The 71909-nt window shown below is 42.6% G+C and overlaps 2 protein-coding genes across 6 annotated transcripts; both read right to left on the minus strand.

Moving 5' to 3' along the window:
- Window positions 1-12511: 12511 nt before the first annotated feature.
- LOC114499591 (retinol dehydrogenase 14) lies at window positions 12512-17216 on the minus strand. The gene is made up of 2 exons (XM_028515899.2): window positions 16749-17216; window positions 12512-13529 (listed from the first exon to the last, which is right to left on the minus strand). Exons 1-2 carry the CDS (start codon window positions 17127-17129, stop codon window positions 12912-12914), a joined length of 999 nt encoding a protein of 332 aa, XP_028371700.1. The 5' UTR covers window positions 17130-17216; the 3' UTR covers window positions 12512-12911.
- A 2975-nt stretch (window positions 17217-20191) lies between these two features.
- Window positions 20192-41225, minus strand: NT5C1B (5'-nucleotidase, cytosolic IB). Of its 5 annotated transcripts, none has more exons than XM_036027679.1 (10): window positions 40589-41225; window positions 38716-38805; window positions 37461-37598; window positions 36057-36151; window positions 35609-36011; window positions 35158-35325; window positions 33440-33569; window positions 30872-30994; window positions 30276-30460; window positions 20192-20551 (listed from the first exon to the last, which is right to left on the minus strand). In XM_036027679.1, exons 1-10 carry the CDS (start codon window positions 40619-40621, stop codon window positions 20219-20221), a joined length of 1698 nt encoding a protein of 565 aa, XP_035883572.1. In that variant the 5' UTR covers window positions 40622-41225; the 3' UTR covers window positions 20192-20218. The 5 variants fall into 5 exon arrangements, with proteins under 5 accessions (XP_035883572.1, XP_028371695.1, XP_028371696.1 ...); XM_028515894.2 differs by adding an exon at window positions 38204-38386 and having other exon boundaries at window positions 35609-36151; XM_028515895.2 differs by adding an exon at window positions 38204-38386 and having other exon boundaries at window positions 35609-36150; window positions 37454-37598.
- Between the last annotated feature and the right edge of the window lie 30684 nt (window positions 41226-71909).

Raw genomic sequence — 71909 nt, forward strand, 5'->3', positions numbered from 1 at the left:
TCTTCAGGGGGCCCGTTCTTCTCTATGTCGTTCTCTACCGTAGAATTCCGCAACTCCACATTCTCAGTCAGGGTGACACGCACCAAACTCTTGGTTCTTTAAAAAACAAAATGCCAGTGCCTGAGCCCTACCCTATGGCAATTACATTAGAATTTCTGGGCTAGTAACTGGGGAAGCTTAGTGCAAATTTGTGCCTGGATGTCTACCTGTTGTTGTTTTTTTTTTTCCTGCTATATTAGTTTGGGGATTATGCATTTAAAAAATTATTTTAGTGGTCGCTCTGTATTATATTGTGCATCCTTGACTTATCAACTTAAATACCAGTCTTCACTTTTATATTTCTCCTGGATAATCAAAAGCCTTTAGAACACTTGAACTAGTTATCCTTTCTTGATTTCTATCTAAATATTATCAGGTATATTGTCTATTATTTTATATTATGATTTTATACATCTTATTAGTTTTATATGATGTTTATATACTTCTTCTTTTCTAATATAACTACCAGCTTTATACTTACTCAATAGTATTTTATTTGATATTATTTCCTGTATCTCAGAACTTCTGTCTGGAATTACTTTCCTTGTGCCTGAAGTGAATTGTTTAGAATCTTCTCTGCTATGATCAGCCATGACCAGCTCTCTTCATTTTGGTGTGATTGTGAACATTTTTATGTTACAACCAGTCTGCATATGTATTCTGCTTGAGTATAGAATGCCAGGTTGGCGGTTATTTCCATCCAGTCCATTCACTCTCTGTCACATGTGTATGCATTTCATATGTAGCCTTTTTAGATCGGCTTTTCTCACTGTGGATGTAAGGTTCCTCCATGTCTTCCAATGGCCTGATAGCTCATTTTTTTTTAATCCCTGAATAATTATTGTTGGATTTACCAGTTTACTTATTCATTCATATACTGAAGTACATGTTGGTTGCTTCCAAGTTTTGGCGCTTATCAATAGAGATGCTATAAACATTTGTGTGCAATTTTATGCATAGACTTATATTTTCAGTGTTTACCTTTTTAATATTCTTGTTTAGAGTTAAGCTTGTTGAAGTTGTGGATTACTGATTTTCATCAGCTCTAAAAAAGCGTCTTTCATTATCTCTTCAAACATTGACTCGGCCCCTATTCTCTCCTTCTTTTCTTCCAATAATTCCAATAAAAACATATTATATAAAATGTTATATTTTTATTCTACCTGCCACCATTCTTAGCCTCTCTCCTAAAATTTCCATCTTTATGTCTCCCTTTGCAGCATTCTTGTTGATGTTTTCTGCTCCTTCCCTTTAGTCTACTTCCTCTCTCTTCTGTTGTGTTCCATCTGCAGCCAGATCCACCCTCTGAGGTTTGCATTCGTTACAGTAGCTTTCATTTCTAGCAGTTATATATTGTTCTGAAAGTTGTCACTTTTACCGATTTTTTTTCTCTCTGCTGAAATTTTCTAGCTCAATAAAAAACATTTTTTATTGATTTTAGAGAGAGAAAAGGAGGGGAGAGGGAGAGAGAGAGGAAGCAATATTGATGTAAGGGAGAAACATCCATTGGCTGCCTCACCCTTACCAGGAATCAAACCCACAACCTAGGTTTGTGCCCTGACTGGGAATGGAACCCGTGACCTTTAGGTGCACTGGATGATGCTCCAACCAACTGAACCACATCAGCCAGGGCTCAAGCTCATTTTTATTTTCTTAAACACACTAAGCATAGGTATTCTCTCATCTGTTTCTGATGATTCCTAAATGTGAAATTTTGGGACCAGTGCTGCTGGTTGTCATTCCTGGTACCTATACTTGTACCTTACTGCTTGTCACTGCCCCTGACAAAATTATTTACAGAGGTTTCCCAAGCCCTTTCATGGGACAACCTTTCTCTCAAGAGGATTTGGGTGTTCTGTTTGCTCATTTGTTTTTGCTGCTGGTCATCTAGGGTATTACTAGTCCCTAATGATTTTAGACCAAATTGATGACTTGAGTTTTCTTAGATTGCTCTGGCGAAGTCAGTTTGCACTTCTACATGGGGACCAGGGCTTCATTTGTAGCCTTCCAGGGACAGGTTTCTTCCTTTTTTTTTTTCAAATAGGACAATTCTGAGGTTTAATCAGGAAATTTTACATACGAAGCCTTCACTGGACTCATTAAGCCCTTCCTTTCTAGAACTCTCTCTCTTTTTAATATTTTCATTTTTATTGCATTTTTCCCATTAGCATTTATCTTCCTTATATCCTCTTTCACCTTCACCCACCCTCCTCCCCTCTGCAATCACCACCCTGTTGTCCATGAGTGTGAGTCATTTTTTCTTTTTTGCTCGATCCCTCCACCTCCATGCCCCCCCGAGCTGTCAGCCTGCTCTCTCTGAGTCTGTCTTTGTTTTGTTAGTTCAGTTTGTTCATCAGATTCCACCTATGAGTGAAATCGTATGGATGTTCCCTCTTCTGCTCAGTGTTGAGACAGCTCCCCTATTCCGTGGGGCAGCTGGGAGTATAATAACACCATTAATCCTTGCTCACCCTTACCTTGATCGTGTAGTCATCCAGAATTGCAGCGTAAGTGAATTTCAGTGTCCGTCATACCCCAGATTTTACCCCAGATTCTGTGCAGACTTTCACTTCTACTCTCCTTCAGGCTGTAGGCAGTCAAAACAGAAGTTCACGTTCATCATTGCCTCTTCTAGGGCGACAAATGTCCTCCAGGCAAAAGTCATTTTGTCTTTTCCCTTTTAAGAATCTTACCTTCACATTTACTTGATTTTGATCTAAGAATTTTTTCACCATTTGGTCAGTACTTTGCTGTTTTTAAGAAATATATATATATATATATATATATATATATTTATTTATTTATTTTCATCAGAATTGTTAATTGCCCTAAAATAAGATTGGTCCAAGTAACCTAGCCTGTCATTTCCTGAAGCCAAAGTCCCTGAAATAATTCTTGTGAAAAAGAAATGTAAAAAAAATCTCTTCTCTGTCACCACTCACTGTGTTCAGAAAATTTTACACGAAATAATATTGATATGTCAAGTGTGTTATCAGTTGCATAGTAGGAAAACTATTCTAAGAATCTTTAATTAGTGGGTTTTCACTAATAGGATATGTGTAATGTCTGAATTCTTAGCAGATGTTGAAGACTTAAAACTGTTGTATTTCAAAAGAAATAGGCATTTGCTATAAAGTACAGTAATATGGTTCTTTTGATCATTGTATTATGATTTAACTCAGACATCTTTATTGTTTGTGCAATTTCTCCAAACCCATGAAATGTGATATATATCCTTCTGGCATGAAACCAGCACTCTGGATTGGGTACTGGGTTATTTAACTATCCTGATAAATAATTTACACTTGGGGATATTATGCAGAAACCTTTTCAATTAACCTGTGTTGACAGAGAAGCTAAATATAGAAGTCAATGAAAAAAAATTAACACATTCTTGACCTATTGCACAGAAAAGAATTCTTCCTTAAAATATTATTACTCTACAAAATAAATATGTTAAAGGGAAAGATTGAAAATAATAATGATTATAAATATAAGAATTAAATGTCAACTTTTATTTTTATTTTAGGGACATTTTTAACTTTTGCTATGCACATTATTTTAGTTCACTTAAAGAAGTGTCTACGTGTCCAGAGGGTCTCAAATCTGAAAAATTTTGGTTCAAATCCTGATCTCATTAGGCAAGTCATTTAGGCTTTCTTTCTTTTTTCTTTAAAATCTTCTATTTATTTATTTACTTTTAGAGGGGACGGGGGAGAAAGAGAGAGAACGAAAAATCAATGTGTGGTTGCCCCCCATGCATCCCCAGTGGGAACCTGGCCTGCAACCCAGGCATGTGCCCTGATCGGGAATTGAACCGGCAGCCCCTTGACTCTCAGGCTGGCACTCAATCCACTGAGCTACACCAGCCGGAGCTTATTTAAGTTTTCTAAAGATCACTTCCCCTAGCTGTAAATTAAAAATAAGAATATTTTGAAGTATTGTTACAAGAACTAGAGATAATATACATTAAATATTTCACATAAAAAGTAGTTATTAGTTTATTCTAGAAAGAAATTTCTCTGGTGAGTTTAATTAAATCTCCTAATTTGTTCTATTAATTGATGCCCTGTGGTCTTAGGGATTTGCACTACTGTGGCATTATTTTAAGAAGAAAATAAGCCCTTTTAGTCTTTTTCATACATATGTACTTATTTGAAAATTAAGTAGGGGGCGCTGTAAATGCGTACAGACTACAGCAGAATTAATTGCATTGGTTTTAGCAAATGATATCTAGTTAATGGAAGGCAGACTGCTTACTGAAGTCCACAGGAATCTGCAGAGCAAACAGTGGAAGGCAGTAATCAATAACTTGACAGTGCCGAATAGAAGCTTCCAGGGGAACCTGTGGCCAGATTAAAATCTTTTAGTCTGTGAGCTTTCTTTTTAGCTTCCCTCATACTAATTCCAACTTACCACTGATAATAGTTGTCAAAAATGATGGCACACTTACCCAAGGCTTTCATATGTATCATTGCCTGAGAGTGTGAATATTTACCATACTTACCATTTTGAACACGAGTGTGCAAGAAAATTCAGCATTACTGAATTCACAAGCCAGAAGGGCCCTCTTTTCCTTGCAAAGGTTGACCACATACATTTTCGAGAGTGTAGGAAGAAACCAGTTAAATTAGCTCCAGCTACCCTGGCCATCTATAGAGTGATAGGCATGTTAGTTTTTAGCATTAATTAACTAATTAAACAATCGACCTAACATCTTGTGAGTAATTGATATACTACAGCCCTTTACCAGATGTTCGCAGGAGGCAGAGCACGTTAAAGTACTTGTCCCCGCTCTCAGCACACTGCAGTCTGGTTCTTGAAAACTCACATCTAGCCTTTGAATCCCCTCTTACCTTTACTTCTCTGATTAGACTTGCCGCAGATAAACAGAAATAAATATTCCTAGGGTAGCCAGGGTTTCGGTCATAAATGTCTTTCTAATCCATTCACACTACCCAAAGTACTTACGCAGGATTATCCATCACAAGTCATTCTACCATCTTAATCAAATTGCCTGCTGAAGGAAGCCTAGTATTTATTACATTTTTCCTAAATGGAAAACAGCTGTGATAAATTAATGCTCGCCAGAAATCTCATATTAGGAACAATCCTCAGATAGTCTTGCAACTGTCAGTCTTTCCAACTACGAATAACGTATTCCTCTACCCCAACCCGTGTCTTTGAGTGTGGCTAGTGCACTTGGCCCCTCCCACCTTCTTGTGTGGTACACTGGGCATGAAATGTTTCCCGAGCCAGACTAGCAATATGTAAACGGTAAACGTATATTTAAAACAAGAAAATGTCCGTAGGAAGGTAGCCTCGTTGGCAACAACAGAACCCATGTTTACAAGGCTGACTTCAAGAGCCTTGTCCATCCAGAGCATACATACATCTCCTGCTTCGGGGCTCACCAGATGCAGGGGTTGCTGCTAATGATGTCACCAAACATTCAACCTCAGAATTAGCTTCCTCCCCTCCGAGTCTATAATAACCAACCACGGTTCTGATTATGATTTGGCTCCCCACACGGATTTCCCCACTGGGATATACTATGTGCTACCTAAAGGAGAGAGCGTTCCCGTTCCTCTGGCGGTCTCGCGTTGTCGACTGACAATGTGAGGCTGCTACGCTGAGGCCAAGCAATGTGCTACTGTGGTTTCACCAGGGAATGCCATGCGGGTGCCCCTCTTTTGCCAGCCCCCTCCCTTTCAATGTCCCTGTGCCTTCTCTATGTGGTTTCACTGGCTCATTTGCAAGGTGGTTTTCATTTGCAAATGTATGGGTTTTCCCCCTCCCTCTGGTCAGTAACTTTGACAGTCTACTTTCTTTATAGGAAACAAAATCCATCCAGATATTTTAAGCGGCAAGGATAGAAGGTGCCTACAAAATCATGGGAAGGGCTGGGAAGGTATGATTCGTTCAAGTAACAGGAATAACTCCCAAAGTACTACAGACCTGACCGGCGAGGGGAAGCTACTACTTCTGCCAAGATGAGGAAGGGGAGGCTCCAGGGTTCCGATGATGGGTGTGTAAGTTCCACCACACAGCCCCGCAGCTACAGGTCAGGGGTCAGGAGCTGAGGCCGGACACTGAGGCCGCTGCAGCCTCCTCTCAGCGTCCACTAGGAAGTGAGTGCATGCAGAATCGCAGGGGCAATCCCAGTGGCTTCTTATCATTAAAACACAAAACAAAATTAAACAAACAAACAAGCAAAAAACAACTCTAGATTCACAAGCTTTCTCTCCAGCCTAAAATAGCCAGAAACAGTAGGGAAAAGTTCCCCTTTTCAATTCTCCCTTTAACATCTCACTGTAGGGGCATCTCTTTGTTGAAAGTTCATTTTCATCCAGAACATAGGTAATATTTGGTTGTTGTTGTTTGTTTGTTTATTGGTTTAAATTCTCCAGCCTACGAGAGATAAAAGGGTTCCTCTAGTGGTAGGTAGGGGGAAAAAACAAACTGAATGCCAGTCAACCGTATCCTTCAGGTTCTATCTGTCTTATGCTCCTATGAACTCCACGTAAGTTATATTGAAGGTATCCTATCTTACACATAACGACCGTTCTCCTGGAATCTTTCAGTGCATGTGTGTGCACGTGTGGATAGGATCACAACCGTGCACTGGAGTTAACTGTTCGTTAGATGTACTCAGTCAGTGCGATGCACTGTGGGAGATCCTGAATGGTCGTACCCAAGGAGGCTATGACCATGAGTAAGTGCATACCGAGTATACCATTGACATCTCATTATCATACACAGTATGAAGAAACAGCAAGACAAATTCCTTCTGATAAGAAGGGCACACTTGTTTGACTTCTTATATTCATATTTATTTCACCAACTCTGCTAATACTTTTCTAATTTAAGTACAGTCACTTTTTTGTAGCTTCAATTATGTCTTTCAAAATATTGAAATATAGTGATCCTGTTTTCCAGTTCATAGCAACCTCTAGAATAAAAATGTGCTTTTAGAGAAAAATAAAAAAAAATATATGCATTGTAGCCTTCTCCACCCTCCGCCAACAGACCCCAGCAAGTTGACTTTTGCAACACCCCCACCTTCATTTATCTATAGGATGGCTCTTGATAGCTTGTGTGAGCTTTTTAAAGTTCAGCCAAGCCAGCTGCATGATCCACACAAAGACAATAGCTCCCACACACGGGGCTACATGGATTAAAGAACCCGATCCATCAGTAAATCTGCCAGATGGCAGTGGAAGAAAGCTTGTAACTCTCTCACTTTCATTTCAACAGCAGCAAACAATGTTCAATGTTTAAAATAAACTCTTCCAGATGAGCTAAAGATAAACTCTGAGGTGGGTGGACTTGCTTGCTGGGCTGCAGCTCAGAAGTGTTTGATTACATTAACACAAAACCCCTGGGCAGAGCCCGCTTCTGTCAACAGAATGCTTAGACTGGAACACCTACTACATGAAGCCATTTCCTGTGCTTTCATGGGCTGGTGGCAGAAACTAGCCTTGCTTTTTGCATAAACTAATAATGATTACATATTTCTCTGTGCCCAGCCTTTCCTCAGTGTGTACAGCTTTAAGATATACCTAAAATGCCAGTGCTGTATGTAGGTCTGCACAGATAAAAACCTTTTGAATATATTTGCAACTTAAGCTTCCATTTACTCATTCATCCTACTGTTCACTTTACTGTTCTCATTGTAGCAAGAAAGGTGACATTAGTATTTAGAACCATTTTGCTAATAACTGGATAACTATTCAGATTTATTTGGGTAGGAAGAAAAAAAGGAAAGAAAAAAAGGAAAGAAAAGAAAAGAAGTTAGGAACATTTTTGTTGTTGCTGTTTTTTTAGTAGATTTTCAAGACTGCAACTAGACCAGGCTATAATGCATCATATTTAGAAGTAGCATGGCAACTTCTAAAGATAAAATCACGCACAGAAAAAGAATCCTATTAAATATTTAGGAACTTGCCTATTTAACACAACGAGTAGATACTTTAAGTGATGGAGAGAAGCAAACACAGGGCTGATGATGAAAATGAATTTGAGGCTGCAAAGACACTCAGGAACTAACATATCAACAAATAATTAAGTATATTAGGTTGTTTTGAAAAATAGAACATCCCAAATTTAGATTAGAAGTCTTTGGGAAAACGCGATTCATTACATGGAACACGGTGATTGCCAATTCCTCCAAACTGAAACGGTTCTGGTATGTCAGTGCTATGGCTCTGTTTTGTACAACAGAAGCCTTCCTATTTGCGATCAGTTGGTTACACGAAGAGACTGAGTAAAGAACTTCATACAGATGAATTATATGCACCTCAAAATTATTAGTTAAACTTAAAACATATGACATATCCATTCATCCCCCCTATCTTTTGATATAAAGTTAAGGGCTTATCTGTCTTTCTCCGTGTGAGTTCACTTGGAATTCCATTTTCTCGTAGAGTGCTCACTGAAATAGTAGAGTCTACGACTCCCAGCTTTTGTGTCTTTATAATGCAGTCAACGTTTAAAGTCCCTTGCAAAGCACTAAATATAGACCCTTTTAGATGTTTATACTATCTATTTTTAGCATTTGACAGTTGTTTTGAAATTTGAATCAACAGTAAGTTTCTAGTGATTTGCTTTCACTTAGTTTTTTACAAAGCACTCAGCTTGCTTTTCACGGAAATTGTCTTTCTCTTTGTACTCATCAGTTATTGGTTTGCGTTATGATTAGTTAACTGCTATTATACATGACAACAGGCACAGCTGACATACACACGGGATTGGCTGGGTGTTCTCAGTTGCCTCCTGCGTCCCAGAGCCTGGGATAAGGCCTAGGCATTCAATAAATACAGGTTTGGGGCAGAAAGGTTGGCTTACAGTTGTTCCTATGGAAAATAATACAATAAGTAACAACAGCACCCGAGTAGACTGTTTTGCACACTCTCCACGGTAGACCTACTTTTACCTCACTGTGTATTTGTGAAATGACGAATGAATGGTGCGTAACTCACTCTTCCTATGTATATAACAGACCAGGTGGGAGCGGAAGTGCCAGGGGTGGACTAGAGGGGATGCTGAGAGCCTAGAGCACTCGTATGCTATGGGCCTCCGCCAGTATGTTTTACAAAAAAAAAAAAAAAAAAAAGGGAGAATAGGTTGTCACAGCAAGTCTGTTACATAATGGTTGGTTGAGCGCTTCTCCTGCGCTTTGATTCAACACCTAACTTAGCGAAAATTCTTCCACCTGCATAGACTTAGCTTTCCACCTCCCTTTCCCTTAGGAATACCCTACCTTCCACCATGCTACCCTGTAGCTCATTTAACTCCCCATTGCCCAGAGGTTCGTGAAACATCTGACGCAGCCTGTGGGGGCCAAGCTCCCGAAGGGGGATTAGTAACGTGTTCTTTCTTCGGTGTTGCTTAGAACAGTTGGAATCAATTAAATATTCAAATATTGGTTCTCTCAGATCTCTAGCCAGGCCCCGCAAGTTTGTGGAGGGGGGAGGGAGTTCAAGGCAGATCACTGCTACTCCTCACACCAAACTCTATAGCTGGAGATTTAACTCCAGCAAGTAGACGGGATGAGCAATGGTCGGGGGAACAGCAGGAGCCGTACTCAGGAGCAGGAGTGACAGTGTACGTGAGAACGGCTGCCATGCCCAGGGTCTTCAAGACAAAGAAGTAAGCACCTCACTGGCATAAGTACGCCAGTGTGGCCTGCGTGAGCTAACGCTGGTTTTTACGTGTGTAAAGGATCGTAAAAAGAATTTGTAACACAGACTGTACTTGGCCTAATAACTCTAAATGTTTACACTCTGGCCTTTTGCAAAATTTGCTGGCTCTTGGTTTACTTTCGTTTCGATCATAGGTGCTAATATAAATATTAATAACTACTACTCCTATTAATAGTAATAATGAGGTGCGTGGGGGAAGGAGAAACTGATGAGGACCCACACGGGCCAGACAACTTGCTACATGCTTTGCAGGTCAGGGGTGTGCAACCTTTTGGTGTCTCTGGGCCACACCGGAAGGAGAAGAGTTGTCTTGGGCCACACATTAAATACACAAACACTAATGCAAACAAAAATCATCTCTTATTTTAAGTAAATTTACAATTTTGTGTTGGGCTGCCTTCATAGCCACCCTGGGCCCCATGTGGCCCGCTGGCTGCGGGTTGGACATCCCTTTACATACTTTACCAATTCATTCACTGAGCAATGCTCTGAAGGAGGCACTCATAATGTCAATGATAGAGCAGAGAGGACAAGCTCAGAGAGGTTAAGTAATTAATTGTCCAGTGTCACGGGGAGCGGGAAAATTAAGTAGTGGAGCTGTTCATCAAACCCAGCCAACATGGTGGTGTGTTTAAGTAGTGAAATTGCTTTTCCAATGAAATGCTATTTAGAATCTCACTGTGTAAAACAGTTTACTCTGAGTAAAGTTGATGCAGAAGACCTAGCAATCTCAGCCCTTTTCAGAAAAAAAAAAACTGTTTGGAATGGAAATCAGTATTTCAAAAGATGGAGCTCATAACTAACATGAAAACGGGTTTCCAACACAATTATCCCATTATCTGGCACATTACACACCTCCCTCTAACAGTATTTTCCTAAGGTCAAAGGAAGTACCAAAGTAACAGAATAACTTTTTACTTATTCCTGTGCCCAGTGAAACGATTACAAAGTCAGTCAGCAGAAGGGAGAAAGAAGAGAACAGCACAAGTTTAAATAATCCTCAGAATCTAAGCAGTCATACTATAGCTATTAGTCCTCGATTCCATCAAACACTGGGTGGGAAGGACATCTTCCAAATGGCAGCTCATTTTACCCTAATCGTTGGTGTTTCCAGATGAGTCTCTAGTTTTCCATCATGATAAATTAATATATCCTATTTTATTACGGTGCCACAAACAAGAACTCTGAAAGGCTCCACTCTTACAAAAGGCCCAAACCCCCTGAAAAGCATCAGGTATCAAAATGCAGCCAGAAAAGATGGTATTAAAAGAAAAGAAAGGGGGGGCTCCTTTTTAATGAAGCCGAGGTGTAGGACAGATTTATTAGCTCCCATTTTTCCAAGTTGCATTCTGGTGTATTTCCTGCCCAGATTTCTAGGCTCAGCAGATCTCTTTGTAGGATTATTTCTTAAAAATACATTTCAAAGGACAGGAGGTGGCTATCCACACTACACCTGCAAAGACACACCTGTGATGATACACACACAAAGTGTTCCTCATATTCACAACCTAAGTGCTAACAGAAAACAGACCTTCTGTATGATCTGCCAAGTTTCCGCCGTTCTCGAAGAGAGCTGACACTGGTAACCAGATTGTATAAAATGTCTTGAAAATAATGACCAATCAGAGATGACCCCTGACCACAGGGGTCACTAAATCCAGTGTGGTTCAGTGTGTCCTTTACTGTCACCATTCCTTCTTCCAGTATCGACACACGGTTAAGATGAATCACTAAAATAATTATTTTTGATGCTGTAACAGATGCCTACCACTTTCCTATGTAGACTCTCCTTTGATGTACAGCGTTGGTGCCTTATTTTTTACTCAAGCATCATTATCAAGTGTTTATTGTGTCAGGTATTATCCTCGATTCTTAAGGAAGGAAACTAATAATAAAAGCGTTCCTTGGAAAACTCCTACTCCAATTGTCTAATTGGATTTGTGAGCAAATAATTAGTGCACCCAACCTCTACGAAAGCTGCCTCAAGATCAGTGGAAATGGAGGAGGAAGAGAGCTGGTGCAGCCTGCAGGGAGACAGGAACACGGCTGAGGGCACGGTGCAGAGTACGCAGTATTCCCAGCGAAGAGGAGAAGGCGGTGTGAGGCTGAAGGAACAATGCAAGGAAAGGCCAAGAGGAGAGTGTTCGACCAGTCTGCACTGCGGGCTGGATTATGTGCAATGGAGTCACTAGAGACGGGCTGTCCAAGACATTAGTTACTCGCTAGGTGCATGTGCCTCCTTAAATTTAAGATTAGAAATTCAGTTCTCAGTCATCTCTCAAGTACTCAGTAACCACATGCCTCAAGTCTCCCATGATGGACAGTGCGGGGAATTATTTCCGTCATCGTCAAGTCCTAGTGGACAGCCCTGAGTGTAGTTCATGGGGAATCTAAAATGTATTTCAAAGAGTTTGAACTTGAAGTAAAAATGGTTTATACACTTCAGGAGTATCCTGGGGTTCTCCATCTTGGCCGCATTGCTCTGACCTGGTTTATGAATCCAGCTTCTGCATCTAAGTTTTTTTTTTTTAAAGAATTCTACAGCTTAAAAACAAAACAAAACTGGAAACTCACTGTTGTGGGTTACTGGGAACCAGCACAGGTTTTTGAGCAGGTAAATAACACTGCGACACAGACTTGGGTTTTAGAAATATTACCTCTTAAAGCAGCAAGTAGGATACGGGAGAAGACACCTGGTGTCAAAACCAGGGGATGCCACTGAGATGGTGAAGGACTAGTTTCAGTGAAGCTTCTAAAGAAACAGACAATTAAGAATTTGCATCAATAAATTTATTCCAAGAATTATACACATATACCAGGCACTTTATTTCCACACAAAACCCAGTAGTGCAACAAAAATATTTAACACTTTGGCCATGAAACTCAAAAACTTCTCACAGTATCTATGTTAAGTGAGTTCTTTTAATATTTGTAATCCATGCTTGTTCAATTATAATTTTTAAAATATATTGTTCATTATTCATCATATATTCATACATCTTTTCTGAAATTTGTTTTCATAACTTCCAATTATCCCTAATGTACCCCTTAGCAGTACTATTGTAAAACCAAAGTTACATTTTCAAGTATCAACTGGTCAAGCCCCACTATTTCTGATTACAGCTTAAGTGACATTCATTTTTTTCCAGTGGCTCGCACTTTCCGTTCCTACTTTAATATGCCAACCATTACTTCACTGACATCCCAGAGTTTTCGGGCAACAGACTCGTCCATGGCTTTAGGCAGTAGTTCCTCCTCTTTACAATCCCCAAAGTACTTTCCCGACACGCCTTCTACCTCAGGTGAGGAGGCTAAATAAATCGAGGTCTGGGCCCCTTCTTCTGGAGTTTTGAAGAAAGCCCAAGACACCAAGTTGAAGAGCGGTCTGACCAGCAGTGGAATGTGGACGTGCCTCCCGAGGTTAGTCCGCACGATGCCGGGGTGCAGGGCATTGACGGTGACCTGCGTGCCTTCCAAGCGGCGGGCCAGCTCCCTGGTGAAGAGGATGTTAGCCAGCTTGCTCCGACTGTAACAGAAGCTTTTATTGTAGCTTTGCTCACTGTTCAGGTCTTCAAAGTTGATGTCTCCGTATTTATACAGTTTGGAAGAAACCACCACAATCCTGCTGGGAGCTGAACTTTTAAGGAGTCCAAGGAGAAGGTTCGTGAGCAGAAAGTGACCCAGATGGTTCACTGCAAACTGCATCTCGAACCCGTCTTCGGTCTTCGTGTAAGGGCACTGGAAGATCCCCGCGTTGTTGATCAAGACGTCCAGTCTAGGCTCTTCCTTTCAAGGTCAAAAAGAGAAGAGCAAAATTATGAACACCGGCCCTAAGTATCCTCATTTTAAAATAAAAATCTTTTAAAATTCTTACAGACTACTAAAATTCTATAAAACATCTCCATGAGTTTTCAGTGGACAGAGGAAAGCAGAAGACCTGGATGCTTAATCGGGGCCTGGCTTGGTGCTTTCCAGGTGTTCTCTGATCTACCGTCAGCAGCTCCCAAGCAAACAGCAGCACTGAAGTTCTGCGATTCGCCCACTGTCACAGGGTTCCCAAGCTCCTGGGCTCTTCAGTAGTAAGCCAGCTTGTTTGTCTACCTGGGATTTTCAAACCACAGCTGGAGCATCAGTGTGAGCCAGAAAGCGAGAATGCGGCAGCAGACAGACCAGCGCTGTGTATTCCCAGAGCTACCGGTACCAACGTCGGGGGCAAGTCCGGATGGCTTTCTTTTGCACTTTTTCTAAGGGTAAAATGGTCCTGTGGGGATGGAGCAACCTAAGTTGCTCCCTTAAAATTGGGACGAGCAATAGATTGGGTTGCAAATTAAGGCCATGAGACATCATGAATCAATCAAAGAAATACTTTAAAAAATTGTGTTTCTGATATAAAAATATCAGAAACAATGTAATCAGTCTACTCAGGCTCACAATAACAGCCAAGGGGATTCACAGGAGATAGGACCAGCAAATGTCTTAACTCTACTATGACTAGAAGTCACAGTTTTTCTTCCCTGTATGAAATCTGCCTCTTTCAGGCTTTGAGGGGTCCCCAACTTAGAAGATCTGTATAGTCAGTACTTCCCCCTTTGACCGGATCCTGCTACATCTTTCCAGATTAAAGTCCTAAAATTTAGATTGTGCTTAAAGGGAAGTCTTTTCATTCTATGATTCATATAGGTTGGTCTTCCCCAGCCCCTTTCTGGCTCCTCTCTTGTCTCTTTTGATGGGCAGAGAAAAATAAATGTACAACATGTTCCAGGTGTAAAGACAGAGTGATGAATCCACGATGAAATTAATTTGAGGTCAAATTTCAAATTTCACTGGCCCTTTTGCCAAGTGCAAGTGAAAAGAAAAATGTGTTAAATTTCACAACTGTATCAAAGCCTACCCGTCAAAGGATTAACTATTTCTCATTCTGTCTTCTAAGCACCTTCAGCTTTTCCAACAGTCAGCTTCAAAAAGAAGGCAAAAGTTCACCCGTGGGGGAAAGAAAGGAGTGTTCTTTGTCAGTAATCCTTTGGAAGAGTTTCCTGTATTAATCATTTCTGAGCCATCATTCTTTGCTGGGCTTGTGTTATTTTAAGACTTTATCATCTACTATTTTTTTTTAAATTCTAGGAGATAAATGACATAAATGCCAAGAATACCAACCTGTGGGAAATTTACATTTCCATTTCATTTTTAAAAAATTTTGGTTATGGTCACCAAACTTGAGAGCCAGGAAGGAACTTAATACTTAGAAACAAGGACAAATTAGTTATCTCTTTATCTCCTAATATTAATTGGTTCTGGCCTAAGTGACCCAAGTCATAAAATACATCTATCAAAAATGAGAAGTATATCTAGCCGCATCTACCTTTTAATGAAAAATAGGAAGACCCACTTTTAATGTTTCCAACATCTCTTATGAGTATTATTTTTAAACTGTTTTACCTAATAATGGAGTAGGCATAAAAATCCCCCCCCCCCGAATAAAAAAAACACAACTCTAAATCTGCAATAGCTCACACTGTGCACCAAGGTGCCCTAGAGAGTCACAAGGAACTCCCAGGGTGCTATGGAATATTTTCAGTTTTCAAGGGAAACAAAGGGATACACCACTCAACATCTCAAAAACTACGAGTTCCAGGTGGTTCACAGCTTTTAACAACATATTGTGCTAACTTCTCCTTGGTAATGTCACATCTTTATAAAGTTGTTTTTAGCAACTGCTGTGGTGAAGTGCACGTATAATGTTAAAAATCAATGCAGAACAAGAAACTGAGGGTGGCAGCGTCCCATCGGATTCCAAAGTCAGAACTGACAGGTACACGTTTCTTACATTAACTATGGCTACTGAGGAATGAAATAAACCTCTTTTTTGCTTTCATTAGGTGCTCTTATTTTTTTAAACAGCTACTAAGTTGTTATAACATCAATACTTATTAGGCTATTTAACCTAATTACTTAATATAAATAAACTGGTAGATATTTCTCTTGGTCTGAGGGCATCACGAAAAAAATTAGCAAGTTTAGGAACCTCTGCTTTGGAATCAAGACTCCCCATTTCATACAGGCATCTTTCCGACGCCAGCTAACTAAACCTCACTCGTCTGAATGCCGGCTGCAGCAAACCCACCTCGATTTCAGCGGAAGGACACCCCTCAGTGGCCTATTTACCATCTGAAAAGAAATCCTCCACCTCATTGGCCGACAGCAGGTGTAGAGGAGTTAAAAGCAAGGGCTCTGGAGACAGATCCTGAGCAATCAACTTAGCCTGCCCATGCCTTCCTTGCCTTATGTAAAATGCGGCTAACAATGCCCACTGTGAGCATTCCACGACACGAGCCAAGGACACCTTCGTTCCATTGAAAAAAAAAATAAAATATCTGAAATGCTTGGAACAGCTAGAGCAGAGAAAACCTTTCATTGATGCTAGGTACTACATATTTATTTAGTTCTGTCTTTATTTAGAGCACGTGGCTCCTGGGATTCCGAGCTCCAGTTTATTTGGAAACCAGGCCAGAGTGTGGCTAAGGATGGTGCTAATGAGTCCCCTGGTGGCAGAGAGCTAAACTTCCTATCCCAGCAAGGGGGAAAAAGGCTGTTCCAATGTCCTTGGCTAGCAACTTCCCCCAAGTGCTCTGGGCTCTCTGAAAAGAGAGGGTCCGGTGCAAATTCACTTTGGACACGGGGAAGGTGATCCAGAGACCTGGCTGATCTCCTGGGCCGTCCTCACATAACGGAAGGCAATGTTCGGACAAAGGCTTATTTTCCTCTTGGGCCTTTTTTTCTCTCAATATCCTTGGAAGACAGAAGACTGCCCAATCACTTTTTCCAGCCTGCAACTCCCAAGACGCTTCCAAATCACGTGACTGCTCCTACTCTTAACCTCAGTCATTCCCAAAAATGCACTCCCTCCCTTCGGGGCGGACGCCTGCGGGCTCAGCCCCTCGCCCGCCGGCCCCGCCCGGCCCGCCGCCGAGGCCCAGCGGGGTCTCCAGCGGGCTCCCGAGCCCGCACCTGGAGCATCTCCTGACAGAAGGCGCGCACGGAGCGCAGCGAGGCGAGGTCCAGCTCCCGGACGACGAGCTCGCCGACCCCGCCGGCGTCCGGGCCCCCGGCCGGGCAGAGGTCGCGGCGGAGCTCACCCGCCGCCTCCTCGGCCCTAGCGCGGTCCCGGCAGCCCATGATCACCCGCGCCCCCAGGCGCAGCAGCTCCGCAGCCGTGGCGCGGCCCAGGCCGCTGTTGGCGCCCGTGATCAGCACCGTCTTCCCTTGCATGAGGCCGGCGTCCCCGCCTCCGTGCAGCCGCCGGACGCTGGCGCCCACGAACCGCCGGGTTGCCAGCCACAGGGCCCCGCCCAGTGCGGCCAGTAGCGCCGCCACCGCAGCCAGGGCCATGGGGCACCCGGAAGAGGGCCCACCGCCCCCTGCGCGAGACTCTCGGAGTGCCGCGTCGCGCGGGCCTAGCTACCACCTGTCCGCCAGGACCTCTGGGGCGCGGCCTGTGGACCCCGATTGGGCGGCGTGGGGCATGCTGGGACTTGTAGTTTCCCTTTCCAGGGCCTCTGATTGGTTATGAGAGCATTTCGCCGTGGGTCAGGGCGAACCGGAGGAGACGGCTTCCCGAGGGAGTGAAGGATGAGCCCTGGTCCCAGGTTTTCTGGCAGCTGCGTCGCCCCCCCCCCCCGCAAGGACATCCCGGAGTGGCGGTGCTTTCCCAATGTGAATGCCTACTGCATACTGCGAGTTTACAAATCTCTCTCTAGGCTGGTGTGCAAATCCTACTCTTTAGGGCTGTTGGAGTGTGTTTTCTGTCCAGGGCTCCTGGGACTTGTTCACCCTCCGTTCCACGTATTTTCATCCCCTGGAGAATTGTCCCTGCCCAGCAAAACCTGAGGAAGGGCTCCTATTTCCCCGCCACATGAGGCTGAGAACTTAGCAACACGAGTCAGTTGCAGATAGGCTAGACCAGGGGTGGCCAAACTCGAGTGTCACATCAGAACCACCTGAAAGGCTTTTACAAACCAAATAAAACTCCCAGGGCCTCAGTACCAGAGTTACGAATTCAATGGGTCCCAGATGGGACCTGAGGGTTTGCAGTTTCAACAAGTTCCCAGGTGATTCCAATCTGGTTCCTGTAGAAAAAGGCGACTTCAAATGGCCTCATTTGACACTGGCAGAAATACAGTGGGAAAAGCTTGCACTTACTGTAAACACAGACTTTTGAGCAGACCGCTTCACAAGCGCCTCCCACGTCCTCCATAAGACTCTTACACGTTAAAACGGGAGGGAAAGTGATTAGTCCACTAGAACGTGCTTCAGAAACGTCAGGGCATTTTCCCCATGGAATCCTCTCCAGGGAGCGGACTGTGGCTTTAGACCAAATTATTGTTAAGTGGGCATTCATTCATCTGCTCACCCAGCCATTAGGTGCCAGCCCCCGTGCACCAGTAGAGTCACAGAGAAATAGGGTGCTTACTGTTCGGCGCACAACATTCCACTGCCCCAGCCCCCTTCCAGAATCTTCAGGGCAAGAGGAGAGACACACAAAGTATAGAGTTTGCAACAACCCCCTGCAACATTTTGATGAACTGCCCTCCACTCTACATTTGTGAAGGATCTGACATGCCACAATAGTCACAATGCAGAGAGGGAAGGGGAAGAATGCCGGAAGAAGGTTTCTTAGGAGTGCCGAGAATGAAGCGCAGAGGTGAGGAAGAGCACGGTCACTGGGGATTGGACAAAGCTTGGGAACAGAAATCAGGAGGGTGGGGTGGGGTGGGGGGCTTTATTCCTCCACCTATAATTTGAAGCTCGCTGCCACACTCCCCGAGCCTGGAACACATCTGTTTCCTCTCTCTCTTCAGTTTTCTCCATTCTCCGTCCTTCAAAGCCCACCTCGGTGCTTTTCATTTCCTGACCACTTCCAGCCCGTGTCGATATCTGCTTCAAACTCATGTGTGACCCTCGCTTGGCACCGCGAACAAACAGCTCTCTCGTGTTGGCTGAGCTCGCGCATTTGACTTCCTCTGTGGTATTGTTAACGTTTTCAATTTCCTCAAGGATGGGTTTCTCTCTGAGTCTCTCTTGTAGTCTTCACATGGGGCAAAATGCATAGAAGACACTGGGTACTCATTAGGTATTGTGACTGATATATATTTTGGACTGGCTTACATCAAATTAGGAAGTAGGTCAGGAGATGTATGTCAGCAGCGGTCTTCTTTAACTAGAACCAGGGTGGGAATTGCATACGTGGGTGAGGTAAGGTGGAGGCGGGGGGTAGAACAACCAAGAGAGATGAAGCCCCAGACCTGCTATGTGTCTGCTGTGAAGCTTAAGCACAGAGTTTGATGGAGTGACTCATCTGTTCAGGTTAGGTCCTATGGCCATGGAATCAATAAGAACAACTCAATTTGCAAGGCTGTATGTGTAACACAAAGAAAAAAATATGTAGCTTTTTAAGTAAATAAGACCTGAATTTGACTCTTAGTCCTACGATTTATTAGCTGCTGTTCTTGCACAAGCTACTTAATCTTTTTTGCATCTTAGGTTGTTCACCGATTAAAAAGATGGGTACCAATATTATATCACACACATTTGGTTCGATGAGAAAACGGGGTAGCTTGAAAATATCCTGTCCACTGTGCCATATCAGGTAGTAGATTATTGTTTGATAACCAACCAAGGTTTTTTTAAAACAAAACAAAAATCACAAGAGAATGATAATAATGAGAGGCCAGGATACTACATTTCATGCCACATTTTGAAGCTGTGGCCAAAGCTTATTTTGCTATATGAATATTGGGCCTGTCTGCCAGGCCCAAAGCAAGAGGCTTCAACAATGTTGTTCACAGGCTGTACACCCACCAAACAAGCGTCCAAGAACCCTTCCTAGGGGGTTCTGTCTGCAGCACGCCTTAGAGGGAGAGCACCCTGTATGAACATCCAGCTGATTTATTTCGGAATGAGTGGTGTCAGAATTGGTACATATGCAGGTGGGATGACATTTTCATTTTGCATGGATTTAAAGGCTGGTCATAGAGGTAACAGACTAAAATGTTCTAATTTTCAAGAGTGTACTTAACCCTACTCTTCCTACCTTGGGAGACCACTATTCTATAGTAATGATTTGTACCAACTGTATTTACCAACGTCCAAAAACGAGCACTGCTTCGCAAGACCTGGTAGGCTTCCAACACAGCCCTTTAAGCGTCAAGCACATGAGTTCTAAACTTAGCCTGAAGAGTCATCATTATGACTTACACACAAACGTAGGTGCAATGGTATTCAACAGCGTGGACATCCCAAAAACAAGTAGCTTGAAGGTAACTTGAAGGTTCAAAATATTTTCAAAAAAATTAAAAGAAAGCTTTTGCAATGAACTAAGTTCTGAGGCCCAGTCCTCTGCAGTACCTAATTACCCTGGAGATCCACAAGAAGTGGCTTCCGTAATACCAGACTCACTGCTTTATTGCTCCACCCCATCTCTAGTTGTTCAATTTCTGATTAATGCCATACGGTACATGAGATGTGATGGTGCCAAATTTCTGTGCCCCTTCTATGTGGAACATGTGGTCATCAAAGAAGATATGGGGCCGTATTTTCACCAAGATAGGATTTTTGGGGGCTCCAGCAAGGAAAAGGGCTTCATCTATCTCTAGACCCCACCGGCGAAGGGTTTTCAGCACTCGAGCACCTGAGCTGGCTGCACTCCTGGCCGTGACCAGGTAGGTCCTGATAGGGCAACATAACCGTTGGTCTTTGGCATAGAACTTCTTTTGCAGTCTGCCTAAATCTTCCAGAAAGCTTTTCAAGGAACCCTGTAAAAGGAACATATGTCACAGCTGTGATCCAGTGAACCAAATGAAGTGAATGCTGAAAGAGCAGAGGCTTGTAAGAGCTTATGAAAGGATATGATACCGCACGCAGTAGCATAAAGTCGGTGGCACAATGCCAAAACGCCTTGCATTTATGTGAACGTATTTCCTTATATGGAACCATCCTTGCATTCCTCAAATAAATGCAGGATGACCATATAATTCACTGTCTAAACAAATGTTTTTAAGAGTGAAAGAAGTTTCTATTAAAAAGCTAAACCAAGGCAACCGTCATAAACTTTTGATGGCAAAGTGGGATACAGTTCAGTTTATTCTCAAAAGCGCTATTTAAGTTTGTTTTTTGTGAATTGCACGTTTTAACCTTAGAAAGCATACTCTTTTATGTTGTTTCATGCCTTGTTGTCTTGAATCCAGCCTTGTCTTACATTCGCAAACAGTCTGTATATCATCATACTACCTTTTATCTTCATTCTTTCTTAACACTTAGTTTTAGCTGTAGATCTATACTACAGAGCACAGAACTGGATTTTGCCATGTGATCCAATCTGAAAGGCTTAAATTTTTAAAACAAAATTTGAGTTTTAGGACATTTATATTTATTGGAATTACAAATATACATGGTAATGGTTCTTATGATTTTTACTGTATTTTTCTTGTTTAAAATTTTCAAGTACTGTTCATGAACAAGTGTCTTTTTCTGTGTGTGTATGTGTGTTTCTTTGAAGATTAAGGATAGTTTATATTATTTCATTCTGTTGGTTCCCTCAATAACCATAACTTTGTATAGTACCCTTAGTACTCTGTTTTTTAAAAATCCAGGACCTGTTCTTTTTTACAATGAGAAAAAATGAATTTAGAGTACTTCTTTACCTTTCTCTTATCCTTTCTTTTTCAACTCTACAATTTTACTTGTTTATTACTTGTTTGTATTACTGAAGATTCTCATATTTCTATTTATCAGCTTTATATTTTATCCTTTGATCAGTTATCATAACTGAAGACATCAGCATATTTATTCTTCCTTAGACTGTTTTGCTCCATGTTTTTCCAGTTTTCTAGTTAAGTAATTTCTATATGAGGGCACACCAAATTGTACTTTCGTTTCTGCTCCTTAATCCCTATGATAGTTGTAGTTTTGGTTCTATGATTAAATATATTCTAGACCCATTTGTGCCTTTGTGTTTCTAACCATCTACATATTAACCAAGATGTGTCCTCTAGTACTTATTTTGTCAAGAAAAGTTATGGAATAAAACTCCCTGAGAATAGTGTATGTTCTCAAATGTTGACCTGTTTTCTTTTGACTTGAAGGAACTTTTGGCTGGATATAGAATCGGTGATTTATATATGCTTTCCATATGCTCTTACAAGTAGCGATCTTATAAGTCTTTTCTTTAAATCTTTTTTAATCATTATTTTAAATTACAGTTTACATTTGATATTAGTTTGTATTAGTTTCAGGTGTACAGCATAATGGTTGGACAATGATATACTTTATAAAATGTTTTCTCCATTTTTCCAGTGCCCACCTGGAACCATGCACAGTTATTACAATGTTATTGGTTATATTTCCTATGCTTTACTTTACATGCCTGTGACTGTTTCGTGACAAGCAATTTGTTCTTCTTAACCCCTTCACCTTTTCACCCAGCCCCTTCCCTTCTGGCAATTACCAGTCTGTTTCAATTTTCTTTGTTCATTTCTTTTGTTCTTTAGATTCCACATGAAAGTGAAATCACATGGTATTTGACTTTAATGAACTGACTTATTTCATTTAGCATAATACCCTATGGGTCCATCCATACTTTGGCAAATGATAAGATTTTATTCTTTTTTATGGCTAAGTAACATTCCATTACTCTTTGTGGCTGAGTAATAGTCCATTGTGTAAATGTAGCACAGCTTTTTCATCCACGGGTCTGTTGATGGGCACTTGCATGGCTTCCATATCTTGGCGATTGTAAATAACGCTGCAACGAACATTAGGGGTGCCTGTATTCTTTCAAATTAGGGGTGTTTGGGGTTTCTTCAGATAGTTACCTAGAAGTGGAATTTCTGGGTCATAAGGCAGTTCCATTTTTTCTTTCTTGAGCAACCTCCACACTGTTTCCCACAGTGGCTGTGCCAATCTGCATTCCCACCAATACTAGTGGGTCACTGTCTTTCACTATTGAGTGCTGCTGTGCAGAAGACCAAGAAGAGCTGGATTTTTCTTACCCTCAACTTGTATGTGCAGGTTGCCCAGAAAATTACTACTTCATCTTTGAAGTCAAATAATTTTACTAGAGCATGTCTCATGAGCATTCTCTTCTATTTCCCTATCACACAATCTTTTAATAGTTTAATGCATATATAGAGATCTTCTGGTAATTCAGGATCTTGTCTTGATATACATATCTCTTTATATTTTCCACATACAACCCTTTTCTCCTCCCCTCAGAACATAATTTCAGTGTTTTTCTTCAAGGATTCCAATTATGCATATTTTGGATTTTCTTTACCTGTGATCTAGTTCTGTCTTTTTCCTTCCTAAATTATTATTTTTCAATTCTACTAATTTCCAGAGTATTACCACTTAACATTTTACCATCTCTTCCCTCGTCTTGCCTTTCCACTTCATGACACTGCTTTGTTAAGTTTTTAAAAGTCATAGTAAATGTTTAGTCACAACTTTCACCTATACTTTGGCAAGTATTTGCCATGAGAATTCTTCATCTGTTATTATAGTTTTCTCTTCGTTGTCTGCCTTTTTCTTGTAGTATCTTTGCCTGTGTTCTGTGCTGGTTCTTTTTTTATTACTCATCATCGGAGTAGATTGGCTTACCTAGGAGGAATTAGAGGGTTTAAGGGGAATGCCAAGGATTGTATTTTTTTAAATATAAAATCTTATTCTTTATTTCTATTCCAAAGTTATCTCTTCCTCTTTATGAGTTACTACTTTAGGTATAATTTGAAAAAAAAGTCTTTTGGCTTACAATTTGCTTCTCAATGTCAGAATAATTTCTATTGATTTTATTGCTTATTTATAACTCCCTTCTTTTTTAAGAATTATTTTATTATTGTTCAATTATAGTTGTCTGCATTTTAAGACTATCTTGTTTCCACAATCCAAACTTTCCCTTCTTCTCTGTTGTCAGGGAAACAAACTGTTTCCTGCAAACATGGCTTGTCGATGTGATCATTTATTTAATTTTGCTTTCTCAGAGGCTGCATATATAGGGGAAAAAAAGCAAAAAATTTACTTCCTAAAGGTGAAAGGCACACACATAGGTGAAAAAGCTGTAACTCTTTCCTGGGTGGAGAGCAACAGCGGCAAAAAGGGTCTCGTGACTGTTGGCAGGAGCCACCTTGCTCACAGGCTGAGTCTGAAACCCGAAGGAGCACAGTTCTCCTTTCTGGCGTTGAGTACCTTCCCAAGGGGCTACATGGAGGCTGGTCAGTGTACATCGCCATATTAAAACCAGGTATCCATATCGTCCTTTCTTAGTTTTATTTTCAGGTATGTTTTATAATTTATATATTTGTACAGTAGTTTAAGTATATAATTCACCACTAAAATGTAGAAATATGAGGGAAAACTCGAAATACGTCTGGAGGAGCTGTATGACTGGCAACATGGGAAGCTGTCTGGAGGTAGATAGCCGGAAAGACTGTTACTCATAACCTAACAAGAAAAAGCCAGATAGTCTAAAAAATAGAACTTTTCTTGAACCCATTAGAGAGCTGAGTTATCAGGGCAACCAACTAACATGAAATCTAAGGGATACAAATCTAAGGTATCTTCAAGGACAGATGGGATACATTTTTGGCAGAGCGCTGAAGGAAGCACACCAGATACCATATGAGCAAGTGTGAAAAATTCAGGTTATTTCAGGGAGCAAACTGATAAAGGCCAAGTGTGGGCTGAGGAAAGCGAAGAAGCCCTGGGAGCTACAGACACGAGAAACACACTCTCCCTTACAGGCTCCCCCCAGCGGCCCTGCGGCCCTCACTAGTCACGTATGGGACAGTCTGCAGGCAGGGTGGGACGGCAAAGAATGCAGTCGCTGGTGGTGCAAGTTTGCAGGACAGGAGCAGCTGTCACCCTGAGAAGAGACTGACATTGTCCCATATCTCCTAACGAACAAAAGTCTTACACTGCTGAAAGAAAGACTTCACACACAGCTACCCCCACCCCCTTCCCAGGGCACAGGTAAAGATCCACCACCAGAAGGGAAGGGGAAAGGGACAGGATACTGTTTGGGTCCCAGACCATTGGATAGCTCCTATCACTGGAGGAAAGGCAAGATCAATGATAACATTTCACCCATAAGGCCTAGGGAGATACAGGAATTGCCTTAGATTTGGGCTGAACCAGGACAACGGAGGGTGCCCCCACCATCACCAAGCTAGCCGTCAGAGACAAGCGGTAACATTTGGGAGAGGGGTGACGACATGGAGACCCCCTCAGAGGCACAGGCACAAAGGGAAGGCCTATGGCTGAAAGTGGAATGGGACAAACCCTCCAGCACCCCACCTGAGCAGTCTGAGGCCTGTGGTGCAATGAAGGTAACAACGGCAGCAATAAAAAATGCACAGCTAGTTAAACTCCTGGCTTAACTGTTTAAATCCATTACACTAATTGTTAGCAGAAGAGGACACCAGGCAAAAATACTATTTACCAAAACCTCTACTGTTGACACACCAGGACTGGAAATTAATCAAAGAATTCTGAGACGACACTAAAACGAAACAATCAGCTTTCAAGAGAAAGTGGCTAGCAGCAGAAGAATCAGTGATCATCTAGATGTCATAAATATGACAGGGAATTGCAAATAACTACAATTAGTATCTTAATTGAAGTGTGGATTCATTGAAAGGTGGATGACATGCATGAGTAGACTTGTAATTTCAGCACAGAGATGGAAAATGCAAGAGTTGAATTATAAGCCGGAACTAAAAATTACAGTACAGAAATAAAAATGCCTTTGATGGGTTTATCATTAGAGTTAACACAGCTGAGGAAAGAGTCAGTGAACTTGAAGATAGTTCAGCGGAGATTACCCAAGTTGAAAATGAAGAGGAAAACAGCAACAGGTTAAAAAGAATAGGGCATGGCCTTCCTGTGGAAACACATGCACGCACACGCAGGCACACACACCACCGTGTTCAGAATGCTGAAATACAAGCAGACGGTCCTGAAGGCAGCCGGAGAAAAATAGACACATTACACACAGACCAAAGACAGGAATTTAGAACAATTCGTTTTCAGAATCTATGTAAGTCAGAGGACAATGAACGGATACCTTTAAAGTGCTGAAAGAGAAATACGGTAAATGCAGGGAGCTATATCCAGAGAAAATAAAATATTTTTCAAAACAAAGAAGAATGAAGAGTCTGGGTAAATAAAGACAGAGTTTTTGATGACAGTGTATCAGTTCTTCTGGCTGAAGGAAGGCATATGCTGCCAGGGAGAAACCTGAATCTGTAAAAAGAAATAAAGATCCTGGCCCTGGCTGGCATAGCTCAGTGGATTGAGTGTGGGCTGCAAACCAAAGCATTGCAGGTTCGATTCCCAGTCAGGACACATGCCTGGGTTGCAGGCCACGGCCCCCAGCAACCACACATTGATGTTTCTCTCTCTCTCTCTCTTTCTCTCTCCCTTCCCTCTCTAAAAATAAATAAATAAAATCTTTTTAAAAAAGAATTATACACTTGAAAACTACAAAAAAGAAATGAAGATCCCCGGAAATGTTTAAAATGAAGAGGAATACAAAAAGCATATTTTTGTCTTATTCATATTCCTTCTAAAGATAACTGATTACCCAAATTAAAAAATAGCAGCAAGGTGCTGGGAGTTTATAAATGAAACTAAATGTATCACAATAGCAGGAAACATGGGAGGGAGAGAAGGAGCTCATACTACGGTGGGTTCTTACATTATATGTGATGTGGCCTAAAACTGTCTGAAAGTAAACTGTGGTCACTTCAACTTCTATACTGTAAGTACCTAGCATGGGTAATAAGGCAAGAAAGATGAAAGACATGCAGAATGGAAGCATAGAAGTAAAACTGTCTTCATTCACGGACAACACTGCCTACACAGAAAATCTCAAATCTACAAAATGTTACTGTGACTAACAAGTGACCTCAACAAATCTGCCGGATGCAGGGTCAGTGTAATATACAAAAACCAACTGCATTTCTTTATATTTGCAGTAATGAACTTGGGGCTTAAAAACTTCAAAGTATCATTTATAATGGCACCAAAAGCTATGACATATTTAGGAATATATCTAACAAAACATATAGTATCTGTATGCTGAAACCTACAAACCACTGATGAAGGAAATCAAAGATGACCTAAGTAAATGGACAGATATACATGTCAAGACTTGATGTTTAGGTAACTATTTTCCCAAGAGTAAAATATAAATTTAACATAATCACAAAACAATGGACAAGCTAATTCTTAAATCTGTGTAAAGATGCAAAGGAATCAGAATATCCCAAAGATATTTGGAAAATAATACATTTGGAGGACCCACACCACCTGAGCTCAAGACCAACTATAGAACTATGATAATCAAGACTGTGTAAAATCAGTATACCCACCGCAGTAAAAATGAACCTTAACCAATGTTTTGCAGAAATATATAAATTAATTAAAAATGGGTCAGATTCCAAAAAACCCCCCAATTTTAATAATTTTATTAAAAATGTTATGCAAAACAAGCCCTGGCTGGCGTAGCTCAGTGGATTGAGTGCAGGCTGGGAACCAAAGTGTCCCAGGTTCGATTCCCAGCCAGGGTACATTCCTGGGTTGCAGGCCACAATCCCCAGCAACCGCACATTAATGTTTCTTTCTCTCTCTCTCTCTCCCCCTCCCTTCCCTCTCTAAAAATAAATAAATAAAATCTTTTAAAAAAGTTTGTAAAAAAAAAAGATGTTATTTAAAATGTTATGCAAAACATAGGACAAAATTTTCACGACATTGGGTTAGGCAGAGGTCTCTTAGATATGACATTAAAAGCACAATTCAAAAAAGAACACATTGATAAATTGAACTTTATCCAAATTATAAGTTTCTGTTCATTGAAAGATATGAGAATGAAAAGACAAGTACAGGCTGACAGAAAATATCTACAAAACATATCAAATAAAGGACTTGTACGCAGAATATAGAAAGAACTCTCAAACCTCAATAATAATAATAAAACCCCCAAACACTCCAATACAATGAGCAAGAGATTTGAACATTTTTGCCGAAGAATACATGTGATGGCAAATAAACACTTGAACAGATGCTCAGTATCATTGTCATTAGGGATCTGCACATTAAAACCACAACGACATACCATTACACAACACCTCGCATCGCTTAACACAAACAAACAAACAAACAAACAAATAAAAAGCCACCGATAATACCAAGTACTGGCAAGTCTGGATGCAGAGCAGCAAAACCTCTCTGAAGTGCTACTGGGAATGCCAAGTGGAATGTTCACTCTGGAGAAGAGTTTGCCAGTATCTTACAGAGTTTAACACATACTGATTTTGTGACCTAGTCATCTTCCTCCTAGGTATTTACCCAAACACAGGAGATCTCATGTTTACACAGAACCCTGAATGGAAATGCTTCTAGCGGCTTTATTAATGCCTCACACCGAAAACCCCTAAATATCCTCCAACAGGTAAATGGATAAAGACAGTGTGGCACACCCACAGAACAGAATACTTCTCAGCAATGGAAAGGAATAAGCTGCCGATACAAAGAATGACAGGGATGCCTCTGAGATGCATTTTGCTAAATATGTCAGATTCAAAAGATGGCATGGTGTGGTTCCATTCATGACACCTTGCAAAGGCAAGACGACAGGGACAGAAATCAGATCAGTGGTTGGAGATACAAGACTAAGGATGACTACAAAGAGGCACAAGGGAGTTTTTTATGTTGGGTATTTTGAGTTAGATTGTGGTTTCACAACTGTGTGTGTTTCTAAAAATTCTTAACAATCACTCACTAAAAATGATGAGTTATACTGTCTGTGAATTATACCTCAAAAACTCTGATTAAAACACACACAGGCACAGAAAACACACACACACACACACAGATGCCTGGAGGTGACTATCGGAATGGCGAGATGAGATGGAGATTAAATCAGGAGACATCCCTTACTAGTCATGGTGTCACACCGGAGGCTTATAAACTATACTGAGAGTGGCCAAATTAACCCTCCCCAGCTGCCCCACTTGCTGATGGCTCTTAGATCACCTCTATGTGAGGCAATTGGGACATTTCTGTGACCAAAGCTCATGGCCAAAATACTAGAAAGCCTTGGGTAGGCATCATACCTTGTAACATTCTCATCAGTGGAACACTCCTGGTAAAGCCTGGTCTGTATAGAAAAGCTACCTTTTCCATGTTAAAAAATAAACGGTAACTCTATCTACTGCATAATGAAAGCAAGTGTGATTAAATAGAAATTTGTTGGGTATTCCTGCAATCACTAGTGTTGGGTTTCTCGATTTCAATTGTTTAATGGGGTATTTAGGTATTTAATACAAAAAAAAACTGATAAAAGCAAAATCTAAAAGAAATTTTAATTAATTACCTGGGATGAGAAAATGGTATTTTAATATTATTTTGAAGTAATGCTTTTTTTTAAAGATTTGTGTGTGCGTATGTGTTCTTTTTTTGGAGATCTTCCACATTTCGGTAATACTTAAAGGCTACTAAACGATGGGCTCTGAATTTCAGCAAAGCAGACATATAAAATATAACAAATGCTTTTCTTCTCAATGGCAAAACTTTGTTAATACTGAACGATTTCATAACATGAGAGCAAGTCTTCCAAAGGAGCTATTTAGGAAGACACTATACAGTTACACACACAGTTTAAATATCACTTGCTACACTGTAAGGTGAGTTAGTAAAGCTTTTCAGCTTTCAGTTAGTCCATTCGTACTTTTATAAATGTAATAAAAATAATATTTAAGTTTATCTTAAGTTCAAGAAGAGCTGGAACAAGGGTCAATTAAATTTCTTGGCAAGATTCATAGATTAAAACTGAGTGATCCATTAATTCAGATTCAGCCTGGAGAATATTTTGATTCTTCAAATTTCCTTTGGGACAGAAGTTGTAGGTTCCGTTCACTTCACACCATGACTTTAACCCTTCAACTCCAGTCTGTGGATCGATTCCAAAATGCCTACACATTCAATCTCGTTCTGGTTAGGTTTTCATAGTTTGCACTGGTTCGAGGCTTCTTATTTGATCCCTCTCAGGCTGTCGGTTTTGCAGATTTTCTCAATTAAGCAGTGCCTTCATTGAGTTTGAGGTTATGGACAAAGCAGTTCAACAAATGTTTACTGACCTATTGGAAGTGACCTTACTATTCTCAGAACCTGTTACATAGAAATGGCTTACCGGTAAGCCATAAGACCTGTTACTCATAATTCAGAGGGGGTGAAGTCATTTTTGTAAGATCATAGAAACCTTTCTAAAAGCCTAGATGAAAGACTGCTAAACTTAAAAACAAAAGTCAGCAGCAGGGGCTTCAAAATGAGGAGTTCACAAAAGAAAGGGAGAAAACTGCAAAGCATCAGAAGTGGGGAGTGGCCTGTCTAGAATAATCTAAAAGCCATCCCAGGGAACACGTACTGATTGATATCTATTGGGAAATAAGCAGATCAAAATTAATTAGAGCTCCTGGAACCTACCTGAGCCAGAGACTTATTGTCAAATACTGGGTCGTGTTGAAAGTATTTGTCCAGCCCTCGGTCCTTGGTAATGTGTTCGGACTCCTCACAGAAGAGGACGGAGTCCCCATCGAAAGCCACGCGGAGCTGTGTTTCACAGTAAGAGATGTCTTTGGCTCCATCAAACATTGTTGCAGCGGCGATCCCTGGCAGGGAGACCATGGGGACAGATTAATGTTCCTCTCGGGGCCGTGATGTTTAGTTTCTACCATTAAAATAATAATAAAAAGCCATCCCAGATCTTGCGTTTCCTCTGGCTCATTCCCTGATGACTCCACTCCCCTCCACACTGCACATCTCAAAGCCGTTGTCTGTGCACCACCCCCGTTTTTGTAAGGGATGGGAAAGTGTAAAGTGGGTTATAAGAAGCCCACTGTGGATGTCCACTCCCAGGGCGGTCAGCGCTGTAAAAGACAAACTTAAGGGCTGCCACTTGGCGGAAACACCTTAGAAAAACCCAACAAGGCATACGCCGTAGAAACGTGGAAAGCCCAATGGAAGTAACCACTGGCGCAAAGCTCTCTATCAAGTACCGGGACGAAATACCGGACGAATACCTTCTTTTATTGCCTCCTGTACTTTTTCAGCATCAGAGGAAAGATACAAGTTGGTAAGATAGGACTTCAAATAGCCAACGGGGCTTTTCCCACCAGTCAGACAGAAGCGGTCAATTAGTAAGCCTGTTACGGGGCAAGAAAGATTTCGTTATGTCAGAGGTTAAAGACATTGTACTTAACTGTAAATGTGAATGAGAGTTACCTTACAAATAACTGAGTGCCTCCTGAGGTTTTAGAGTTACCTTCTTAGCACCAGGACTGGAAAATGAAAATTACCTTCTTAGCATCAAAGTTTTATTTTATATAATAGTAGATGCGTTTGGCACGTAACAATGTGTGAGGTCCCTCCACGTGGACCTTGACAATTTAGTCTCACAGCAACTGTATGGCAGCACTAGTATTTCCACTACAGAGAAGCAGAGTGAGACGCAAAGTCTCGTCTGAGTCCTCCAGCTCACGCTGTCTCTGACCTTCAACCACAGCCTCTTCACTTGCTGCGGGGGGGGGGGGGGGGGGGGGTAAAGTGTGGCCCTGTTGTAGGTACCATTTCTGTCTTTCTTCAGGGACAATACAACAGTGATAAAAAGTTGTTCTAGGAATTGAACAACTTTCTAAAAACCACAACAAAAGGTCTGAAGTTGTCTCTATTTCCTGACTTGAAATTGTAAATGGACTTGTTAGCAGACTAAGCACCAATATACCATCAATGCCTTTCAAAGCAATAACAACCTGGAAAAAAAAAGTAGTAGGTGCTGCTGAGAGGTTTGTCGAATGAGCACTCAAATACACTGTGGATGAAAGTGTAAATTGGCGCGAGCTGTCTAAAAACTAATTTGACAAAGTATATCAGGGGCTTTTAATAGGTTTATACATTTTGACCTAGGATTACTTTCTTCTGGGGTTTATGCTAAGGGAATAACCTGCAACTCTGAAAAAGATCTATGTAGAAATGTGTCCGTGCAGGATCATTTTATAAAAGCAAAACTTTCAACAATGTGTGAATAATTTAATGAAGTATAACCTTACACATATAAGGTTCGCACCCATTCAAAGTGTTTTTAGATATGCCCTCAACTGGGTAGCTGCATGCCATAGCAAGCAGAGTCTTGAGTGCAGCATCTATACGGACCAAGAGAGTAGATAGGATCCATCGACAGTTGAGGTGCAGGCATTTGTTGGGGTGTTAAACAAAATACTCTCACTCTTTTCACTTAAGCCAACAGTGGGCTGAAGTGGCACAAAACTGCACTCTACAAATCTTTAATTATATTAATTTAATGATCAGAAATTATGTGGTGGCACTGGGGCTTTAGAAAAGACTAAAACACTAAAACGTTGTCTGCCCTCTCAAAGAGGTGATCGTCACTGAGGAGCTGGGCTCGTGAACATAATTGTAATGTAACAGAGACTATAGCAGAGAGAGGTACAAATTGCCTTGACACCCAGAGAAGGCAAGTGACTAATTCTTCTTCCAAGTGAAAGGTTGTTTGTTATGCCACGAACAAGGCTGCTGCATGAGAAGATCGGGCTCAATCAGTTAATTAGCAGATTTAATAATGGGTAAATAACAGTGTTTTTTTATGTTACTACCTTTGACGGGCTCATTGTGGTGAGGGATAGGTAGACCTGAATTGCCAAATGAATCAAATAATTGCACTGTGTTGAATAACTGATCTATGCCAGTCGTGTATGCTGAACCTTTTACCTACATTCTTTTCATGTCACAGACACTATGAAGGCTGCATGTTTGAAAGGCAAACGTGTTTTAAAGTATGTCACAGTCAGGTCTCAGCCTTATAGTCAGGATACTATTAATCTCATACCTTGTAATGTATCTTGATTACTTACAAATATGCCCCATTTAAATGAAGAATTTAAATATGCCAAATTTACACCTTATTTTGGCTTGACATACCCATGAAATGCTAATCAACTATTAGTGTTTTCCTCTGGATGTCACTGAAGAAAATAGGCTAAAAGTGCCTACATGTCAGGTAATTCCACAACAGGAAGAAAGGCTGCTTTCTCTTCAAGTCCCCTGCGCATTGATGAAAATGCTAGGAAGAGACTAGCGTTCATCCAATTTTCCGTGTAAAGGAATCAAGACAATGTTGCCGGCCTGCCTCTGGATTTGATGTGTGGGAGAGCAGCCAGGGAGAAACAGATTTTAAGAGTGGAAAGGAGAGGTGACACCTTTGAACCTTGAACATGTATCCGTGGTGAGCAAGCAGTTTGATCACACGGCGAAAGCCCCTGGGTTGACGGCTCCTTGAAGTCAAGTTCAGAAGTGAAAAACATAAAACAGAAATATATTGCAGGACCCGGGATTAAGACTTTGAAATTCACACTTGACAAGTTAAGTCCAGAGCTTTGGGCCCAGCTCCGTGCCGAAGTTAAAAATGAACATGGCCCCTCTTGTTCTGACATAGGCAAATAAACATTCCTCACGCAGAAGGGGGTGTCGGTATCAAAGACACTGCATTAGTTAGGCCACAGTTAGCAAAATATCATGGCTTCTCTCTCCCCGAGCAGCGCGCTGTTCTTCCACACGGTATTTATTTTACTTACCGTAGTGATTGACGCTGTTTATAAGCCGCACTCCCACTTGGGCATGGTTATTAGTCATCAGTACAATATCAAATAAGTCCTGTTCATCCGGATACAGGTCGTGCAGTCTTGTATTGACATGCTGCAGGGCCTGTCGGTTACAAACACGGGCGTGTGCAAAGAGGGCCAGGCAAGGCGGGCGTTGGGGGTCTGGAGACAAGGGGTCTCATCAGTGTCAAACTCAAGCTTTGAAGACTCTTCCCTGAGAGATTAGAGCCCCTTTGAGGTGGGGTGCTGTCATTCATTTCTGTGTGTTATGCCTCTCACACACAGGACTTCACTCCATGGTTAGTGAATAGATAGGTTCATACGTATTTGTTACAATTGTTACAACATTTGGTCTACTAGCATGTTATGCTTTGTCTATTTTTTTTTGCTTGTTTTGTAAAATCCACCTTTCTTGATCATCTGACTTTTTGAAATGTTTCAGTTACAGTTGGTATCTGATATCACTTCAAATGCATTTCAGGTGTACAGCACAATGGCCAGACAATTATATAATTGTCAAAGTGATTCGCCTGATAATTCTAGTACCTACCTGGCACCACACACACTTATTACAATATTATTGACTATACTTCCTATGCTGCGCTTTACATACCCATGTCTGTTTGCGACTTCCAATTCGTACTTCTTGATCCCTTCCCCCTTTTCCCCAGCTCTCCAAGCCCCTGCGGCTCCCTCACTCTGTTCCCTGTATCTACGAGTCTCTTCCCTCTTTTTTTCCATTTATTTTGTTCTTTAGATTCCACATGTAAGTGAAATCATATAGAATTTGTCTTTCTCTGACTTCTTTCCCTTACCATGGTACCCTTTAGGTCCAACCATGTTGTTGCAAGTGGTAAGCTTTTGTTCTTTTATATGGCCGAGTAATATTCTATTGTCTATATATCCCACATCTTTATCTAATCACCTGTTGGTAGACGCTTGCATTGATGATTATTTTTTATTGTGAAAAATAATCTGCATGTTAACCTTGCACAAGGGCCATGCTAACGGTCTGTTGTTCCAACTTTAGTGCATGTGTTGCCAAAACGGTGTTTGGTCTGTTTTCAAATAGGAGTCTTCAGAAAAGGTGGCTGGTTTCCTCCCATGCCCCGTAAGTTCTACTTACAACTGGTGGGAGTGTCCTTTGTTTCTGCCTGGTTATGATGCTATTGTATAATGTTTGTTTAAGTTTTATAGAGGATCAGAGCTATAAGTGCTATACACCTCTGTATAAGTTTAAAGCACCTTACTTTATTAATATTATGCCCCTACGTGCCAAGAACATCTTGTTTGTTTGTTTGTTTTTTTCTCAATAGGCTATGTTAGGGGCAAAAGCAGCACAAATGAAGTTCATCTTATTTTAAGGAGGCCTTTTCTCTCTGCTCGTGCTCACAATTGTGAACTCATCACTTCTGGCTGCCGCTCCTTCTCGGGAGGGAACAGAGGTCTCTGTGTTCATTACTGGCCTCCCGGTTAGGACTCCACTCGGGAAAGCTCAGCCTCTCAAATCTAGGGCTGGAATCCCTTCCCCAAGGGTCTGGTCTGGAAGACTCTGTGAAAGCACAGTCCAGCTTGGGGTCAACTAAGAGGGCAAGAATGACAAAGGTGGCAGCTTAGGGACTATACGGGAAGCTGGATGAGACCCCACGCATGCCCCAGGGCCCAAGGACAACAACAGCTTTGCCCGGTACCTTGATGAAGCGGAACGCGGGCCCAGGGGTCAGGATGACGTTCTCGTTGGTGACCTGATACTCCATGTACTTTTCCAGGCCCTCTTCCTCATAGATTTTCTTGCCGTCCATCATGTTGAAGAGAGCCTGGGATGACACAGCGATGGTGATGGCATGCTTGGGTTTCGGCTGCGGACAGAGGTGCCAACAGAGTCGAGAGGAGACAGTCACATAAACAGGAAGGGATTGGGGATGGGGCTCATCCCAGGGCAGTGTGGGGAGAAAATAGCCGGGCCCTTGCTCGGAGCATTGGGATGCTGGAGACAGCCAAGGCCTGGGACCGTTTCCCCCAGCCCTCCAGGCTGCAGAAGGGAGGTTTGGAAGGGATTCCCCTACTGCCTAGAGAGGAGACTTGGGCCGTGGTGCTGAGCAGAGGGACGCCCGGGTACAGGGGCCAGGGGGCCCTGCTCACCGGCCGGGGGCGCGAGCAGCCCGGAGTCTTCTCATACAGTGTCTTCACGGAGGACCAGTAGGCTTCCTCGTCGTCGTTGTCTTCCTCCCGCTGCCGGGATAGGTCGGGCGCGAAGTCACGGTCCGGCTGGGAGGAGTAGGTGGTCCTGCGCTGGCCATAGGACTTCCATTCACTGGGGGGCGTGCGAGGATATTCCCGCTGCTGCATGTCCCGGGCATCGCGCATGTCCCGGAATTCCCGCAGGTCCCGGGAGTCCCTGGAGTCCCGCGTGTCCCGGAAATCCCGCACAACGCCGTGCGTCCAGGCTTCGTGACTCTCCTGCATCTTGGTGCTCCGCCTGGACTGGAACTGGGACTGAGGCTGAGACTGAGTCTGAGACTGGGAATCGGGGGTTGTGGGAGGGCTCGGAGGGTCTAGAAACACTGGGGGCGTGTGAGCCACGGGTGGCGTGGGTGGGGAGGCCTGTAGGGACAGCTCCTGCGTGGACTCCTGCTGGCTCTGGGAGGTGGATGACACCTGGGAGCTTGTGGAGCTTGTGGGGACCTGGAGCAAGAAGACGGGCATCTGGGTTACAGGATCGCCTGGCATCCCTGCCCCCATCTCCGACCGGAGTCAAGGAGAAGGGCCAGTGCCCTTGCCTCTGTTCCATTCCTACCCCTTAATTGGATCCTTGTCCATCTCAGCTCTTTTAAGTGGGGCTTAAAGGGGCTTAGGCATGCCAGGTCTCCAGATATTAGATATTTCTGTTAAGTGCACACAGACACAGTCTGCTTTCACTTCCCCTTAGATCCCCCATCAGCACGTCACTTTTTTTCTTTCTTTCTTTTTTTTTTTTGAGTAGCTGGGTCACAGGCCCTCTTCCTTGCCCTTAGGTGGATGGCACACAGATTGCAAAGTTCTGTCATGTGACTTCTGTAATGTATACCTGCCCAGGTAGGGACCTCCAGGTGGGCTTGAGTAAGGGACCTCGCTTGCCCTGCCTCCATCTGTGACCTCCCCATGAGCAGCCACTAGACCAGATGTTTCCACCAGAAGACTCCGCAGAGCACCTTGGAGACATCTGTCTCCGCATTTGCCCTGTGGTTCAGGCAGTGCTTGCAAGGAGGTCGCTAGGCTGGAGAAACTGGCATCCCCCAGTTTGTGGACTTTGTGTGTGTGGAGCTCAGCTGGAGGGAAGGAGCCATTCCAGAGAAGGGACTCCTGGACCAAGATGTACAATAAGTCGTTAAGCGTGCATATATTATTTCCACTTTTATGTCAGCTTCACGTGTTCTGAAAGGCATTTCTTTGGCTAGGTGATTGAGCCAGCCCCCACGGAGACAGATGGACTGGTGGGAATACATGTTTTCCCAGTGGCTGGATGTGTGCCGCTCTCTCTGCAACCCACAACTTAATCCACAAACCAACTCTTTCTTCTTATGAGGCCAGGCTTAGTGTAACACTCTTCAACAATGTATCCTCTTTGTTGACCCTTCTACACCACCCCCTTCTTAGTCTTGAGTACACAATCATTCCTGAATGAGGGAAGAAAGGACTGAGCAACCACAGAGTTTAATCCTGAAGTGGAGGTATGGTTTATAGATGTTGTGACCTGGGATTGTAAACTGGCTCTGGTAGCATTACTGGTGTGAAATCTTAGGCAAGTTGTTCTGTGTTTCTCTCAGCTATAAAACAGGGCTCAGAGTGGGCGTCTTGTGAGGGCTCAACGAGCTAAAACATGTAAAGAAGGTAGAATGTGCTGACAGGTAGAAAGCATCCATACATGTTAACCGTCATCATTATCAGTATTATTCTTACTATTATTAGTAGCGTTATGCTATCACGCCCTCCATCCTTTCCTCTCCCTCTCTACCTTAAGACTGGCACTCTTGCTTCTGGGCTCCTCTACGGATGGGGCTCTGACGGATGGGCTTCGTGAAGTTCCCGACCACTGGTTTCGCACGAGGTACCCTCGAGAATCTGTCTTCGGCAATGATAATTCTTGTGATCCCTTTTGAGGAGAGAAGAAACCCTGGGCTATAACACCCCACCAGCCACTCCTCCCACGCATGTGCCTACAGAATAGCCATGCCAAGCTAAACAGCGGCACACACTGAGAAGATCCCTGGCCACCACGACCCTTAGTTCAGTCTTGGTCCTTGAGTGCTGACTAGTCTAGCTCTGGCCCAATCCTCACTTCTCTGGGAAGCAACAAAGTGAGGGGGCGGGGATCCACCTGGAAGAGCATTCAAAACCAAGAAACAAATCTGGTATCTCATATTTTTCACCTGTCACTCTTACATGATACTCAGTAGAGCTGACCATTTTTCCTCCCTTTTCCCACTTCTTCCCTTAAGGATAAGCCCGTTAACAGATGCTAAAAAGACATATCCACCATTTTTAGACAGAATACAAAGATGAGGGCAGGTGTGCCTAAACAAGGCTGCAACAGGACTCCAAGGCAGCTACGTAAGAGCAACTGGAGCCCTCCGGGAGGAATGGCACGGAAGGGGACCACGGAGAAGCGAGGGGAAGAGTTTCTACACCCCATACCCTTCCCCTCACCCAGACTGCCTATGGCTCCCCTACAAAATCAGTAGTTCCATCTCTGCTCACCCTGATCATGGTGATCTGCTGGCCCTGTTCCCACAACAGGCACATGTGAATATAAATACGTATTGTGCGGCAGGGGCCAGGAAGGACTGTTCCCTCAGGTGCCCTAAGGCAGTGTCTACACGCCAGGTGACAACGCATGGGGCAACATCTCAGCCAGTGATTCGGAATGACTGCATGCCTCATCTGAAAGATTGTGCAGAAAACGGTCAATGCCATGGCCAGACTCCCCTTCCCTCCCTGATCTGAACAAAGACCGGTCTCCTCCCATAGGCTGAGCAGAGGAGGCAGCTGTGGTTTCTACACCATATTTTCTACGTGAGCACGGGCATGAGTACTACAGGGAAGGCAGGGACCAGCTTCTCCTAGCTATTCCTTAACCTCTCCACGAGGGGCATTAGTAACCCGTAATACACACCTCGGTAGCTCAGTCTCCCAGAACACCCTGCCCCCAATATTTTCTATTACCTTTCTGCTTTGTAATTCTCTCGCTGACGATGAAGAGGTCAGCTCACCTGAGTTCTCACACGAGCTCCTGATTTGTCAGACTCCCGTCTTTTCTCTGATTCTAGACTTTCTCTTGAGTATTTCGTTCCAGACTCATTCTTAATATAAAAACAAAGAATGTTTATTAATGTTAATCTCAGGGGCATCAGAAACCCAGCACTTGGGGATAAAAGGATAAATTAACATTAGCATCTGTCTCTTTGCCAATATCAAAAAATATATAAAGTTTGACATTATTTTTTGTCTTGTTCTCCTAAGCATGAGTAAAAATAACACACCAAAGAACTATATAAATTATGTTAAGGTAGAAGAAATTCGGTGCTTTGTAGATTGAAGACATGAGGTGTTTATCATTTAAAAAATTACAGTATGGGATACGTCGTAGGAGAATTTTCCAGGGGCCAGCAATACTTGGGCTTACATGTGAGGTTGCTCACATAGGTTACCTCTTTTTTTCCTCCATTACTTTGAAGATTGCCACTCAATGGAACTTTAACTTTTGCCATGCAGAATTGAAACTTCTCTTATTTTCTTAATAAACCATAGGTCCAATACTATGTGGATCTAAGCCTCACTGATATTAGTCTGATTTTTAAAATCAAGGACCTTAATGCTGTACTTAATCCTTAATCCTGTTTGGATCTATTGACAGGCACACCTTCTGTTCATAGTATCTAATTACTCATAGTATGCTAATAGGGGGACCGTGTAGGAGAGCACAAGGAGATGACTCACTTCATGGACACCTGTGCAAATGATTGTTTTCACTTTCAAGTGAGAGAAGTACCATTGTGTTGGATCACCATTTGTATTGTTCATGCTGATTTTGTAGCTGTGATGTGATCAAGATTAGTATTATTTGTCTGTTGAAGAAGCTCAACTTCTAGCTGAGACGAAGGTGCTCAGGGGCAGTCTGTTCATTTCTTGATGCTCTGTGCCTTAGGCTTAGGAAAAATCTGACCAGTGTTAGTTGAACGACTGAGTCTGTGGCAGCAGAGAATGGCATGGTTGCATGATCCTGGAACTAATCCTACAGCTTTTCATCAACCCCGCGTTATCTCCATGACGTCCTGGCACTTGTAACTTCAAAAGATATTCTAAACCCAATCCCTCTCCTCCATGCCTATCGTCATTGTCTTGTTCCAGACCTCAGATCATCGTGGGTGTATATTCTTAGAACATAGCCTTTTGATAGGTCCAATGGCCTCACATCTTCCCAACTTCTTGACCCATCCACCCCATGGGGGTGGTATTCAGGGTGATGTTATAAAACATGAGTATAATTGTGCTTCATTTCTGGATACACTTTTCAGCCACTTGGACAGACAGACTGGGAGCCTTCTGAGGTGTCCTGTCTTCCTGCAACCTGCATGCCCTCCACTCTACACTTCACATTCTTCTTTGCCCAGTGACTTGCCTTTGTCTATACACCATTTTGTTTCCCTGTAGCCCTCTCGTCCCTTTAATATCCTTCAAACCCAGATCAGTGTGACCTGGGAGAAGTTCCCGGAGTTAAGCATTCCTCTGTGTTGGCTGTGTCTTTCGTACATGCTTCCACTGAGCACTGCATTGTACTTGGTATTTTCTTTCCTTCTCGGTGTGCATTCTTCAGAGGTAGCCACTGTGTTTTTACCTCTTACAACTGACATACGAGCATATACCCAATAAAGGCTGACTTATTGGTTTGACCTACACTACATGCTTTAATCTCCTTCTTCTCCATTCTCTTCGTTTCCTTTACTTCCCCTTCCATTTTTTCTACATGTAATGGTCATCTGAAATGGTTGAATTATTTCAGAGAGGTTCCAGAAGTAAATGTTGGACTGTCGGCTACTTCTTCTTGGCTCTTTGGCAAGATTCTAGGATGTTCAATTCACTTACCTTCTTTTTCTGTTTCAGAGATGTTTGACTCATTTCTTTAACTATTGAAATTCTTTGGTTGTTACACAGGTGTTCATCTCCCCAGCTCCATTTCTTGTTGTTTCCGTTGCCCAGCCCAGGCTCGTGTGTGGAATGTCAAATTGATGACATCACATGTGATTCCGTAGTAACAAACTGACTCTGAATACATTGCTATAAAAATACCAATATTCTTTATTCATATTTGAGTACATCCATTTTTTTTTTCTAGGAATTGATGTTTAAACGATGTTCAAATATTTAATATGTAGCAGTATTACTATGACTGATCCTTTTTTTTAAATCTCTTTTTAGCATTTCGAAGTCGCCAATGCATCAGTTCGATTTGTGACTGGACATTTTCTGGTACTGCCAGCATTAATGGCGAGCTCATTCATGGGCCAAATCATGTAATTATCATTTATCCTGACAGATTTTTGGGAACTTTCTGCAGATCTGGAGACTATTTTTGACAGCTGAGATTTTTTCTAAATACGGAGCATAGACTTGGGTTTAGTTTTAGTGTTTGGTATTTCTCTCACGGCAGTATCATTTCCCTTTCACAAGGTCCAAGCAGTTTCCCCAAGGCTAGACCCAGTGTGGTAGATAAAACGATCTTTGCACTGTCTTTGCTGCTGTCTGTGCCGTCCTTAAAAACTCAAACACACACGTGTCCTTCTTGTGTACACATGGAGAAGAGTGTGTCACATCCAGCGCCCAGCTTGGGTTTATATACTTCAGGGTTGTTCTGCATTTTCCAGTTCTGAGTTTATCTTCACTCTAGTCCCATGCCACCCCGAGCTAGTCAAACCATCGTGGATTCAGTCACATTTCTGACCTCTCTTCATGGGACTTGACATCTTCGTTTGAGTATCAGGAGAGGTTTGGGGCAACTTTCATCACAGTCCTCCAGGGGTCATCTAGATAGTAAAACATGCAGGTTCCACGATCGACCGCCTGGGTCCTTTCACTTCCTGTATCTCACTGTGACCCCTGGCAGGTTGTTTAATTCATAAATCTCAATGTCTTCGTTTGTAAGATGGAGATAAGAATGGTATCAACATCAAATGGTAGTTGTGATAGTTGGAATAATATGACATCATGAAGAGGGACTGGCATCCATAAGTTATTAATCAGTGTTAGCTATTTTATAATTTTGCTACAGCTATCTTACAGAGTTCAGGTAGAAACCTCTTTAATTTGACCCCCACTACACTCTAGGAACAGAAGGTTAAAATCAGTTATTGTTCATGTACTTCTACAACCGAACACATGTCAGTTTGGTGATTCTTCCCGCAGCATCAGTGGCAGAGCAGGAGGGCAGGCGCGGACGCAGCAGCTGGGAGCAGGAGCTGGGGGGCCTGAGACTTGAGTTCCCCAAAACAGGACGGGCACATGTGCGGAGGGCGTTCTCCACCCATTTTTGGCAAACCTTGTTGATCCTCGCCATGGTTGCTGGGAGGAACATACCCTTTCCCCTGGCGGTGCTAAGAGGATATTTTAGAGTGATTTGTGGGACATGGTTCCCACCTGGCTATTTCCCTACTATTTGTTTTTTTGGGAGGAGTGGCCATACTAGTTCAAAATTCCTGGAGACACTAATGGGAAGGTCGCTCACAGAGGAGGGGATGCCATTCAGAATTCACCGGTGAAGAAGAGTTGGTCTGGAAGTTCCTGTTCCTTGAGTCAGCCCATTTTGATTACCCACGTGACTCCGAGGTTACTGAGGATTCAGGGGGCCAGAGAGCTCTCTCTCTGTGTGGGATACTGTGGTGAAATGGGTTTGATGGATTAGGAAAGAAAAAAATGCAGGACACGTGTGCTTTAGAAAATAATTTGTGAAAATTTTCCTCGAGTGAGATTTAAAGGGAATAATGGTCTATAAAATATAAGGCCTTGAAAAATAAGAGTGCCACTTAATTTTTGTGTAGGTTAGGGCTCTGCGCTTTAATCCTCTCATTTGTAAAATAGGAATCAAACGCATTATGCATCTCAGAATTTTATGTAAAACTTGGATAAAAGTCACACAAGTACAAGCACACAGCACAACTTATAGTCAGTTCTTAACACATGCCTCCAAGATAATTTTTGTTTTAAAAAATTCTGCATATGGAACAGGGTGGGTAGGTTAACTGTAGGATTTGCCAAAGGGCTTGACAGTCGGGGGGACTAATTAAAAAGTGGGGACCACTGTCTCATAAAGGCCTGGGAGCCTAGTGCCAGTGTGAAGTCAGGGTCTTGCTCTTTTTAAGAAAATGATGAGGAGTTTTTTCCACTTTTCATTTAGCTTAGCCGAAATGGTCCATGTTCTCCTTTTTTTCCCTCCATCCTGCCTTCAACACTCACTTTCCTAAGTAAAGTTAACAAATGATCCCATTTCTGCCCTTCGTAACAGCCATTAGCAAGAATGTTCAACACTCACCAGCATTAACCAAACCCTAATTAGCCAAATACTGCCTGCCACCCTTTACAATGCACACCTTTCTTCCCCCATGCCTGCTACGGCTCTCCTAAAAGAAACATTTGTAGAACTCCCCTCCTTAGCCCACTCTCCCTCACATCATTAATCAGCTGGCTACGCCTCATCCAAAGGGGGAAAAAAGTGATCCAGTTTCCTGCTGAATGCCGGCCAGATGAACAAGTGCTAAGTAGGACTTCAATGTGCGCCCTCCTCACGGTCACGGCACACCCACTGCTGCACCTGGGACTGGGGACTCATCCTAGGTTTCACGGAGGCTGTTTTTACCTGTCCTGTCCAGTCCTGGGTGATGTCCTTTTGACTCCATGCAAGCCCTGAGTAGAGCAAAGCAGGCCAGTCCCTCCTGGGACCTTCAGCTTACTGTTTATCAGCTGGCTCAGAGAACCCATGATCTGTGGCACCAAGGGGACAGAGAGACTTTTTGTATTAGGTAGCCTTATTGGGGGTGAGAGAGAGAGAGAGAGAGAGAGAGAGAGAGAGAGGGAGAGAGGGAGAGAGGGAGAGAGGGAGAGAGAGAGAGAGAGATGAGATGGCCACTGCCGTGCATTGTCCCCGAATTGTTTCCTGCGTGGAGGTGGCAGGCACCAGGAGCTCCCAGGCGGTGTGCCCACCTCCTTGCGATGGGCGACAGGATGCTGGGAAACAGCTCTGTGGTCCGCAGGCCTGGCTTTGAACGTCCGTGCTGCCGCTGCCTAGGGGTCTCTGCAAGTGGCTTGGCCCCACAGCCCGTTTCCTGGTTTGTAAGATAGGAATGATAATAATGCCGACCGCGAAGGAAACAAGGGGTGTGGAGGCTGAAGCAAAACGCCTGGCACAGAACAGGCACTCAGGAGCCATCCTCTTCCCAGATCCCCTGCCTCCTGGTTCACCTGCATAAACAAATCTGAGGGACTCCGGGGAGGGTTTTATCTGGACCGTGTGACCACCTGGGGAGGGCCTTGCCCTGAACTCCAGTGCCCCATGAACAGGAGACTGGGAGTCTTGTCTCTTTGTTTTCTTTTGGCCTGTTTTTTATTTGGGGTCTGTGTGATTTCCTGGCAACAGCTCCACTGGCGGTGAGAAACTATGCGTGTTTGCTATTCGAGGAGCAAGCAGCTTGTTTCTAGAGGTGCCCCTCCCCCAGTCTTGTTGCAAAATGTAGGTCAGTGATACATGTCCCTTCGTGCAGCACAGCGCCAAGTCCAGTCCCAAGTCTAGTGCAGCTCGGATTCTGTATTTTTGGTGATGCATGTGGACAACATTGACTTTTATGATATTTTTCAGTTTTTTGAAGTTTGGCTTCAAGACTGATTGACTTTCCTCTCTTTTCTGGTTAGTCCCCTCGGCTGCCACTTCCTTTTCCCCAGTGAAACAAAGCTTCCTTCTGCTCCTGCATTCCTCCCGCTGTGAGGGGTACCCCCATTTTCCTGGCAGCTCAGGGTAAATCCTGCATTTTTTCCATGACTGCTGCATCTGCCTCCCTGTCACATCCTATCATCAGCATCTTTTACTTGAGTTTCTTAAAATCCTCCAGAACCAGCCATGTCCTCCCATTGTCCCTGCTTTAGAAAAGTAGGCTCAGCCCTGGCTGGTACAGCTCAGTGGATTGAGCGCGGGCTGCGAACCAAAGTGTCGCAGGTTCGATTCCCAGTCAGGGTACATGCCTGGGTTGCAGGCCATGACCCCCAGCAATGGCACGTTGATGTTTCTCTCTCTCTCTCTATCTCCCTCCCTTCCCTCTCTAAAAATAAATAAATAAAAGCTTTAAAAAATGTTAGTTAAAAAAAAAGAAAAGTAGCCTCAATGGGGATATCTGGGTATTTCACCCAGCACTAAATTTCTTTTTTACTAATGCAGACAAGAGAGTTTTGAAACAGCCAAGCTAGTGGCTGCTCTTACTGGAATTGGATTCCCCTTGATGCTCCTGTAACATCGTGTACATCCTGCTATTATCAAGTACGTTGCATGACATTTCATCATTTATCCATTGGTCTCCCCTGCAACACCTTGATTCTGTCCTGTCCTCTGGTGCGTGGTACTGCTGCCCTGCTCCCTCACAGGCCTCCGTAACTGTGTCCGAAGGAATGAAGGATGGGTAACTAACTTCCGACGTGAGGCTTTCCCTCCGCTAGGGCACATTTAGCCCACTCACCTCCAGGCCTGACCTGACGATGTGAAACTGTGGTATAGAAAAGAAGGGGCTCATTTCTGAAACCGGATCTGCAAGGCAACAGATAGATTCTAAGCAAAAACGTATACCGAGAACCTTCTAGGTGCCAGATGAGGTGCTTTATGTGTTTATCTTATTTCAGTTTAACAATGACTCAGTGATGAAGGAAATGGGAATCTCACTTTGAACGTGCAAGTTTCATGGGAGGTCAGTAACTGTCTGAGAAAAAGAACGCATCAGAATCCAGACTGTGCTTGTTCTGACTTCAAAACTGGAACTCTTGCTATGGGACTGCCCTCCAGAGTTTGGATGGTATCAGCACTATGCCAGGTAGAAAAGTCAAGATGAGACAGAACAGAGAAGCTAACTCATCAATGAAACTTTGTGGAGTGGCATCACCAAGACAAGGGATGTTATCAAGCAAACACAGTGCTGAACACAAAAGGTTGTTGTATTGGAGAGGAAGTGTGACAATTCCAGTGGGGCGATAATAGGCTTTTAAAAATTATGGGTTCTTAGAACAGATGATATTTCAGATACCATCAAGAAAAACAAACTCTCCTTAGAAACGAGGAAACCGAGGTCTAGGAAGAAGAAAGACCTTAGAGTCACACAGCAAGTTGCTGATGCAACAGAATTAGCTACCAGGTCTTTGCATTCTGTCCCCTCCTACTACATGTAGCCACATTCTTTTAGTTCACTTTCTTGCAGGTCATTCCATCTTTCTCATTTGCTTTGATTCAACAACAAGACACTTATTGGGCAAAGCATGATACCAGGCACTGGAGAACCAAGAGCAAGAGAAGGGTCTGGGGTTAGCAAAACACTTCTGTGTTTCTCTGTCTCTCTGCGTCTCTCCCTTTCTCTGTCCCATGAATGGCCTCCGCCCTGAGTGCAGACAGAGGTCAGTACACGCCCACCTGTGAGAACGGCCCTTCGTGTTCCGCCCTCCTTATTACTGTGCATGTGCTCCAAGGCTCGGTGTCACATTATGCAGTGCCCTCTGATAAATCGTAGGTGGAGAGTGGGCGAGAATGATCACGGATAGGGAGAAAATGTCCAGATGTTAGTAGCTCACAATGTTTTAATTTAGAGCAGTGCTTTTGCCCAATGCCATCACCAAAGGTTTGCCTTTGGTTTATTTGTGTTATCACAACAGTGACGATGGAGTTAAATGCAGCCTTTGAAGAGAGGATTTTTGGTTGTTTCATTTATATTCTACCGTTCTTTCATTAAACATTTCTAAATATTCACAGGGCCCAATTCTTACAAAAATAAATCAGATAAACCTAGGGTTCTTGCCAAGTCAAATATCTACAGTTTCTGGCAATTATGTAATTTCCAACTCGGCTGCAGTAACTATTGCTGATAAGTCAATCGTCATAAAGAGAAATGTTCCAGACCAATCTTTATTAGTGTGTCCTTCACTGATATATGCAGTCTTTTTTTTTGTTAAAGCAGAGCTGTAACTTTTTTTCAGTCCCTAGTGAATAGCTTCTCATCATAACAATTTATATCTGGATAATGTCACAGCACAATGTAGAAATGGTAAATTAAAGCCCATGAAACGAGGCTCTGCTGTTATTAATAAGAGCTGCTCTGGTTCTCACCATCTTGTTATGATGGCACTGTCCCCTAACGCCGCTCTGCTGTAACGTATTTCTGGCGGTGCACGTCACTTTGGCCCAGACAAAAGCAATGTTTAGAAAGCTGCTCTGTGGAGCTTCTCTGGGAAAAAGGAAGGTGAGAATCGTGTGCTCATTTAAATACCTCCTCAGCACGGAGGTTAAACACATTATTGATCAGGAAAAGGCTCTATGGGGGGAGGAGCTCTACCGTTCGGCAGTAAGGGTATAAAATAAACAAACAGAGAAGACCAGCATGCTGGTTTTTTTTTTTTCTAGAGTAACTTACGTGTTTGGTTCAGATGGACATTGTTTAAAACACTTGTATGAAAGGAACACCTACAGACTGACTTTCCTCTGTAGTGAGAGCTTAAATGGTATGACCTTTCTTGTATCGGGGTCATTATAGTTTGAGGACTATTTCGCTCATATTATTCCATCTGTTTCCTGCAACAGGCCTAGGGCATCCTATATGAGGAAGCCAGCACTCACACTAGGCCCCGAGCAATGTTCTTTACAGTACGGCTAGCAGGCGGAGGCCCCGAGACTCACCCAGGCTTTCTGCCCAACCACTACTCCCCACCCGCACCCGGAGCCGAAGGAGAGAGGCGGTGGGTCCTTCTGCCATGTGAAGCATCACGGGAGAGCTCTCCCGATGAAGGTACCCAGCTTTCATTTCTGTGAAGGGGAAGTAGCCTGATAGAGTCCTCTTAGTTTAGATGCCATCCTCTCATAAGACCGAGCGGTAGCTGAGATGAACTAAACATCCTTTCTTGCCTCACACTCACATGGCTTCAGTGAGGGGGGAGCAAACCAGTGGATACTGGAGCCTGGAGCCCGGAGCCGGAGCCCCGAGCCCAGAGCCGGAGCCGGAGCCCAGACTTCGAGGTTCTCGAACAGCAAGCTTGATTTGCAAACTGTTATCAGAAGTATTCTGTTGATGGAAACAGTACATTTCAATTTTTCAAAGCCACTGGCTCTTGTCTTCTACTGAAAAAAAAAATGCCTTTCTTTGCCAGTATTAGTGAAATACATGCATACATTCATAATAAGAAGATGGGGAAGGAGGAAAAATAACTTATTCCTAAAGGTTAGGAGTGACTGCTTCTAGGCCTCTGCTTCTTTGGGCATGCTGTAGGGCTGGCTGAATGGAAACATGAAGCCACAGGGTATTTGAAGACAATTAGCCTAGAGAGGTAAAAAAAATTTCAATTGAGAAGCCAGCCTGGGTAAAGAAGACCGGAAATAGTTTTTACAGGCTCTTAAAACAAATGATGTAACTAAAATGTATTGTATTGCCAAGGATGGGGATAAAGGAAAATATGCTAAGTACACACTGGGATAACATGGGCTTTTCAACATATATATGCAATAGTTTTGAAAGCAAATGGTATTTAAGTTGCAAAAATTAGAATGCAGAAAGCATGCTTTCTGTTTCTTGGTTTGCATCCAATTAGCACGAAGCTAATGCTCTAGATTTCAAACTGTTGGGCAATAGTGCGTATTCTCACTTTGTGTGTGTTACTGCAATTGCAGGTGAACAGGGCAAGTCTGTGGTGAATAAGTATAATCGAAGGGTAATACACATGAAATTTATCAGCTTGAATCTTAGGTCCTTTTTTTGTGATCGAACAGCAGGAGTTAACGATACTGTTGTCTGCTTGTCTCTTTCTCTTCTCGATGTGAAGGGGCATGTCTTGGAGAATTGGGAGGAGGGGAAGTTTTCCAAGGAGGAGCCTGGACCTGCCCTTCTCAGCCCCTGTTGGCACAGTGGGTTATATGCTTACAAGGTCAAATGGTGGACATGCCCTCTCCTGAGGCCCTCTGCTGGATTCCTTCCTACTCCCTCCGATCTGGTTCTCAGAGTTCGGTGTTGTTGCTGATCTTCCTCTAAAACAGCTTTCCTGATAGTAAGGCACCCAACGATAAGTAGCTACCTTCAGAGGTTTGGGATCAGGATTTATAAAGGATCCAGAGAGTCAATTGGCTATCAGAGTCTTCTTGGACACTGAGTCCTCATCTACATGTGAGGGTTTGAATAGCTACATCTCTTGCTCCATATCTTTATTTATTGTTCATGCAACAATGGAGTCACAGCCATAGGTTGATAACTATACATCAGTTGTTCAAACACTCTCTTTGGCCTTACCCAGCCTCTATTTCACTGTGATCACAGTGTGAGAGAGCCATCTTTGGGGTGAGAAGAAGGAAGCCAGGAGACTCTTCCTTGCTTCTTCCAGGGCAGCAGGGATTGCTATGGCAGTCCTCGGCTCTCCTGCTTTCTGTGCTTCAGGGAGGAACCCGCACAGTTGCGGTCAGGGCCACTCTCCACGTGGGGAAGCCTTGCTGGCTCCCACATATTTCATGTGGGATTAGTTTGGGAATGAGGGCGGTCAGAGTCCCTGCTGCTCTTGTTTTATCTGGGACTCCACAACGGGAATGGGGACAGGGAGAGGTCTGCAAAAACAATTACAGGGCGATGCACACAGCAAGTTTTACAAGCTTGGAAATTCTTCAAGTGTCCTCCCTGGGAGTGTTTGCCTCTGAATGAGAAAGCTCTAGTTTACACTTGAGGAGTTGGTTTCTGGTTAATTCACTTGTTCTAAGCCCTCCTGGGAGTAGAGTAATGGCTATTCACAAAGAGAGTGCGCCTTTCTGAAATGCTGTTATGAATAGGGTTGTCAGATTGAGCAAATAAAAATTCAGGGTGGCTACTTAAATTGGTATTTCAGATAAACAAGGAATAATTTCTTAGTGTAAGTATGTTCCAAATATTGCCTAGGTCCTCTCAAGTATTGCAAAGAACAGATTTATAATAAAAAAATTATTTATCTGAAATTCATATTTGACTGAATACACTGTATTGTATCTGGCAACTCTAGCCATGAATAGTTAAAAAGTGATACTGCTGTTGTTCACAGAAAAAAAATTTATTTGATCATTGGTTAGGTTCACTAGAATCTATGATATATTAGATATGTGTCTCCATTTTAGGTAAATTACATTAACAGGATAAAATATCTGTTTTCTGTTTTATATTATGGAAATAATGGAGACATCCACAAGATGTGAATATGTATTCATTTCTTGTCTATGTGGTAATGTACTATGCAAGTTTAGGTTAGTTTCATTTAACTCATGATTAAAGAATAATACCCAATATGAAATTCTTTTTTATTTTAGGAAATTAGTATATAAAGCAAACATCATGAATTGTATGTCCTGAGAAACTGAATAAAAATGGTATTATCTTGATTATATTCTCTGTGTTCCCTGTGGAACATTTGGAAAATATGCAATAATATAAGAAAAAATGTACCTGTAATGTTCCTTTTCTGTTTTATAATTCTTGTGGCTATACTTTTTTTCAAGAGAGATAAGATTGTTCTGTAATACAATTTTGTTGCCTTTTTAAAATGTACCATTACACCACGAATGCCTTTTCATGGCACTAATAGTATTCATAAAACACTTGAATAGAAGTGTACTATTCCTTTTCCTTATTAGTTCCATTTTTTCCTGCTCTAATGTTAAAATGAAAGTATTGATGCATAACTGTTTATTTCCATCATTGATTACTTTCTGTGGAAATATTCTGGAAGTGCACTGATTGATCTAAAGTGACACGAGCTACTGTCGCCAGGGCTGGTAGCTGGAAGCCACCCGGCCAGGTCCACCTCAGTGCTCCGGCGGGAGGGGGGCTCCTGGGCACTGTCGCCCTTCCACCCCTGCTCACTCCCTCACGCGGGGATTGAAGTGACTTATCCCGAGGAGGGGTTCAGAAGCAGGCAATCTGATTCAGCTCTTTCCAGGTTCTGTTTCTTTCAGATGTGGCCACTCACATAGAGGGCAGCTCCGAGTTTTCCCTTTGCCATGTGGCCAGGTTACCAGGGCAGGCTCTGGCTGGCCGAGCAAGCCTACAGCTGTCTGCTGTTTATAGTAAACCAAAGTTGGGAGGGAATATTAGAGCATCCACTGTGGCTATTCCTCTAATTTGCATCCTCCTCTCTAGTGATTTTAAGAAATAAATCTCATGTTTGGTCTTTATCTCTCCGGTAGCCAGGTCTAATTTTCAACTAGTTCCAAACTCAAATCAGGGAGAGAGGTTAGCTTGTGACAAGTTATAATCCCAAACGTAAGATCATTCGCCAGGAAGAATTGAGGATCTGGCATTTAGAGCTCAAACAACATGAGCTGAGCAAGATTTCAAGTACCGCCAGGCTGGACCTAAGGCAAGACAGCTTTCTTTGCGTTGACCTTGAAGTTTGGGCCTTTAAGCTTGGCAGTCAGCATGGTGCATATTGTAGTTGTGCGGCTGGGGTTATTAGTTGGTTTGGGTCATGCAAGCTCTGGTAAACATGACTCGTGTGGTCCTTGGCATGTCACTTTAATCTGATTTACAGAGGTGTGGTTTGGGTGAGATGGGAATTAGCTTCCTGGGAAAAGGAGTTGCTTAGGTCCCATTAACGATCATTGTAGAATCAGTGTATAGGCTTTTAATTATTTGCCGATGAAAGCTTTCTCTCTCTCTCTCTCCAGTGGAATTTTTTAGCATGGATAGCAGGCCAGGACTGAATTCTCAAAGACAGATAAGTTGCACGAAGAGAAGACAGCACTAGAGGCAGGCTCCATCAGCTCTGTCTCAATCTTGCAGAATTCCAGACACGAAACATATTTTGCCTGAAGTTTCCACTCCCCAACTCTCTCCTGCCTCTCCTTATTTAATAGCCCGACTCTGGAGTTCCATCCTAGGTTTCTAGATATTTCAGTGTCAAACCCATGAGAAAGCATTTCATCTGCCTCATCTTCTTTATGGGGCAGACCTAGTTTTGGGGGGGAATCTGGAGCGTAAGAGAAGGAATACAAAATCATGAATACAAAATTAGGTATGAGAGTATATATTAAGAGAACATGAAATAAAATCACAACCTGCTACTACAGGCTTAGAGATCCCAGTGCCTATGTTTGAAATCTCTTGGCCAATTTATAAGAAATGCTTATCTAGAAATTCTCCCTGATTGGAGAAAAGCAAAGGCCTTGTTTTTCTTCAATGGCTCCCGAAACTCACAATGGCAAGCCCTGATGCGTAAGCCTCATTGGGCTTCATCACTCTGTCCCTGTCCACCTTCTTGCTGGCTGACCTTCCAGACCCTGTTAGTTCTCTGAGAGCATTCAGCTTTTCCCAAGGGATGACAGAACACCTCAAGGAGATGTTCTCCACATTCAGAATTCCAAGATGCCTCATGAAGAGAAAAACCGCCCAAACAGGACAGAAGGGCTCCCTTTACAGGCTACTGTAGCCTGATTGGGCCCCCCACTCCATTCATATGTTGGAATCCTAATTCCCCAGCCCCTCTGATTGCGAGATAGAGGCTGTATTTGAAGATAGGGACTTTAAGGAGGTCACTAATGTAAAATGAGGTCATATAGATGGACCCCAACCCAGTGTGGCTGGTGTCCTCATGAAAAGGGGAGATTAGGATACAAAAAAAGGGGAAAGGGGATGTGAAGACCCAGGGAGAAGGTGGCCACCTAAGCCAAGGTGACAGGTTTTGAAGGCATCTACACTGCTGACACCTTGATCTCAAACCTCCAGCCTCCAGAACCACGAGACAGTACACTGCTGGTGTTTAAGCCACCTAGTCAGTGGGGCTCTGTCACACCAGCTCGGAGAACCGCTATGGTGGGATAGAGGCAGGAGGAGTGGCCGTTGCTTTATAGCGTGATCGCAGCTAAGTCAGACAGCTTCCGAGACTGCGAGCTTGCGGGGAGAACGGGTTACCCTGAGTGTCAGGAGCCTGCGGCACGCCGTGTCCTGAAGAGCCCTTCCGGAAGAACTGGGTCAGCTCCCGGAGAGCAGCTCCCACGGGCAGCTCCGTGTCCTCTGTCTTGCACTTTCTTGACTTGCATTCCAATCCATTACAAGCTCCTCCTAGCCATCCCTCCTACTGCTTCTTCAGAACTCAGTCCTGGTAGGGGTGACCCCTGGCTACAGGCAGTGGCTGTCTTCTAACCGTGCCACCTACTGATCCCTCCTCTGTAAGTTCATGCTTAATCACCTGCTACTCAGCGAAATGCTGAATTGTTCAAATAAACATTGCTGGGAGAGCTAAGATCAACAATGCAGGCCTGTGTGTTAGCAGTCACCCCCCAAAAGAGAGTGGGGGGGCCCGGTCTTTCCGTCTCAGCTGTACCATTACTATTCCTGCCTATCCACTGCTTTCCCTCTTCCCTGTCCCCACCCCTGTCCTGATGCCAGGGTGGGTTAGGCACTTCCTCTTTGGAATTCCCATAGAGCTAACCCTGAGTTTCAGCCTTACCTGTTACTTACCACACTATATTGTGAGTGTTTATTCAGAATACCTCCTTTACTAGGCCGTACTTCCTTTAATTCATCGGCTGTGTCTAATTCATCTGTGCATCACTAGGGGCTATCATGATGCCTGTCAGAGTGTAGGTGCTAAAAAACTGAGCCTGAAGAAAGCTCCTTATCTGAAAAAAAATGACTTCTACCGAGCATCAGCCGAGAACATATTCTTGTAGGCTTTGCTCCATGTAAGTTTTTCCTTTAGGTCACTTCTAATCAGCAAACGTGTGTTGAGTACCTACCATGCCCTGGGTGTTGTGTTAAGATTCAGGAATAAAATGATGAATCCCACCCAATGGGATGAGTTCGAGCTTCCAGGAGCTTGCAGCCTATCTGAGAGAGAAGACAAGTTCAAGCATGACTCTCGCACACGTGCTCATCATCCTAAGAGGAGTGGAACAAAGCATCTGAGGGTCGAAGGGCGAGAAGGTGACAGTGACGTTTGGAAGGGACCCCAAGAGAAAGGCTCCTGGGTGAAGGTAACATTGAAGGGGATGAGAGGGTAGTGCGTTTGTGTGCTAGGGCTGCCGTAACAAAGTGCACAAACTGAGTGGCTTAAATAGCAGAAAATCATCTCATACTTCTAGCACCTATGAGATCAAGGTGTCGGCAGCCTTGGTTCCTTTGAAAGGCTAGGAAGGAGAGCCTGTTCTACATCTCTGGCCTAGCTCCTGGGGGTTCGCTGGCCATGTCTGGCATTCCTTGGCTTGTGGACGCCTGCCTCTGACCTCTGCTTTTGTCTTTGCATGGCATTCTCTCTGCACACATGTCTGTGTCCACATTGCTCTTTTTATAAAAACAACAGTCATGTTGAATTAGGGGCTCCCCATACTCCAGTGTGACAGCGTCTTAACAAATTACATCTACAATGACCCTAATGCCTAATATGGCCCCAATCTGAGGTACTAAGGGTTAGAATGTCAACGTATGAATTTGCGGGGCACACAATTCAACCCCTAACAGGTAGGTGTCAGGAGGCAGAGGTTTATAGGAGGAATGTAAGAGGGAAGACCCTCCTGGAAGTAAGAACAACGTATAACTTCTGCTTCTAATAAACATTCAAATTACTCATTTCCTGATGATTCTCCTTGCTGACCTTCTAACATTTTCGTTTAGTTGCCTCTGCCCAGAATGCCCTCCTTTCCCCCATCTTCTCCTTCCTACTCAAGCGCTGTCTGTTGAGTCCTAGCAGGCTGTGACTTGAAGAGGTTACTCCCTTCTGGACAACCTGGGGTTCTGCCCTGGGTTCCATGCTTTGGGGCCCCAAGAAGCCTTAGTCTGGTGGCCACAGGGAACTCTGCAGAACTTCTGTAACATCTGACAAACTGCCCCACACCTGTGGCATTCATGCTTATTGCTGTGCATTACCATCTTTTCCTTTGTCCTTGGTTTTAAGCTCAGCTACAGCAGAAACTCCACATCAAAGCATTGTGCATAGCCTTTAGTTCTGAGCAGTAATCAAAGAATTATATCTATGGTAGGTAGAAATCTAAGATGCCCCACAAAGGTTCTTACTCCCTGGTATACAAACCACGTGCAATCCCCTCCCCTTGACTTTGGACAGGACTTTTGCATATAATGGGTTCTAAGGGTGACAAAGAGTTTTACGATTAAGTACCTTAACCAGTTCGCTTTGAAACAATCACAAGAAATATTAGACCGGGACTCACCTAATCAGATTAACTCTTTAAAGGAGACTGGGAACTCCAGAGTCTCTGCTAAGTTTGAAGGAGCCGCGGCAAGTCCTGCAGCTGCAAGGAAAACAAATTCTGCCTCCACATCAAATGTTTATTCCCGCTGGAGTTTAAAGTATCCATGGTCAGGGCATGTGTCTCGTCCACCTCTGATCTCAGGCCTGGCACAGTGCTTGATACATGGTAGGTGCTTAATAATTATTTATTGACCAAGTGAGCAATCTCTTATGATCTTGTCAAGTGAATATGCTTTTATTCCTCTATGCTCAATATTCAAAATAATCAGTGCAGAGGAATTTTAGACATTATGGCATTTTGACCAGTTAACAAACCCTACCTTTTGCATTATTATTAAAACGTAGGTCTTTTTTTCTCTAATGGGCTGGACAGAGCTAATGGTGGCCCCATCTGTGGAGCCGGAGGGCTTAGGGCCAAGTGGACTCCTCAAGGATGCTCACGCAAGGGGCATTGGAATCATAAACACAGCAGTTTTTATTTCCTTGTTGAAAGGAATGACGGTTGGAGCTAGGACAGTGGCAGCAAGTGACACGTTCAGCAGGTAAGGTAAAGGTGAACAGGAGGCTCTGAGTTTGGAGACAGATGTCAGAAGGCAGCAGGGACTCGGCTGCGAGAAAGGGATCGCAGAGAGCGGCTCAGAAACGGAACACAGTGGCACAGCGAGTGCGCAGGCTCTCCGGTCACGTGGTGCCTGGTGTGCCTGTAGGCAGGGATGCAGGTGGGATTGGGGGACCCAAGGAATCACACAGGTAGGGGAGGTTTTACGCCCTGAGGGAACCCCTGCTGTGGAGTTATAGGATAATATTCTCTGACATTTACAGTGCGTGTCTTAAAAATAGGCCATAATCAGATAACTAACTTCAAGTTTTGTTGTATTTACAAAATTGACAAACTAAAATATTTTCCCATGGATTCAATGTTATGAGAAGGCTGATTAGATTTTCAAGACAATTCAAGAGCATTTTTCAATGTGTATTTTACTAAGAATATCATAGAAATGTTTATATGGTTTGTGTTTTTTTGGGGGGAAACCAAGCATACTTTATCTTTTCAGGGTGCTTTATAGGAAATAGTTCTAATATAGGTAATATGCTTACCAGTTTCTCAGTCATAAATTACTGAAATACTTCTGTAATGCCACTATTTTGCTTAAAATTGTACTTTTTGATATCTTTATCTTGTGGGAGTAAGTGCACTAATTTCCATTTTCAGCCTCTATTTGATATTAAAATTAGAACAACTTGTTCAAAACCTGTAGTTTTATCTTGAATAAATATTGCTAAATTTTAATTGAGCAACTGGCTTAAGTCTAGCTTTGGAAAGTTACCAAAATCTTTCTCTTACTCATTTATTTCTCTTGAACCAAATTCATTTTCATTTTCTTCCTTAGTGAAGTTACTTCATTAGGTATCTCTTTGCCCAGCTATAAAAGTGACATTTTTTTTATAGTGTCTTATTTTAAATAGTGCACATTCTATGCTTTTATATTCAGGAGCATTTTGTATGTGTATAGTGTAAATTGGTCCCATATTAAATTATTACCACACCCTCAATTTCAAGGTTGTGAAGGACCCTTTGAGGCCACCCTAAACTGTTCCTTCCAGCCCACAGATGGGGAAAAGTGGTCCAGACAAGGTGAACAGTGTGCCCCACATCACATGGCAGGATAAAGCTGGAACATAACCAGGGCTCTGATGCTGTAACTCCCTGTACGGTGACTTTGTGGATATACTGTGCTACTTTGCCTGTAGCATTTATTCATTTTAGATTCTAGGATAGACCACTTTCCTGTATCCTAAAACAGCATCTTATATATAGTGTTATGAAAATTTCATAATTAAATTTCCAATACTCCAAATGGCTTAGCAGAATCTTTCAATGGAAAGGGATGTAAGATCATTTATTTCCTCTCAGACTTTAACGAGGTTCACTGGTAGTGATGTTAAGAAAGACTAAGTATTGAGGCCAATGACACTGAGACTGTTAGAGTACAGGACTTGGTTCTCCAACCTCCTGCCCTGCACAAGTGGAGAAGACTCATGACCACACTGTTTGGTTGTTTACGCTCCTGGTGGCGGCGGGGAAGACAATGAGACTTAGCCATGCTGACATGTAGAATATGATAATTACGGAGTTTAAGGAGCAAGCAAATGCACTGTTGTAAGTCTAGGCACTTCTATGCTTCGGAGGTCAGATTTTTGTCAGATTTTGGTCAGATTTTTAACCATTCACTCAAGAAGGGTTTACTGAGTTCCACATTCAGACCGGCAGGGACAGACAAGGTGTGATCCCGACACTCCTTATCTGAGGTCTGAGGGAAAGGTAGCAGGGAGAAGGCCGGAGGGGAGCATCTGGAATATCGGGGCCCTTTTTGGAATGAGAGGAAAAGCCAGCACCATGAGAATGATTTCCCTCCGTCTTTGCACTTCCATGCACCCTGGGTCATTGTCCCGGTGCCACGTCTCCCCTTGCCGCCACTCTCCTTGTTGTTCCCCTTTATTCCCCTTCTTGCCAACCTTGCTGTGGCCCTGAAACTATTACAATTGTTCCTTGGAAGAGCTCAAGGTACCGTGCTGAGAACCTTCATATTTTCCAAGGAAAGCACTGTAAAAATTGCACATAAACAAGAATTATGGTTCCAGGCAGGCTCTCCCCAGACAAATCATCCATGCTACCAGTTTCTGGCACAGCCCTATCGCTCACCATCCATCTTCCTCATACTTGAGGCTCAAGCACTTTTTTACCTCATGCTCTTCCTTCCCTCCTCGTTTTCTGACATTTCCAGCTCTTGCCAAATACTTTTTGGGTAGAGGTTGCAAAGCTTACTACCTGGTCTGTGATGTCCTCAGTGGGACTGAGATTTATATTAAGTACCGGAATTCTATAGTGAGAGCGTAGTACTAGTGTATTTGCTGGCCTTTTCTTAAAGATTTTGCTGTTAATGTAAATGCTGCTCAGACCTATAATGAAGGGTTAAAGCGTTGATGTCAGTTCTTGAACCACAAACACAAATTGTCGTTAGTGAAATGGAGTTTCTTTACAATGGCAGTGGGGGGCCAGGAGCAATGGCTAGGACCCTTAAGATCAGAGCTGAGTAACAGCTGAGGTTTCATGCTCCTCCCTTTAGTTCGTAGAGAAATAAGAATGATATTTTATGTGTGTGCTTAGCACTCTGCTAAGCAGTTTGACGTGGGTTATTACATTTAATCTTCATAGTAACACTATGAAGTAGATACCGTATTCCCATTTCATAGATGTGGAAACTGAGGCTTATTGAGTTTAAAATAAATGCCTTGCTTTGTCTCACACCTATTAAGTGTCAGAGTCAGGACTGAACCAAGGTCACTCTGTTTCCAAGGACTGAGCTCCTCATCACTGCATTAAACTTGGATTTTCCTTAATTTTATTGGATATTCTTTTATTTTCTTTTAATGAGTTGTATACCCTTCTCTTCTCTCTTTATCCAAATTGTGGGACACTTATTATACATTTCAAAACTATATCTAGCAAAAGAGATCTTAAATGACTAAGCAGGAATGAACAGCCCACTGTTAACTTCATTTCAGGTAGAACACTAGGCTATATGACCTCCCAAACTCCTCCCACGTCTGACGGTCTGTGATTCCAGAGAGGGATCTGGGTCCGGGTCACTGCTGTACCACCTACTAACTACACGACCTCCACAAAGAAACCTTTTGTCTTCAAGGTTGCAAGGTTTCCTTTTCTGTGAGATGAGAATAAAGGCTGTATCTCAGCACTGACACGGCATTAGTGAAAACAGAGCACACGGCATCTCCCTTCTTTACAGCTAGACTCTGCAGATGGCCAGGGTTCTCAGCTGTAAGTTGTTTTTAAGATGATGTATATTTCTTAAGATCTCCTTAAGTAGAAAAATCATGATTGTTGCAATGGAGATGAAATATGTCCTTTCACCAAGAGAAGGCTTTCTCAACCAATAGGCAGCCCATAGAATCTCAACATGGTGAGTGGCCCTAGATATGATATAATTCAATTCCATTATTTGCAGATCTCAGCATTAAAGCCCAAATGGTTTAAATGTATTCCTCCAAAGTACACAGCAAGGTCGTGGCAAATTATGAGCCAGAGTTTATTTCTCCCGATCCCAGGCCCAATGTTTTTGCTGCAGACTTCTAGCAAACTCAAGATGAAAGTTGGGGGTTAGAGACAAGACTAATTAAACTATAAAAAGAGAAATTATGTATGCATTTACTTCTATTTCTATGTTAAATTTTATGCCTTAAATATTATTGGTGGTAAAAATTTGGGAGGGAACTTAGACTGTATAATCCAGCAGACCTGAATTTAAGACACACACCTGCTACTTATTAGCTATGTGACCTTGAAGCTTACACTGTCTTCGTTTCCTTATTGGTAAAATAGGGATAATGGTTATAAGTTTCTAGTGGTTGGGAGGATTAAAGGAGATAATAAATATGAGGGTTTAGTGGAGGGCCTGCTATACAGTCCATCATATCATAAATGGTAACTCTTAATGATAATATTAACACAAAGTCAATGGGAACAACTTCAGCCACAACCACAGTGACCCATTGGTGAATTCATCTCACTGAAATAGAAAATGCCTCATTTCTACTGAAATTCAATCAATTCCAGGACCAAATAGACACACTGCATTTTTAATTAGCCACGATGTCCCTTGACTACAACCTGCTGACCCCACTGACGGATTTAAGGAACTCTCCCCAAGCACCCAGATAGTGTTAAGTAGTGAACCAGTCCTTAGCATGGGCTTTTTACTGCATATAACTGATTAAGAGGTACATAGATGTTGTCATCAGAAAGCCATTCCTATTGCCCTTGCCTTTGGGTAAAAAAAAAAAAAAAGTGAATACAATATATACATTGAGCAGTTGGTCTATGGGCAATGGGGGCTTCAGGGAATAATGCCAATAATGGCAAATGCCCTGAATGTTCAAATCAACCCAAAAGTAGAGACACGTCATGCCAGTCCGTTCTCCCAGGTAAAGGGCCCTGTTGGCAGCATGCGGAGGAGAGGACAGACGTATGCAAGAGCGTCCATGTTAGTTTTTAAAGGGCCATGGCTGAATAACCTGGTTGTATAGAATGATAGCTACAATAAAAAGCACTCTTATTTTTTCTTTTACATGAAGAATTAAATATAATAGTGGGTTTTTCTCTTATTAGGGACTTCTCAACTCATAGACTAGTGGGAGAAATATTTAACAATTCGTTCTTACTGAATTCAAGGCAATGATACCAGGCATCCTAGAAATACGGGATAGGCTATTTCAGATTGAAATTGTTCTTCGAAGTAGTAAATTCTACAGTTCATCTTAGAAAAATGCCGTGTCTCCTGGGCTATGTTTTATACAAGTAACGGCTTACTAAAATCTGCTTATAAATTATCTTTCAGTTTACTTACATTAACTGCATTGGTGAGAATTTAGGATTATTATTACGAAATAGCAGTTTGATTATTTTTAGCCCAGTGAGAGTGGAATCTAGAAAGAAGGGAGGATGCTTTGAAAGGGAAGTTAGGTCAGTGCAAATTTTTTAAATTAATTCATTGAGGAATCTTGGAACTAATTCCTAGAGTCTAAGTTGATTAGACACTATAACAATACATCGTTCAAATGTAATAACGGATATGCAAAAACTGGCATGTATTTGGCTATGTTTGATGATATTTTAGAAGAATCCATAAATATTCTATGCTAATAGTATGATTTCTCATCCCTGAGTCATTAAAGCTACAAGTTCAGGAAAACTCTAAAGAGCTGGAGGGTAGAAGAGAGAAGGAGGTGGAGATAGAAAGAGGAAGAAAAAGAGGAGGAGGAGGAGAGGGAGAAGGAGGAGGAAAACACGTGGCAGAGGAGGAGGAAGAGAAAGACGGAGAAGGGAGGTGAGGAGACAGGGAGGGAGCGGGCAGGGAGACGTAGAGAGAGGGCTGGGAGATAGAGAAAGAGTGAGAGAAATGCACTGAATGACGTCTGGCCTGTGTCCAGCGCAGCTGTTGCTCCCTTTAGCTCGTTCCCTGTGATCCAAGACTAAGAGCAAATATCGTTTGGCTGCTGCATCTCAGAAATAGGGAAGGGCTCTGAGTCAGTCACTCTTGAAGACTTGCCTGTCTTGTGAGGTGTCCTAGGCTTTCACGAAGGGCCGTGTATCTGTTCATCTGTCAGCACACATTGTCATGTCTATCCTTCTGTCCAGAACAATGCTGTCTCTACTTGCCCTTTGTGTCTTAACTATTTTCATTGCTGTGTAAATATTTCATGATTTGGAATGGTTCCATCTTCAATCGTGTCATCATCAAGAAATCTGAACACGCTGAGAGTACACGTTATCTTCCGTTGTGATGACTTGATTCATTACCGGACACTAGTTAGCCAAAGATAGAAGCAATTTTTGTGCAATTAATCATGTTTCCCACAAACTCTATGATAGTTGTCAAGAATGGAAAATTATACAAACATTTCATCCCTTACTGTCATCGTAATGTTTGAAGAATGCCTCATGCTTCTTCAAGGAAGGTGTGGTATAATTTCAGAACAATGGAGATTTATTAGTGCATGGTTTCTAAAAAGGAAGTAGATGCTACATGTGTAACTCAAAAGTAAATCACTTGACATTAGTAGGGTGATCTATATAAGATTTGAGTATTTTGGGATTAGAGAATGATCTCCTCAATTATGTGTTTTGTCTTATACAAATAATTAGCTTGGAATTAGGGAGAAGAGCCTGTGCAGGTTGGAATCTGGGAACTAGAATACAGCCAGGGTTTGAGCCTGGCCAATGAACCTCATATTGATTGCCTTATGTCAGTCTTGCACACATTAAGTGTTTCATGAGTTAGTTATCTTCTGCGAAGTGGGAAAGTGAGTTACATTCATTCACCCAAAATTTATGGGATGTCCACCATGAATCATAAACCATGTTAAGGCACTGAGGATATAAAGATAAGTAAGATAAATTCCACCCTTCAGGAGCACAGATGATAAATGAATTGAAATAGGCTTCTAAACATGGTCAAGGCAAATGGCAGTCCTGGGGCCCAGGACTGTCCAGACTTCATCGTCTACGAGCTGGGTGATGCTGGATGAAGGACTTTGCCTTTCTGAGCCTGTTTTCTCAACCAAAATATGGGGATGACAGTGGCAAAAGCTCTCTGAGAAGGCTGTCACTACGATCAAACAAGAGTGGAATAGAATAACAGTGTTTTGTAAATGATGAAGTGCTAAACAAATGGGAGGTACTTTAGGAAAGAAATATGGTTCGGTGGAATGGGCATGGGTTTGGGTCAGTAAATTCAGTTCAGATAACTTAAAATTAATGTGAAATTGAGTTGTCACAAAGAATAAATAAAATCACTTTTTAATTAATTCATCCATCCAACAGTGTTCATAAGTACCTACTCCACGCCAGACGCTATTCTAGAACTAAGATTGGAAAGCTTTCTGTAGTTTGATCACCTCTGCCTGTTATAGATCCTAAGCATGGCCCTTGGTCTCATGGTTGTTTGATTCAAGTGGGCAAACCGGCGAAGCACATGTCCCCAAAAAACACAAGATAAGCGCAGGTACGCTGGGGGACGACTGCTGTATCTTTCAGTGCGTGGCAGTGAGTAGGGACTGGGTGATGCTCCCTGAGTTGATAGATGCAGAGATATTTTATCCTTGTTCTCTAATCTCTGTAACTGTTTTCTTCAGTGTTGAGTACACAGTGGGCGTTGCACAAAAGACACTGAGTGAATTTATACATTCTCACTTACAAGTTCTGTGCCTCAATAAGATCCTGAGGCCAAACATACCACTAAATGCTGATCTCTTGTGGGGGTCATTATTTTCAAGTTGGCAGTTGATATTCATTAGCTCCAGAGTGAATTCTGACTCTGTTCTGGGACTCTGGGAACAACATAGGTTGTTGGTGTTAGACTTTTGAGAGGTCCCCTCATTGTCGCCTGCACAGGTTCAGAAAGTCTCGGCAGAAAGGGAAAGAGGGTCACCTGTGCTCTTTTCCCAACATCTACTGAGGTTACTGTACAAGAAAGAAATAGCAAATGGATTAAAATTAATTTTCAAACTCTATTTTTGTAGTAGAATCTGCTTTCAAGCCCTTTATGAGTTGGAAAAGCTATAGGAACACGGGAGTGATGGGGTCCCAGACTTTGTGATTGTCACATTGTCAGACTGTGCTGGGTCTCATGTGACTACCGTGCAGCCTTCCTCTTATCCTTTCTCTCCTCCTCAGGAGGGCACGGGACATGTGGGTCTACAACAGCAGCCCAAACCTTCCACCCACACCCCCAAACCTCCAGTCATGTAGACTAAAGGGGATAAAGATGCCTTGATTGGTCACTGAAATGATAACACTGTTGACTTATGAGTCCTTAGATTTCTTTCATTTTCAAACTATTCATGGATAGGTAGTGAAACAGTCTCTTAGAAGTTGATAATTATATTGGTTTGGGGGTGTATAAGTTGGGGAGTGTCTAAAATGGAGTTAACTTCAACTTGAAAATGACCAGATTCTTTTTTAATTTTTATAAATAATATTTTTAGAATTCAATAGGCAATTACATATTATTATAAACAATAATACCCAACATGTATATAATGCCTACTATGGCCCAGGCACATTAAACACTCCCTGTCACTCAGGGAAGTGGGCACTTTTATTAGTATGTTTATTCTGCAGATGACACAGCTAAAGAAGAAAAATTATGACATTTGCCTGAGCATACAAAGCAAGGAAGTCGTAGAACTGGGATTTGAACCCAGGTCTTCAGCTTTGCAGAGTGAGATGTGCTCTATGATTTACAAAACGGTTTCTTTCAGCTCTTGTGACAACGCAATGAGACCGATTGTACCTTCAGCAGGATTAACATTGGAATACAGAATCACTTAAATATGAAGTGCACAATTTGAATGTTAGTCTGTTTTAGACAATAACAGTGTACTACAGGATTGTTCTAGAATGTTCCCTCAATGCTGGTCACAATGAGAAGAGCCCCATTGATACCTGAACTATATTTGATGGAAACAAGTTTTGAGGCTGTGGTCTGCCCTCTTGCAGGTGCTCTGTGGATAATGAGCTGCATTTGATTGCTATCCACGGGTATTTGAAGAATTTATCCTTGAGTTCCTAGCTGAGAGGTTCTTCAGGAAAGTGTCACGGAAAATTGGATATTTTCTTCTGTTTAACTCATATTGCAACATTCAGAGATTAAAAATTGTGAAAGTCTGAGGATGAGAAGGTAAGTAGGCAATGTCTGGACACAGGAGGTTCTCCAAATCTGAATTTATTGTTATTATTTTAAAAGTGAAATAGTAGAATTAAGCAAATTAAGAACAAAGTCCTTGGTTAAGTTTATTCCTGTGTACTTTATATTTCTTGTTGCTATAGTAAATGGGATTTTTTCTTAGGTTTTCTTTCTGATAATCAAAATGAAAAGGGAACCAAATGTATGGGAGAACATATTTGCCAATGCTACTTCAGACAAGCATTGTCTGAAGTATAATATATATTATATTATATTATATTATATTATATAAATATGTATAACATAAGTATAATATAAATATATACATTTAAAAGTATATAAAGAAGTATAATATAAATGTATTGAAGTATAATATAAATATATATATTTAAGATATATAAAGAACTCATATAACTCAAATCAGGGAAACAAACAACCCAATTAAAAAATGTTCAAAGGACTCAAATAGACACTTCTCCAAGGGAGGCATACAGATGACTCAGAGACATATGAAAGGATGCTCAACATCACTAGTCATCAGAAAGAGGCAAATTAAAGCCACAATGAGATACCACCTCACACCAGTCAGAATGGCTCAACAATCACCAGGTGCCAGCAAGGATGTGCAGAAAAAGGAATTCTAGTGTGCTCTTGGTGGGAATGCAGACTGGTGCAGCCACTGTGGAAAACAGTATGGAATCTCCTCAAAAAAATTAAAAATGGAACTGCCTTATGACCCAGCAGTTCCATTGTTGGGAATATGCCCTAAGAATCCTGAAACACCAATTCAAAAGAACTTATGCACCCCTATGTTCATAGCAGTGCTACTTACAATAGCCAAGTATTGGAAACAACCTAAGTGCCCATCGGTAGATGGATTAATTAAAAAAACCTGTGGTACATTTACACAATGGAATACTACGCAGCAGAAAGAAAAGGAATTCCTATCTTTTGCAACAGCATGGATGGAACTGGAGACTATCATGCCAAGTGAAATTAGCCAGTTGACAGAAGACAAATACCATATGACCTCACCGATGACTGGAATCTAATGAACAAAATAAACTAATGAGAAAAATAGAAGCAGAGACTTGGAAACAGGGAACTGACTAATAGCTGTAGGAGGGGCCGAGGGAGGCGGAGATGGTAGAAGGAAGGGGATAGGACTAGTCGAAGAACATGTGTGAGTGATGCATGGACATGGACAGCAGAGAGGGGGCTGACTATGGGCTGGAAGGGTGGGCTGGGTGGAGGGGTCAAAAGGGAAAAAACTGGGATAACTTGTCTACTGTAATAGAATAAACAATAAAAAAAAACAGTCCTCACCATGGCCTTTGCAAGCCTCCTGAGGTTGCCTGAATGAGAATTTGACCTCTTCCCTGCCACTGTCCAGGCCCCTGCCTCCGGCTCTCCAGCCACAGGACCCCTTGCTGTTGTTTTCCGCTCCAGGGCTCCATCCTCCTGTCCTTGGCCACGGGGTCCTGCTGCTGACTCACGGCCATACTTTCTTCCAGTCTCTGCTCGGTTGTCACCTAATCGCAGCAGCCTTCCCTGACCACTGTCCGTTGGACTGCCCCCACCACGTCTCTCACCCACCTTATGCTTCCTTTGTACTTCACAGCCCTTGTTATCCCCTGACCTGTAGTGTGTGCGCCTTTGCCTATTGTCTATTTCCACTACTAGCGAGTGAGCTTAAGGAGAAAGGGACTTTTTTCTTTTGTTGTTCAGTGCCATATCCTCATGCTGGAAGAGTGCCCGGGACCTGATGAATATTTGTTGAATGAATGAATCAATGATGAAAACAGGAGAATAGGACTGCCAGTTCCTCTGACTTGCTGAGGCTTCGTGGAAAACTGTAGCAGTGACCACTGGGTGGCCACAGCAGCCTTCCCCATTCGTGTGGGCCACATTCCTTGCTAAGCAGACCGTGCCAGGGAGCTTTGCATGCTGCCATCCTTCTCTGCGGAGGCTGTTTGTCTTGGTTCTAACTGCCCGAGGGGAAGGAGCCTTTGAAAGACCTGGTCGGATCCTATGTGCTAGTCTGCTTGGCAATCGACACTCTTCACTCGTTGATTTGTCTGGCATTTACTGAGCACTTATTATGCGCCAAGCACTTAAGAGACAGCACCCTACAGTTCCTGCTTCCAAGGAGCTGGCCCAGGTTTACTGGAGGAGGCAAGAGACAAGAAAGTCACCACCCTTCCTCATCAGTGCTCTGATCGGTGGGGGCGACATAGGGACAGGAAGTTGTGGAGGTGCAGGAAGGACATCCAGTCAAGCCCGTTGGGAGCAGTGCGAGAGAACGGGCTTCCTGTAGAAGATGACAAATGAACAAAGCTTTGAAGGAAACGAAGGCTGATCCAGTTGGAGGTCGTGGAAGTACTTCCAGGAAGAGGAAGCAGCAAAAAAAGCCCAAGAGCTGAGGGAACTTGGAACATTTGAAAGTGAAGTGAATCATTCAGCCTAGAGATTGGGGTATCCCATGGGAGAAGGCAGAGATGAGGCTGGAGAAAGACAGCTTCACGCTGCAAGGAAAAACTAAGCTTCCTTAAAAAAGAAAATTCCAGAAGCCTATCTCTAGATGCCTGGGTGAGTTTTCAAGGAACTAGAATGTAGGTGACAGTAGCCTATTGTTTCTATGTGATTCGGGAAAGAATACATGTACCGCTTTCAACGGCAGCCACTTTTTCATTCTACGTTCATCCTAACAACTTCCATTTGAGACATGCTAGGGCACTGTTAGGTGCTGGCAGTACAGACTTAAAAGAAATACTTGACGATAGGAGCACAAAATGCTGTCCGTATCAGCCAGTTTGTACCCAGGAAACTAGAAATGCAATGAAGATATAAATCCAGGACAGACTACTCTCGTGGACACGTGAGCTGTAGGGTCATCCAGGGCCCGGGTCCCAAAGGACCCTACACTCAGTTTAGTGCTCTGCTGTATTTGTCTTGAAATTCTTAATAACTTTTGAAGATCTTCATTTTCGTTTTGCAGCGGGCCCTGCCAATTACGTAACTTAGCGTAATTGGAATTGTGCAGTGTCTCAAGAGCCAAGGGGGTGCAAACAATGGCCCATGGGCCAAATGCAGCCTGCCTCTTTGTGCCTATGGTCTGTGAACTATGAATAATGTTTACATTTCTGATAGTTGGGAACAATCAAAAGAACAATAGTATCTCATGACATGTGAAAATTACGTGAAATTCACATTTCAGGGTCCATAAAAATACTTGATTGGTACACAGCCATGTTTTTGTTTTTTTCTCCTGTGGTCGATGGCTACCTTCAAGGGACTATGACCTAATTGCATAATTGCGACAGAGACTGTTTGGCCTGCAAAGCCTAAAATGTTTACTATCTGAACTTTTATAGAAGTGTGCTGACCCTTGCTCTAGAGGATCTTCTGATATTTAATGTGCTGTCAGGGATAGAACTTTATTTTCATTTACTTTCTGGCTCCCCCAAGCTCAGTACTGTATCCCCAGATCTATGGTACTGCCTGATGCAAACCAGGCACCCCAAAATACTTAACAAAGGTTGGATGATGTGGGATGATTGTTATGTGTATCTTCTGTTTCCCATTAAATTTCATGTGCTCAAGGCTATGATGACATGAGAGAGGACTCACTCCCAAAGGTGTCTCGTAGAGGGCTTCAGGCATGGAACGTGCTCACGCTCCATAAATGTCAGCGACAATGAACGGCCCGGCCCGTTCATGGCTGTTGAGCATGGTGTTGCTGCTGGCTGCTGGACTCCTTGAAGGGTCGAAAGTGTGTCAGTGGATACATTCTTAAAGCCTGTTTAGAAGTTTTGAGATGAAAGATTAAAGATAAAAAGCAATTTTTCATCTTAAGACTAAAAGCAAAAAAAACCCCCCAAAACCCAAAACAATAACCACCAAAGTACGTGAAATGTGTTCATGTGATCAAGAGAAGAACCTGATGTACGGTAAGGACAGTGTCTCGTTTCTGTGCTTGTGAGTTCCAAATCTGTACTTTTCAGTCCCGACTTCTCCATGTATACATCCGGTTGTTACTTGACATCTCCACTGGGTGCTGAATAGACAATTCAAACTGAACAAATCTAAAATTGACCTCTTTGATTTCCCCTCCAAATCTGTCTCTCCTCATCTTTTCTGTGTCACCGACACTATCCCAAAAGCTACTCAAGGTAAAAATCATGTGTCAGTTAGGGGTGCGGGGTGGAAAATTGATCTCTCAATCTGCTAGGTTCATTCTAGTTCTTTTTTTGAGATTTAGGTGGTCGTGGAGTGAGGTGTTGCTGGGTCCTTGCTCAGGCCCTCTGGGCGCTGCATAAATTCCATAACCTATAATTCAATCTTCCTTAAGTGCCTGGTGAAAGTACAGTCTAAAGCTCTGAACCTTAATTTCTTCTTATGTAGAATACAGATAATAATAGTGTCTATCTAGTAATATTGTGATAACTAAAGGAGATAATAAATAAAACATTCAGTATAAAAATTTGTTATTCAAGAAAGTTGTTCACCTGTGCTATAATATTTTGACATTTTTTGACTGTAGCACCTTTCAGCACTTTAAACTGCATTTTGTAAAAATAGTTGTATATTCTACTATGGCTGAGATTTCTCCTGTTACGTACATGCATCTTTAGAACTTACTGTGTTCTGAGGCAGCGCACAGAGAACTTCAAGTTTGCTAGTTGTGGGCATGACTGAAAGAAATGTTCAAGACTCCATCTGATGGAGTGGTCACCAACCACTAATCATCCCTTTATGCTGATGCTTGTCTCTCTCTTGCCCTCATCCCTGGGAAGTCAAGATTAGCTTCCTGAGCACATTTGTGGGAAGTGGAGCCTTCGGTACAGGTCTCCAGACCAGGGGGCCAAGGGCTAGCCCGCCACATCAGCACACCACATGCCCCAGGGTTAATGCAGGTGATCGGGAGACCTGAGACAGATTTACCCATCACCCGAGATGAGGAAACAGCAGGGCATTCTATTGTTATCTTAATTTTATTGTTATCTTTAAAGTGATTGGAACAAAAGCCATTTAAAAAATTACATACCATGATGGCTTGGGGTAAGTGAAGAGAATGCAGGAATTGAATAAATGCGTTTCTTCTAAGGAACAGCAGTTTAATAGGACTGACATTTCTGGAACTTTCTCACTTGTATGGTTAACGGCTGTCCAGTTCCTCCAGATGATTGGCAGCAGGCTGCTTGAAGCCAGAATCCCGAATCGGGTAGATGCCATGAATGGACTGTGGCGGAGTATTGACAGGCAACGTGGAAGGTGTGCAGGTGAGACACAGGTTTCCTAAACAGCACATCAAGTGGTAGGTCCCAGGAAAAGGTTCCACACCACACGAGGGGCAATTCGAATGGGGCAGTAGGTGATAGTAACCATAGAGATGAAACCTGTGTGTTATCTCATTTAAGCCTCTCATCAGTCTTCCATGGTCCATGACTCTAAGGCAGCTCTTCTTCTTCCCTCTGTGCTGCCCTCTGCTCTTCTGCTACTCACATCCTCCACCCGAGCCCCGGGCTTCTTTGCGGGTCCATAGTCTGCCCTCCATTCCTGACGGCCCCTTGGCCTTCAGTCCCCCCCGAGCCTTAATTGCCAGCTTTCTTTCTGATGGCTCCCCCGAAGTGGAATTAACCTCTCCTTAGCACCACTCTTCCTTGCTTGCCTCGCATCCGTGACTCCCCCGATTTGAGGGGAGGAGATTCAAGTTTTTACATTCATTGCTATTTACAACTGACCTCTGGTTCCATTCTAAGAATTCTTTTTCCCAGTGGGCTTTTATAATCTATGCAACATCAGCATCCAATCACTTGAAAGTGCCCAGGTGCCCCATGCCTTCTCCCCTATGCCCGTGCTGCCCCTACCTGACTCCCAGAGGGCCCTTTAAAACCTCTTATAGGAAGGCTCCACTGGCAACCTCAGGCTCGGGTAGCTATTTCTTTACACTCTGTAATACCATGTACTTAGGCAGAGGGCCTTTTGCTTGCTATTGACATTTTCTATTTATTCATCTGATTCTCCAATTTGATTGAGAACATCTTGAAGGTAGGCACTATGACCAATTCAGGTTGTTGTTTTTAGTGTTTTGCATAGGACCTGGCTCATAATACGCGTAAAGTAAGTGCTAATGAAAAAACAAGTTGCCTTTAATTAATTTATTTCTTAACAAAATCTATAGATTACCTATATGTTCCTAGCCCTGTAGTAAATTTTGAGAATGCTAAGATAAAAAATAATAAAATATAGTCAGTACTCTTCAGTAGCTCATAGACTAGGCATAGACACAGATATTTAAACAAATAAGTACATTAAAGTTCTATCAGTTCATGTGGATGAATGTGCATTACCATGGAAGCTCAGAGGAAAATACTGATGGAATCAGGGAACAGTGTTTCCTGGGTACTACTGAGGGCATTTCATTCCACAGTCTGAGCACCTTTTTGCACTTGGAGGTCTGCAAGCTATTCCACAGAGCTTGATACCATTGGTTCTCACGCCAGTGTACTGGGCTGGCCAAAAAGTCCATTACATTTTTTCCTTACAATGGCTCTAGTAGTGCTTAGCTGTCTTTAACTTCATTCAAAACAATTTTGTTAGATTGTATTGTGACAGCTGTCATACCAGCATGCATTTAAAAGAATGCTTATCAAAGTTGGTGAATTTTTGTGCAGCCATTTTAATATTGAAGATGGAAGAAAATATGAAAAACTTTCAGTGCATTCTACATTTTATTATTTCAAGAAAGGTGAAAATGCAACTGAAACACAGAAAAAGATTTGTGGAGTATATGGAGAAGGTGATATAACCCATCAAAATGTCAAAAGCGGTTTGCAAAGTTTCTTGGTACAACTGACATTTTGGCCAAATAATTCTCTGCTGTGGGGTTGTCTTATGCATTGGAAGATGTTTACCAGCACCCCTGGCCTCTACCCACTAGAAGCCAATAGTGGGTAGATAGCCGACATACTCAAAATACCCAAATCAATAAAGTTATTGGTGAAATGAAAAATGTGTGTTTTATTTTATAGAAAAACATGGACTTTTTTTGCCAACCCAATACTTGCAAACAAATCTTAGTATGTGAACTTGGGAAAATTATTTACTGTCTCTGTGCTTCAGTTTCTTCCTTTGCAAAATGTGGGTAATAATGTATCTTACTTACCTCATAGATTGTTGTGAGGATAAAATGTAATAATATGTTAGAACAATGCCTTGCACTCAGTAAGTGGCCAGCTTTATCAGTATTTTTATTGTGGTCATTATTGTGGTCCTCTGGAAACCAGCCATCTCTGTAACTCTAGGATGGACCTTTCAGAAGATGCTAAAAACCAAACCAGCAGCCCCAGTCCCGTGTGAATGTGGCTTAGAGATTTGCAACTGGGGTACGTTGAAAAGAAAAGAAATAAGGATCTCCTTTGAGATCCACTGGGAGCTCGCCCATTTTAAAGAGTTGAAAAGAGTAGAAAATGAACAACAAAGATATCCTAGAATTTGTTGCTGAAAGGGCTGGAGAGACATCCTGATTCCTAAGAGCTGGAGAGAAGAAAGAAATATTTATTTTCCTCAACCTAATAGCAGGAGAACTATCCTCCTACAATTCACCTTTCTCATCTAGATGAGAAAAACAGACTGGAAAGGTTTCCAATGCTTTGAATGTTTAGTGAAAGATGTGAATCTGATGGAGTCCCCTGGTCCCAGTT

Source organism: Phyllostomus discolor, chromosome 6, assembly GCF_004126475.2.
Source record: "Phyllostomus discolor isolate MPI-MPIP mPhyDis1 chromosome 6, mPhyDis1.pri.v3, whole genome shotgun sequence".
Classification (NCBI taxonomy): domain Eukaryota; kingdom Metazoa; phylum Chordata; class Mammalia; order Chiroptera; family Phyllostomidae; genus Phyllostomus; species Phyllostomus discolor.

Coding starts and splice junctions, on each gene's coding strand:
- LOC114499591 (XM_028515899.2), bottom strand. CDS start 17,129: ATGGCCCTGGCTGCGGTGGCGGCGCTACTGGCCGCACTGGGCGGGGCC. Junction 13,530..16,748: donor TCTGTCAGGAGATGCTCCAG/GTGCGGGCTCGG, acceptor TGACCTTGAAAG/GAAGAGCCTAGACTGGACGT.
- NT5C1B (XM_028515895.2), bottom strand. CDS start 40,621: ATGAGTCAAACATCTCTGAAACAGAAAAAGAAG. Junction 38,387..38,715: donor GAGCTCGTGTGAGAACTCAG/GTGAGCTGACCT, acceptor ACAATCTTTCAG/ATGAGGCATGCAGTCATTCC. Junction 20,552..30,275: donor ACAATAAGTCTCTGGCTCAG/GTAGGTTCCAGG, acceptor TTCCTTTTACAG/GGTTCCTTGAAAAGCTTTCT.